Raw genomic sequence first — 72089 nt, forward strand, 5'->3', positions numbered from 1 at the left:
ACCCGGTGGCAGTGGTAACTAATTACGCTCAATAATGACAGTAATAAACAGAATTAATAAAAAAACAATCAATAGTAACTTAATAATAATAATAATAATAATAATAATAATAATAATACATAATAATAATAATAATAATAATAATAAAAGGTAAAGGTATCCCCATAACATGCCATGAAGGCACTTGGGGGGGCATGGATAATAATAATAATAATAATAATAATAATAATAATAATAATAATAATGTATGTATGTACTTAATCACACCGCAAATGGGTATATACCCGGTGGCAGTGGTGACTAATTACGCTCAATAATGACAGTAATAAACACAATTAATAAAAATACACTTATAATAGCTTAATAATAATAATAATAATAATAATTAATAATAATAATAATAATAATAATGTATGTACTTAATCACACCGCAAATGGGTATATACCCGGTGGCAGTGGTAACTAATTACGCTCAATAATGACAGTAATAAACACAATTAATAAAAATACACTTATAATAGCTTAATAATAATAATAATAATAATAATAATAATAATAATAATAATAATATAAGGTAAAGGTATCCCCATAACATGCCATGAAGGCACTTGGGGAGCATGGATAGTAATAATAATAATAATAATAATAATAATAATAATAATATTATAATAATAATAACAGGGAGGATCCTAAATTAAATGAAGCACGATTACTTAAAATAACATTTAAAGTAAATCTAATTTGTAATAATAATAATAATAATAATAGTAATAATAATATAATAATAAATGGATATGAGTCGTGCAACATAATATGTAGTTCCGATTTTTATCACCATGGCTTTAACATTCGCTTACAAGTTTCAATAGTCTCTCGAACTCATCCATTGAGTTGGAGGTTTTCTAATGTTATTTATCTAGCCTATGTGATGAACCTCGCGGAAGTCAACCAGAATTTCTCGTGTTCAGAAAATATCTTCGGTGCAATTCCATTTCAATACATATTTTGAGATCGAACTAAAGAAATCTGAACAATATTTCAATCTCTACTTATCACTCCAAGTAGGTGAATATGATAATTTTACACATTACATTATGTATTTTTAATTTGGACAAACGTTTTCGCTTTTTATATAAAGCATCATTAGGTCTTAACGTTACAATTTATTTACATTGAACACCATAACAAAGTTTAACAAGGGAAGGTGATTACAGATATAAGACTGTTAGGTTAAAAACATATAAAAAAGCGAATACGTTTGTCCAAATTTAAAATACATAATTTAAGGAGTAAAACTATTGTGTTCACCTAGTTGTAAAGATAAGTGTAGACTGAAATACTGTTAAGATTTGTTCAGCAAGACAACTTATCAGAATAAAAATGACATTGAAAATTTGAGAACGAAGCCGAATCGATTCGTTGTTTAGTATGATTAACAGCTCAGGAAAATATTCATCGCGTTGTCCTAAACCGAACCGAACTTTGTAGTGTTCTGTCTCAACATACTTCCAGGAAAGTTATCCTATCTGAACTGTTTATCATTTATGTAATCTTTGTTGGATATTTTCCTAAGTTTATCAGAATATTATCACATACGTTCCGCTACAATTCCCTCCATACAAACAGAAATGATCTGCGCCTTAAAGGCCCATTCACAATGAAAATTAAACATAAACATAACGTAAGCATAAAACCTTGTGTCCATGTTATTTAATGCAAGCATTCACAATGAATTACATAATCATTAACTTAATCTTAATCATGAGACGTTAACATGAAAGTTTGCAAACTCCAAACTTTCATGCTTATGTTTATGCGATTTGGAAACAGTAAACAAGCGGAAAGCGTGTTTTCACTTTTTGTTTAACATCTCATGGGCTTTGCCTACAGGCAATATTTTGATCTATTGGCCGTGATGATAGCTAGGCGCGCAACATGGAATCATATGACGAAAAGTTGATTATTTTACATCTCGTTCCTTTGATTTTAAGTATTGAAAGCCATATACTCATGCCATTGTAGTTATTAGAAACATAATTGAATAGCTAAATCGTCAGTCATTGAGCAATTCTCCATTTTTATGTAATAGATTCTGTAGTTTTGTTGATTCGGTATGTTTGTTTCCACACACGTGTTATGTTTACGTTATGTTTAATTTTCATTGTGAATGGGCCAAGGCTACTTAAGTTTGTGGCATATGTTTATGTCCTTATGTTAATGTTTACGTTATGTTTAATTTTCATTGTGAATGGGCCAAGGCTACTTAAGTTTGTGGCATATGTTTATGTGCTTATGTTAATGTTTACGTTATGTTTAATTTTCATTGTGAATGGGCCAAGGCTACTTAAGTTTGTGGCATATGTTTATGTGCTTATGTTAATGTTTACGTTATGTTTAATTTTCATTGTGAATGGGCCAAGGCTACTTAAGTTTGTGGCATATGTTTATGTGCTTATGTTAATGTTTACGTTATGTTTAATTTTCATTGTGAATGGGCCAAGGCTACTTAAGTTTGTGGCATATGTTTATGTGCTTATGTTAATGTTTACGTTATGTTTAATTTTCATTGTGAATGGGCCAAGGCTACTTAAGTTTGTGGCATATGTTTATGTGCTTATGTTAATGTTTACGTTATGTTTAATTTTCATTGTGAATGGGCCAAGGCTACTTAAGTTTGTGGCATATGTTTATGTGCTTATGTTAATGTTTACGTTATGTTTAATTTTCATTGTGAATGGGCCAAGGCTACTTAAGTTTGTGGCATATGTTTATGTGCTTATGTTAATGTTTACGTTATGTTTAATTTTCATTGTGAATGAGTCTTTACTGTCTGAACTGCTAGAAGCGGTATCTGGCAACTAGTTAATGTCAAATGACCCTTGTAGTTATTTCTAATTACATATCAATCATATTCCTTGACCGCCAAAGTAGAGCTTATGTAAATAAACAGATTAGTTGCGCAACATATTTGTAATACTCGTTGCGTAATAATTTAGACGCTTAATATAGAATTTGCTTAACCCTTTGAAGCGCAGTGGTTACAGTACATAACCACCTTTTAAATTTGACTTTCCTGCCTATTTATAGTGTGATTTTTATTTCAAAACTAATGCGCTGCGTTCATTGATCCCTAGTAACTACAGAAGAATTTTATTTTCCCTATATTTGTGTTGCTCCACTAAGATGGCCGATGTTGTTGTGTGTAGTTGGGGTGCGGAAGACTCGCTGCGTGTTTTTATTTCAGTTGTATGCTAAAATATCACAGTTACGTAAGTTTCTATTTAGTATTATTTGTCTTGCGGTCTTTTAGAACATATTTCAGTAACAAGATTGTAATTTCTTCGACACATGTGGCGTCAATATACATAGAAATAATGTGATGGTTTCAAAACGTAACCACTACGTAAACAGGGTAGTTATGCTTACCATATCCAACAAAATGTTTCATTTTTGTGTCAGTTTATTCATCATGGCTACAAGGAAGAGATGGTTGGTGACAATCACAAAGTGTTTTTGACAACTTTTTCACAAGTTTGAATCTGATGATCTCTAACGGAGCAAAATATGTATGCATGTGGTACAGTTAGACATGGGCGTATTGGTTTACCACACGACGAAAGAAGAGACCGCGATATGAAACGTGGTGAGAGTGATAGCCGTACGTCATATGCTGGAGTGTCCTGGCTCAAGTGGAAGGATAGAAGGTCCATTCTTTTCCATTCTAATTACCACGCAACACATGTGAAGTGGCACTTTGCCGTAATGAAACCAGAAACTGTTTCCTTTTGTATCATTCGCAATAAGTCTGAAGACATTGTGTTCTGCAGTATTGCATAGTGGTTTTACCATGAAACCACCCATTTTCTGTGTAAAAAATGGAAGTTTTTAAGATTTTTTAAATTTGAGGCACTTCTCTTAGACAAATAAAAGTTTAATTTCATTGCAAACACAATTTTTTATTTCCTTCCCAAATTCGTGCATCGAAGGGTTAAGAATATCTTGGCCTTACTCACTCACTCACTCACTCACTCACTCACTCACTCACTCACTCACTCACTCACTCACTCACATATTTACAAAAGGCTCTTAAAGAACCCGGAGGTTCATTGCCGCCCCCACATAAGCCCGCCATCGGTCCCTATTCTAAGCAAGATTAATCCAGTCACAAGCATCATATCCCATCTCCCTCAAATCCATTTTAATATTATCCTCTCATCCACGTTTCGGCTCCACAAAGGTATTCTTACCTCAGGTATCTCAGCTAACACTGTATCCATACGTGCTACATGCTCTGCCCACCTCAAATGACTGGATTTAATGTTGCTATTTGAGGCGCTTAGTTTCAAAATCAGATACATCACTAAAACATAATTTTTCAGTATGAAGGAAAAACGTTTGCAAGGAACCAAGGATTTGCAACCAATACTATTCTTTCATCATACAAATCCATGTGATGTATCTGGCTTTGGAGCATAACAGTGCTATAGAGCAGTTGTATTTTTTTATTTTATTTTATTGGGTTATTTTACGACGCTGTATCAACATCTAGGTTATTTAGCGTCTGAATGAAATGAAGGTGATAATGCCGGTGAAATGAGTCCGGGGTCCAGCACCGAAAGTTACCCAGCATTTCCTCGTATTGGGTTGAGGGAAAACCCCGGAAAAAACCTCAACCAGGTAACTTGCCCCGACCGGGATTCGAACCCGGGCCACCTGGTTTCGCGGCCACACGCGCTGACCGTTACTCCACAGGTGTGGACTAGCAGTTGTAGAATCGTATGAAGATATGAAATATAACATTTTCGAAAAAGAAAAGTGATGTAGCCTTCTGATTTTGCAACTACACACCTTAATTATGTTAGATGAAGAATACAATACGTGCAGTTTTGCGTTGTGTAACTTTCTCCATTCTCCTGTAACTTCATCTTATCCCCAAAGCACTTTATTCTCGAACGCCTTAACCTCTGTTCCTATCTCAGAGTGAGAGTCCAAGTTTCACAACCATACGGAACAACTGGTAATATAACTGTTTTATAAATTTTAGCTTTCAGTTTCTTTGAAAGCAGACTAAATGACAAAAGCTTCTCAACTTAGTAATAGCCGGTATTTCCCATATTTATTCTGCGTTTAATTTCTTCTCGAATGTCATTATTATTTGTTATTATTTCCTGCAGGATATTTGAATTTGTTCACCTTTTTAAAAGATAAATTTCCATATTTTATATTTCCATTTCATTTTATGTTCTGGTCACAAGACATAATCATATACTTTGTTTTTCCAGTATTTACTTCCAAATCTAACTCATTGCTTGCTTCAAGTAAAATTCCAGTGTTGTCCCTAATGATTTGTATATTTTCTCCTAACAAACGTCATCGGTGTAAATAAGCAGCTGATGTAACTCGTTCGATTCCAAACCCTCTCTGTGTTACTGAACTTTATTCAACTGGTATTATTTGAAGTTTTCGTATTTTATGGTGTTATAAGAAAAAATTCATGATACCTTAAAATATGACGCATTTCTTTCGTAATATCTTCGTTTCAAGGAGTTTCTATGTGTCTGACTGTAGTAAACCTTTTGGTACCACTTAAACTTCAATTCTGTTCGTGCTTTTATAAGACACAGAAGTGGTGAAATATCACAACCTTACCTCACTCCACTACAAATATTCTTTCATTATTACTTCTAACGACTATCAAATTTTATTTATTTACCTTATAAACTGTTTGTTATAATTTATTCTAGTGCATGAAATGTTGATAAAACCTGCAACAATTTATTACCACACTTTTTATAGAGCTTTTTAAAATTAATAAAAGCAACACGCATCTAGAAATTAATTCGATTAGTAATTTTAATGTAAAATACTAATAAGAACAGAGCATTCTTGAAGAAAGCCATTCTGTTCTTCGCCAATAATATTTTCATGGAACTTGGTTTTGGAAATGAAATATAAGTTGACTGTCCACATGAGACAAAGTATGTACATCTGTAAAGCAGTGAGTGAGATGGGGAAGAAAAGGAAAGGGGAGAAAAAATAAATGTATAAGAAGAGGCACGAACATATAGAAAAGAAAAAAAGACTGAAAAAGGAACAGTGAAGGCAAATGAAGAAAATAAAAATAGAAAGAGCCAAACACTTAAAGAAAGAAAAGGAAATAGAGGTGCAAAAACGAAGAAGGCAAGAAGGAAGACAAGAGAGTGTTTCTTTTTTTATTATTTTATTTTTTCTAAGTTTTACTCTAAGAATTCTTAGATATTAGAAACATTAGCTCGACGATAAAGAAAGTGACTATCGAACCACAGACTATACCTATTCACATTCCATCACACATTTTGGAACCACTTAAATCTTAGGGATCTATGGAGGAAGGATATTTTGAAGATAGAACACTCAGTTGTAAATACAAACATAGATGTAAATTTATTGTTCCCTGTAATTCTGTTCATTTCATCCATAATTTAGTCTTCAATTAGTAATCATCACAGCAATTTATAGAACACTCAGTTGTAAATACAAACATAGATGTACATTTATTGTTCCCCGTAATTCTGTTCATTTCATCCATAATTTAGTCTTCAATTAATAATCATCACAGCAATTTATAGAACACTCAGTTGTAAATACAAACATAGATGTACATTTATTGTTCCCCGTAATTCTGTTCATTTCATCCATAATTTAGTCTTCAATTAATAATCATCACAGCAATTTATAGAACACTCAGTTGTAAATACAAACATAGATGTAAATTTATTGTTCCCCGTAAATCTGTTCATTTCATCCATAATTTAGTCTTCAATTAATAATCATCACAGCAATTTACAGAACGCTCAGTTGTAAATACAAAACCATAGATGTACATTTACTGTTCCCCGTAATTCTGTTCATTTCATCTATAATTTAGTCTTCAATGAACAATCATCACAGCAATTTATAGAACACTCAGTTGTAAATACAAACATAGATGTACATTTATTGTTCCCCGTAATTCTGTTCATTTCATCCATAATTTAGTCTTCAATTAATAATCATCACAGCAATTTATAGAACACTCAGTTGTAAATACAAACATAGATGTAAATTTATTGTTCCCCGTAATTCTGTTCATTTCATCCATAATTTAGTCTTCAATTAATAATCATCATAGCAATTTATAGAACACTCAGTTGTAAATACAAACATTGATGTAAATTTATTGTTCCCCGTAATTCTGTTCATTTCATCCATAGGCTAATTTAGTCTTCAATTAATAATCATCACAGCAATTTATAGAACACTCAGTTGTAAATACAAACATAGATGTACTTTTTTGTTCCCCGTAATTCTGTCATCTCATCCATAATTTAGTCTTCAAATAATCATCACAGCAATTTATAGAACACTCAGTTGTAGATTCAAACATAGATGTACTTTTTTGTTCCCCGTAATTCTGTTCATTTCATCCATAATTTAGACTTCAAATAATCATCACAGCAATTTATAGAACACTCATTTGTAAATTCAAACATAGATGTACTTTTTTGTACCCCGTAATTCTGTTCACTTCATCCATAATTTAGTCTTCAAATAATCATCACAGCAATTTATAGAACATAGATGTACATTTGTTGTGGCCCGTAATTCTGTTCAATTCATCCATAAATTAGCCTTCAAACAATCATCACAGCAATTTATAGAACTAGTTTTCAATTTTCCACACTATGCTTCTCTCTGCTCTAGTCCCAGCCAGAATCCACCGTCCACAGTCATGTGGAAGCCTCCCTTCGAGATCTGTAGTGGAATAGGAGTCTTGGATACGACTTTGATGTTGAACCGCGTCAGCAGATGAACAAGTGCAATCTTGGCTACCATTAGTGCAAAACGATTCCCTGAAATTGAATTATAACATGCTTACATTACGTACATTATATTTCGTTGCCTACATTTGTTTATCTTTTATTAAACTAATCATGTCTATCTTCATGTGTGTACTTTCAGTACTTTCTATACATACTTCTAAACATAACTTATACCCTAGATCATAGCCTATATAGCTACCCAGATTGCTCGGCGTTATAGGTTTTGACGGTAACCACTTTTGTCAGGTATACTATGCTGCCATCTACTTGTTACATAAGGAGTTACGTCATAACTCCCATTTGAATTGCATTAGCGACTGTACTGCCATCTTCTGTTCGTTTATGGCGGACGGGTGGCGATCCTGGCGGTTGTTCTCTTCAAAGTGTAACCGATTTTAACATAGGAATGAGCAATCTATATGTGATCTGGGCTTATGCAAACCTCACCAAATAAACTATAAAATAGTAATATTAATAATAATATAATAATAATAATAATAATACTTACTGGCTTTTAAGGAACCCGGAGGTTCATTGCCGCCCTCACATAAGTCCGCCATTGATCCCTATCCTGAGCAAGATTAATCCATTCTCTATCATCATATCCCACCTCCCTCAAATCCATTTTAATATTATCTTCCCATCTACGTCTCGGCCTCCCTAAAGGTCTTTTCCCTCTGGCCTCCCAACTAACACTCTATATGCATTTCTGGATTCGCCCATACGTGCTACATGCCCTGCCCATCTCAAACGTCTGGATTTAATGTTCCTAATTATGTCAGGTGAAGAACACAATGCGTGCAGCTCTGTGTTGTGTAACTTTCTCCATTCTCTTGTAATTTAATTCCTCTTAGCCCCAAATATTTTCCTAAGCACCTTATTCTCAAACATCCTTAATCTCTGTTCCTCTCTTTATAGTGAGAGTCCAAGTTTCACAACCATATAGAACAACCGGTAATATAAATGTTTTATAAATTCTAACTTTCAGATTTTTGACAGCAGACTGGATGATAAAATTTTCTCAACCGAATAATAACAGGCATTTCCCACATTTATTCTGTGTTTAATTTCCTCCCGAGTATCATTTATATTTGTTACTGTTGCTCCAAGATATTTGAACTTCTCCACCTCTTCAAAAGATAAATTTCCAATTTTTATATTTCCATTTCGTACAATATTCTCGTCACGAGACATAATCATATACTTTGTCTTTTCGGGATTTATTTCCAAACCTATCTCTTTACTTGCTTCCAATAAAATTCCCGTGTTTTCCCTAATAATAATAATAATAATAATAATAATAATAATAATAATAATAATAATAATAATAATAATAATAATAAATAAAGTAATCTTATTCTTTCATTGACATTTAAACGCTCGCTGTTCATTGATTATATTATTAGAAAGCTATAGAAAAAAACTATGCTATGAATGAACAAAACTGCAGCTCACTTGCTGAATATGCAGTAACTAGTTACTTACCGATGCAGTTTCTTGGACCCAAGCCAAATGGTAAATATGTGTATTGATTGATATTATCTTTGTTCTCATCACTGAATCTCTCTGGATCGAACTTCTCAGGGTTGGGGAAGTATTTCGGGTCGTGATGCAGACCATACACAGGTACCCATATACCTTGACCTGGCTGTAGAGTGCATGGTGGATCAGACTGTAAGGTGTATGTCTTGATGCACTTCCTGTCTAATGCCCCTGCTGGAGGATATACGCGTAGGGTTTCTACAACAAGAGAATCACAACAATTAAACGAAGTTGTCACTGTAACCGGCATGATCATTATTTTCAGTTCTGCACTTATTTCTATAACTTTATCTCTTATTTAAGCTTGTCATTTAAATTCATTGCATTGTCTAGGCCAGCCGTGGCGAAAAGGCCATGGTGCGCCGAGCCACTGTGTAAGCTGCAACGTGCATAGCACCTATGGAGGGAGGCGGACAACCGAAGGGGAAGTTGTTTAGGAAGTGTAACGAAGAAAGAAATGAACAAGAAAACATAGGACACATTATCACAACCTAAAATTAGCTGTCTTCAGAATGTCTCTGCGACAAAGTTTCAAAATCAGGAATTATGTCACTTACTGCCCGTCGTAGTTGATCACGAAGGTATTTGTCTGTAAGTCGTGATCTAAATTTGGTTTTTACTATTTTCATTGTTGAAAATAATTTTTCACAAACGTAAGTTACAGCGAACATGGCTTCAACAGAGCAAGCGAAAGAACGAAGCTTCAAATATTTATTTTTTTTCCAAAGATTTGAAAAGTTCAATATCTGTCAAGTCCTTACATCTAGCTTTCATTTAACGTCACATTGTAAATCTGTAAGTTAAAATTGAAAATCTAACCGCATTATTCGTATGTCTGCTGTAAAAGAATCGACGTACAGAGATAATAATAATAATAATAATAATAATAATAATAATAATAATAATAATAATTACTTCCTGGCTTTTAAGGAACCCGGAGGTTCATTGCCGCCCTCACATAAGCCCGCCATTGGTCCCTATCCTGAGCAAGATTAATCCAGTCTCTACCATCATATCCTATCTCCCTCAAATCCATTTTAATATTATCTTCCCATCTACGTCTCGGTCTCCCCAAAGGTCTTTTTCCCTCCGGCCGCCCAACTAACACTCTATATGCATTTCTGGATTCGCCCATACGTTCTACATGCCCTGCCCATCTCAAACGTCTGGATTTTATGTTCCTAATTATGTCAAGTGAAGTATATAATGCGTGCAGCTCTGCGTTGTGTAACTTTCTCCATTCTCCTGTAACTTCATCCCTCTTAGCCCAAAATATTTTCCTAAGAACCTTGTTCTAAAACACCCTTAATCTCTGTTCCTCTCTCAAAGTGAGAGTCCAAGTTTCACAACCATACAGAACAACCGGTAATATAACTGTTTTATAAATTCTAACTTTCAGACTTTTTGACAGAAGACTAGATGACAAAAGCTTCTCAACCGAATAATAACAGGCATTTCCCATATTTATTCTGCGTTTAATTTCCTCCCGAGTGTCATTTAGATTTGTTACTGTTGCTCCAAGATATTTGAATTTTTCCACCTCTTCGAAGGATAAATCTCCAATTTTTATATTTCCATTTAGTACAATATTCTGGTCACGAGACATAATCATATACTTAGTCTTTTCGGGATTTACTTCCAACCCTATCGCTCTACTTGCTTGAAGAAGAATTTCCGTGTTTTCCCTAATTGTTTGTAGATTTTCTCCTAACATATTCACGTCATCCGCATAGACAAGAAGCTGATGTAACCCGTCAATTCCAAACCCTCTGTGTTATCCTGAACTTTCCTAATGGCATATTCTAGAGCGAAGTTAAAAAGTAAAGGTGATAGTGCATCTCTCTGCTTTAGCCCGCAGTGAATTGGAAAAGCATCAGATAGAAAATGGCCTATACGGACTCTGCTGAAAGTTTCACTAAGACACATTTTAATTAATCGAACTGGTTTCTTGGCAATACCAAATTCAATAAGAATATTATATAGAACTTCTCTCTTAACCGAGTCATACGCCTTTTTGAAATCTATGAATAACTGATGCACTGTACCTTTATACTCCCATTTTTTCTCCAATATCTGTCGAATACAAAAAATCTGATCAATAGTCGATCTATTACGTCTAAAACCACGCTGATGGTCCCAAATAATTTCATCTACATATGGAGTTAATCTTCTCAAAAGGATATTCGACAAAATTTTGTACGACGTCAACAAAAGTGACATTCCTCGAAAGTTACTACAGTTAGTCTTGTGCCCCTTCTTAAAAATAGGTACGATTATGCACTCCTTCCATTGTCCTGGTACAATTTCCTTTTCCCAAATTGCAAATAATAATAATAATAATAATAATAATAATAATAATAATAATAATAATAACACTTAACCTTTTAATGTTTCATCAGCAACATGTAGTAACTTATAATGCCGTTTTATGTTAAACATCCGTTTTCCTAGTAATATTTGTGAACAAATCATACATTTAATATTTTCATCATATTGTAAGCAAAAGAATGCATCCTCCCATCCTACTTGAAACTTTCGTTTTTTATAGAGGTACATGGTTTCGAGAGAGATATTGCGACGATACGCCACTCGCAGGTCCGAGACAAATACAAATAGAACGGAGTTTGACTCCAGTGAGTGAGAGGGTGGGGGTTGTAGGTAGGAAGCGAGAGAAAAGCACTGCGAGCCACAATGTGCTCGTGAGTCCCATTTTCGCCGCGCCTGGTCTAGGTTATTTAGCGTCTGTATTGGTGATAGCGCTAGTATATGGCGAGATAAAGTCGACTCGCCATGTGATTTCTTGACATTCACCTTACAGTTTGGGAAATCCTGGTAGAAAATCCAATAATTATTATCCGAAACAGGAGTGGAATCCATGCTGCAATCAGTAGCTAAACACACCTACCGTTTGTCGTTTGTTATTGGAGAGTAATTTAGCTTTTTTCAATGACATTTGCTTTTTCACAAGGTTTAAGCTAGAAAATAAATAATTGTCGCAAAAGTGCACAAATGAAAAATTATATTTGTGCGAGATCGTGCGTATTTACTTGGTTTCCGCACAAAACCAATCCTCGGAAAGTCTAAAATTCCTCATTCTGTATTCCCAACCTAACACACATAACAATTTCCCTCTTCTTACCGCTTAAGTGACATATTGATTTTACTGCTTTAGGCTTTTAACATATTATTTTTAGAGATGTTCAATATAGTAACAATTATAAATTGGAAACTTACCATTGCAATTTCACCTAAATTGCACTGTTAATTATTGTTTTTAAATATTTGCAAAAATTAAGTAAACTCTACAACTCCACTAAAGTTACTGCATTCGTGATGCAAGTAACATTAAGGAAGCAGTGAAAAAAATCAACAAGATTTATAGACTGGGGGAAGAAAAAGACAGACGTATATCACGGCCTGCTGCAGTATAGTAAACACAGAAAACATTTTAAAGCAACAATGTTGAAGATAGATATTTTTGTTTTCCAAAATTGCCGTCATTGAACAGAAACCAAGATGGAGATTTCATTGCAACTAATTAGAAATTCCTCTTTCAGGTATGTAATAAACGATCTTCGCACAAAATAATGTACGATACACGAGCGGTATGTTTTCTTTCAGTTCTCGGAAATTAAAAAAGCTCAACTACGTTTCGCTTTTTCAAACTTTTCCTCGAACATGAAAACTTCAACATACCGCTCTTGTAACGCATATTACTATTGTGCAAATTGCGAAATCATTTTGAAATATTTTAAATAATTGTGCAGAAAGATAAAATTAATATACTGTAGTATGCAGAAACAAAAATTTATATAATTTTTTTCTTGTAGTTTTATTACTTTCAATCCATCTTACCACAGTCTAGGTATACTTATGTAAGTAAAACATTATACGTAGGTATGTTTAGAACCAATTACTGCTGAATTTGCATCACATTAAAATACGTTATTTTATGGGCATTCTAAACATTGAAATTCTTTACTAGTAGGCCCTTCAAGATTTATTGTTAGCAGAATACTAACTCTTTTTACTGAAAGGCGGTTTCTAATTCCAGTTTTTACAAGATTCATGCAACTAAATCCTTGCTCACAATTTACAGCATGCGATGGAATTATATAAATCAATTAGAAGAAATTGTTTACTTAACGTACTACATGAATTTCACCAACTCTTTGAAATAAATTTCTGAACGCCTATTGCTCAATACCTTTTTGAACAATGCCCATGCCATTAGCATTTCATTTAAATTCAGATTAGTTCAAATACATCTCTGATTTCATTTTCTCAATTACCATCTTCTTTTCTGAAGTCCAATGTGGTTGTCGCATTTTTGCACATTTACATTCAAAGTTTGTTGCATTTTTAGAAGTCAAGTAGCAAAATGCGACAAATGCGACTGTGGCTTAGACCCTGCTTTTTCATTAGAGTGTACTAATTTAACATAAGGGTCCTGTGAAATTTAATATCCTTCAAGTTAGGTTACGGGTTTAAAAAGGTCAAGAATCACTGTTCCTGACGGAATGAAAACCACGACAGGATTTGCTGTGCTTTAAGCATAAAATGACGCCAGGTAAAAGAGAATTTCTTAAATTGTTATTTAAAAAATAAATTATCTAAATTTTGCTGTAGGAGAATATGGAAATCAGAGGTCTGCATCGGACGTTTTCGCTCGAGCGCCAAGTAGTTCATAGTATAATCCGATAGGTAGCTCACATGCATGATGGGTAAAATTGTCACGAGCGATAAATCCTCGAACGGTATAAGTCGAGCGTTAGACATTCGTTCTTGTTACAGTGATGAACTGTGTAGTAACATCATAGATGTTTATCATTTCAAAACTTTGCAGTGTTTAACTAACCTCTCCATAGTGCAACTACAAAACTTGCTTTAAAATGTAATATAAGTGTTGTAAGTAATTTTTTTCCCCCCACACAGGAGTGATTTTGTTTTTGCCACATCTGATAGATGTTATTGGATGTAAATGCAATTATTACAAACGGAGAACACAATCACGATAATGCAAGAACTGTATCAAGTTTTCTAGTAATAATAATAATAATAATAATAATCTAATAATTAGTGTATCAATATTTGCGTCTGTAACAGTTGTGCAGCATGATTTTTCGTTTTATTATATTTTCTGTGACGTTATCTCTGTACTAATATTGTTATTAATTTACTGCTATATCAATAATATTTTGTAAAACGTTTCTACATTGTCGCAGTATATAGGCGGAACACTATGTATGGACCTATCATATTATATATGTGGTAAATGAAATATTGAATAATTATTAATTAGTAATAATAACTGTATATCGAAGTTTTTCATACTATTTTATTTATAACTTCATGTTCCTGTTTTGGTACGTTCCATTGACTGTTCCATTAAACGTTTGTCATAAACGCAGAAAATAAAGCCTTATTTTCACCGTGTGAGCAAAACATATGTGTATCTTATCTGTCGCCTTCCATACAAGATAAAAATGTCGGTGAGATGACCTTGTACTGTGCTTCTATTTATTACGAGCGTATCACGACCGATCGTATCTCACTCGAGGGTGCGACACTCGACCGAGTTCAAGCGAGCGATTTAACTCCAATGCAGCACTCTGAAGGAAACAAAGTAACTAAAATGTGTTCCTGTCTTTTTCTGAACTTAGTAAGGCAGATGAATTATACGAGTAATAACCTTAAAGTAGCTTTCGAACTTCCGTTTTCACACACCTGAAACCACCATGTCCAGGTACTTCATACTGTGAACTGCTTCATAAGTCAGTTTTCCTCCGTCTTTCTCCAGAGTCTCGTCTATCTCCTTCTGCAGTCGACTTTGTACGTCTGGATGTGTAGCCAGCAGGTGTGATGCAAAGCAAAGCAGTGTCGAGGATGCGTCAAATCCAGCGAAAAAGAAATTTACTGCCTGGGCAGTTAGGTCGTCAGCATCCCATTCTGTAATTGGTAAACAAAAAAGAAAAAAGTAAGCATCCATATATTGGGACACAATGATGAACTTATGCGATACATTTCAGAAGATTAAGTACAAACTCTAAAGAACTTGACCTGCCTAGAAATGAACAACGCCAGCATTTGTTTCCTCACAATCTACTATTATCGTCTGTATTAATCTTTTCCATGACAACAGATCATATCAACAGGAATCACAACCATATGAAGTTATTCCTGATCGAAACACATTCCACATAAAGTATGCCTGCAGTTAGTGCCAATAATTTACAAAAAAAAAAAATAGAAGTTTTGTAGCATACAATGAAAAAAGAGAGGTGAAGGAATAGGAGAAGGTGAGGAACTAGGAGAAGGAAGAAATGGAATTGACTGTCATAATTTAAAACTAAAAAAAAACTACATGAAATATGCTGTATGTCATTCTCAAACAATTAAAAGAACAGAATAGCTTACACTACATTACGGACGAATGAGTAATCCTTTAGATGTTCTTAAACAATTAGAAAAACACAGCTTGCACTACACTAAACTACGCACTAATGAGTAATCCTTTCAGTACTCATAAAAGACTGAGCTGAACTGCACGTATACAACTCCCGATAAAAGTCCTTGAACTCGTCGCGTACGACAGGCGTACCACAGTCTACTATATACAGTCGCGAAGCTTGAGGTGATTTTTTGCAAATCTCGTGATAAAGCGCTCCAAGCGGTTAGCAACTAGAAACAATAGACTGTCCACGGTCGACTTTGGACTGAATCGTATTTCCATCGAGTGCTAGCTCGTTGCGTATTTCACATTGATGCTTGTGAAATGTTCATTATTGGTTGTAATGAAAATGTTAATGGCTAAAATACAATAATTGGAATAATAATATTTTACTAGAGACGTAGAAAAATTAAGTTTGTTTTAATGAAATTTATTGATCACGTTTTATTTTCAATTCTGGTGGGATTATTATTGCTTAGGACTACTTTTTTTTTCAAAGGATATGTTTTTAATTACAGCTGTTAATTTTGTTGTTATTTTTATTTGTTACTTTATTAGAGACGTAGAAAAAGTCTATTACAATAACATTTATTGATCACGTTTTATTTCCAATTCTGGTGTGACTATTATTGCTTAACCTCATGCCACTTTGTTAACTACGTAAGCCTACACTACAAGTACCGGTACACGTACATAAGTTAATCCATTAATTCATATTTCCATTATTATTGTTGTAAAGGGAAATGCAAATTAATATTTATTGGTTTCATAGTTAATTATCGCTATAATCTTGAATGAGTGAAGCGATTATAGTAAATTTCAGTTCGTTTTGCACAAACAAAAATAATATTAACCTATTTCTTGCAGGTATCTTCGAGTTTATGGTGGAATTTAATATACTTCATTAAAATAATAAATTAACTTTATGCATTTAATATTTCAATAATGGAAGGAAGGTGTTAATTTTTCCAAAAGAACACAACGAAAGTGTAACATATTTTGTCGGCTGCTAGGAGAGAGATCTGCGATGATGAGGCGATAGTAGCGATCCTAGTGGTGGGCAACTATCCATGTTTGCATTTTTACTACATATTGAGCTTCGCGACTGTATATAGTAGACTGTGGGCGTACTGTGGGAGGCAATATTTCTATACGTTCTGTGGAAACTTACATAGAGGACTCTGTAATAGGGATTACTCACTCGGTTTCGGTGCTTTTCCAATGATTTCATTGGGCAGCACAGTCTCCTTCTTCGCCTGCATGAGTAGGTGGATCATATCTGGCCGAAATATATCTTTATCTTCCCTTGTTGCCATTGTATCGTGCACCAGTGATCGGAAGAAATTTAACACAGCTTTTGACATGAATTTGAGGTTCAACAGCTGAAAGAGAAAATCTCGAATTAGAGAAATACAGTAGGCCCATCTGTTATGCAGTATATTTACCACAATGTCTAATTTAGACCCATCGTAAAATGGGGATTTTAAGCACTGAAAGGCTGAAATAAAATTACAGTACTCTACCTTGATCAAAACTACTTCCGACTTGACAGCTTACAGAGAAAGGGGAGCAATGTTGTCATGTTGCCCATCTTTCGTTTATTTTTTTTTTATTTTATTGGGTTATTTTACGACGCTGTATCAACATGTAGGTTATTTAGCGTCTTAATGATATGAAGGTGATAATGCCGGTGAAATGAGTCCGGGGTCCAGCACCGAAAGTTACCCAGCATTTGCTCGTATTGGGTTGAGGGAAAACCCCGGAAAAAACCTCAACCAGGTAACTTGCCCCGACCGGGATTCGAACCCGGGCCACCTGGTTTCGTGGCCAGACGCGCAGACCGTTACTCCACAGGTGTGGACCCCATCTTTCGTGTAAGCGAGAGCGCTGCCGGTAGAGTGCAGTAATGAACGGCTGACATGAACACATATATCGTCGGTTTCTTGGTAAAAGTGACCAAGTCCAAAATGCAAAATTGTTGGATAAAGGCATTTAAAAGTTTAATTATCCATCCAAAAATAACTGTACTTCTTTAGATGTTAGTAATTAGCTATTTTGAAGGTAAATGTGCTATATTATTAGTTTTTCATATAAAATTATGTCTTGAATTTTCATAATGTTTGGAAGCCTTCAATGTGACTTGCTCACTTTTACCAAGAAACCGACGATATTTCTAACCAATTTGTTGAACACTAGGCATTAAAATTTGTGTACATTATTATTTTTATTAGTCGATTATTATTATTATTGTTATTATTATTATTATTATTATTATTATTATTATTATTATTATTATTATTATTATTATTATTATTATTATTAGTGGTGGTGGTAGCATTCTTCAATGTAATATCGTTAGAAAGGCGTTGAAAAAATTGTAAACTGTAAAGATATTTACGATTAAAAATGTACACGGCCTTTTTCTTTTCCAATATCGATAACAGTGCTCTTATTAATTGTAACACAAGCAGCAGTTCTCATTACGACTTGCGCCAAAGGTAAAATAGGCCCGCCATTATCTTTTTCCGTCTCAGAATACTCTCTTACATTACACACCATCTCTCGCGCTTGACTCTTTAACGGGGCATCTTGTCCAGTATTCTTTGTTCTCCGCCTGCCTTTTCTTCTTTCCAACATTGCACAAGTCACGTGTTTATAAACTCTCGCAGAAACTAGAAAACACACACTAGTCATATACTCCACCAATGACAACGAAGATAATACGGCTAATATAATTCAAACACAATAACCAGCCAACTCAAAGTCATTCCGGGCACTGTATTCACCACTAGGCCATGGTATTCGCGTGCAACTTGTAAACATAGACACGGCAACACCGTCCCGTTACCATGGTTACGCGTCTCTCGTGATTGGTTGATTTGAATGGTTGCCATGGTAACATGCTAAAGGCGCCATTTGTCAGGTAGGAAGTAGTTTTGGACAGACCATAGTGACAATTTCATCGCACAAGAACCTTTATCTCTGCTTTTTCATAGTTAGATGTGTCAAAATAGGAATACTAAAAACAATACTGTACAGTGTGGGACATAATAAAATTGAGAGGGCAAAATTGTTTCGAGATCTGTAGCGTGGTTCACAAAAGGCTGTAGTTTTAATTTATTCTCAGCATAGATGTACAAGGTCATTCACGAAGTTCTCCACAGGTTTATTGAGGTGATTTATGAGGTTATTTGGAACAAAAAATGTAAATAAATTAATTGGATCACATTCACACATTCATAATTACGGATTTACAACACATTTTCGAAACGCGTCATTGTGAATGGAAGCGCTAGGCATGTGTGTTACCATAACTACGTGCACGTACATCTAGGTATGGATGAAAGACATCGTGTATCAGGTTAAGGGCCGGTATTATAAACGCCATTTGAACCTTACGTTCTGTTTAAACTGAAGGTTTTCGTTCTGCTTCGTATTATAAACCTTAACTACCAGTTAATCTTGAGTTAACTTGAGTTTAACTTGATCGACAGTCCTCTGTCGTTTAAACTGCAGTTCAAGGTTCAACAGTGCAAGATGGTGGTTCCCGCAATACACATGGATATTGCAGATGTTTTACAGGAACGTGTGAGTGACGATAAGTGAATGATCAATATTACTGAACGATCACGGCAGCCAAGAATTTTCGAAATAGAGTGCACCACTTTGAAATATAAATAAATATTAGTTTTAAAACAGATTGAGGCTTTCGAAGCAGACAGTCCTGATCTTCAGAATTAGGCTTTATAGTCCTAACTTTGTTTCGAAATATTGAAATTGGAATACAACATGCAACAGAAAAATGAGAAAATGCAAAAATATGTTTTAGGGATTGAATTTAAACATTATTTGAAAAGATAAATGATTTATTTTTTAATTTTTTAAAACATTCTGTTGAATCTCTGCATCAGTAACTAGTTACGCTGCGCTATTTTTCCTCTGGTAGTAGGCATACTGAAAACGATGGAAGATTTCGGAGGTGTCCATAACTCTACTATAAACCTATTGAGCATTGTACTGTGTGTGGCAGACAGTCTGCTGGTAAGATTTACTATGGGGCCTGATTTATAAGCACTAATAATATTGAATAATTTCAAGGGAAAAATTGTTCCGGGGCCGGGTATCGATCCCGGGGCCTCTGGTTGAACGTACCAGCGCTCTCCCAACTGAGCTACCCGGGAAGAGTTGCTTCGATACCCGGCCCCGGAACAATTTTTCCCTTGAAATTATTGAAATCTGCTTTACAGGGAGCTTCACCTGAAAGACTAGATTTGACTAATAATATTACCTAATTTTACTAGACTCATAAAAATAATTGCATTGTTTGACTAAATTGTCTCATAAATGTTCTAGACAACACATAAAATACGCACACTAATACTATTACTTCATTACTCAGTTGATTCTGTATGGAGTTACGTCACGGATGACATGCAAGGTTTAGTTTGGTCGCATTGTGTTTGGGAGTATAACGTTGGTAGCCAGCGTTAAGAAACTATTTGAGGTTAAGTCTGACAAGCATATTGAAGTACGCGGTATTGGTCATCTTTAGGTTTTATTATGATACTCTCTCTGATATCGAAGAACAGAGATGTTTCTTAATGAAGATTCTCCACGAGCGTCGGCTATTTTAAATCAATAATGTAATTAAACGGCTGCGATAGTCTTCTTTTCTTTCCTAGCAGTAATACCAATCGTATTCCACTACGGTTTAACTTAAGCGAGACTCTGTAATACGATACATTGAGTTAACTCGCGATTAGGTTTAACTTAGGTTTAACATAATCTTTAGATTAACCGTATTTATAAAACCGGGCCTAAGGCACAAACACGCTAAGAGTTGCTCCAACGCATTCTGGATGTCGTGATGACAATAAGGAATAATTAATGTGTGTAGCTGCGAAATGCTACAAGTGCGGTTCACAAACGTGCTGACCGTTGCCTTGAGATTCAAAGATCCATTTTCGAAAATGTGATTTAAATCTACTCTAAATTCAATCAATTGTTTACATTTTAATTATTTTTTGCATTTTTGTTAGTGAAATCCTGAAATAAAAGTTATTTTCTGCTGTATTAAAATTAACGTAACTTCGTAATTATTATGAATGTGATCCCATTAATTTATTTACTTCTTTTGTTCCAAATAACCTCAGGAATCACCTCCATAAACCGGGGGAGAAGTTTGTGAAGCACTCTGTATAATATTTGAACAGAAAAGCGAAGCGAATATTTCGTCAACATATGACCGAAAACGTTCGGCTCGGGGCATGCGCAGTGTGGCATTCTTTGACTTAGAAAAAACTCGAGTCGCTCAACTATTATGTCTCTCATTAATTTGTTTTTATTTTTCATTGACTATTACACTTTTACTAAGTCACACTACTTTTGACCAATAAAACGGTACGAAAGGACGTCTTTCAACCTATCATGACTGCTTATCACACAATTTTATCGCGTCCCTAGCATTTGTTTAATTTTATCGCGTCCCTAGCAATTGTTTATTTTTATCACTACCCTAGCATTTGTTTCTTTGTTTGCCAGCATTTCAAACTGCACTAGTCTGGACGTAAAAAAAAACAGAACATTACAAACCACTCCAGTCGATGCACGGCAGTTTCAAATATGACTCGCATTGGCATTCAAGAACAAGAATTAATAAAGATCACTGGTCATAACTATGCATCTTCTCTGAAACCCTATTTACAAATAAATGAAGAGCACCATTCGGAAATCCGGAATAAGTTGAGGAATACACCATGTACATCAACGAGTTTCATTTCTTTTACGCAACGTCTAATATAACATCAACTGAACCACCAACCACTAAAACATTCAAATTTGAAAATTGTACTTTCAATTTATTGTTTCTTTTAAAATTATTCATGTGTATTTTTTTTCCATCATCGTTAATTAAAACTTTTCTTGTTTATTTCATCAATCCTAATTAAAACTTTTCTAACACTTGTTTATATTATTTAGGTTATGTTATAGTTCTGCTATATGATATTATGGATAGTCACGTATCAGAGATTGTTTAATACTAAGATTTATTGAAAATCATCTGTCAAGTGACGTTGATTACTGGGATCCGGATGATTGAAGTGGAATTCAAATGTTTTAATAAAAATGAAACTGAATCAACAAAACCTTCTGGACTAGTAACCGTCCACATAGTTCAATAAAGATTCCATAGTTGGCATATCTGATAACAAAAAAACAGCTAATCATAACACACTACTGCCATCTAGCGTAATATTTGTAATATTGAGATGGTACAATAATACATTTGAAGACAGATGTATTTTCGTAATAAAATTGAATTCAAACGAAAACTTACTAGGCACTTGGTAATTGATTTCTTGTAAATATTTTCTTTAATCTATCACAAAATATTTCAATATTCAGTAATTTCATCACTATACAATTTTGTTATTCTAGATTTAATTTTTAATTCAGTAAATATAAAATATTCTTTGTTTCTCTATGATAAATTATCTAGCTTTAATTATTCAGGTAATCTTTTCATACTTTGATTTTATTGTAATTGTAAATTTAATGCTAATTGTAATGTTATTTGTAATTGTAATTATAAATTTAATACTAATTGTAATTTTATCGTTCATATTGTAGTTGGAATCTCCTGGTAGAGGGGCAGAGAAGGTCTGACGGCCTTATTTCTACCAGGTTAAATAAATAAATACTACTACTAATACTAAGCCAATTAATATTTTATTGTATTGGAGTACTTTGTTACTTCTAATCTGTATATACTTTCTTCTAATCGTGTAATAATCAATTAAGTCCCATTCGAGTTTTGATTTTCTCTAGATAAATCTGCTCGTGTTCCACTCGCAGCTTTATCGATAAAATCAAAACCTCTAGGGAGATTAGTGTTGATAAAATTACATAATGTTATAATTAGTGTACCTTCATAAGCTTTGGGCTAATCAGGTAGCCAAAAAGGATTACAGCTCGAACACCTCCGAGATTAGTTAAATCTTTCCCCATCATATAAAATTCATTTTTAGGTTTGTTAAGCGAATCACAACCAATTCCAAAAGCCGACGTTTCGATCACATCATTCGTATATCTTGTGAACAAATCTCTCAATTCAACCACCAGCATGTCACCTTCTGTAAGCAAAGCAAAGCAAAGCATTGTATTAACTGTCGGTCTAGATAGCGCAAGCGATATTGTGTCTACTGCTTGGTCCAAAGGGTTGTGGGTTCGAGTCACCTCCTCGGGCATGGATGTTGTGTACGTAGGTACTAGTTTAAGAAACTGAAGAAGAGAAACCAGAAACGAAAAGGGGGAAAAAAGAAATAAAAACCACACTACATAGTTCAGACTGCATCCAGAAACTTAACGTATACTTGTGTAAAGTTCGGGAAAACAAATTTTAAAGGCTGGGTAACAATAAATCGGGAACGAGAACCAGAACGAGAATTAGAAGCGAAGAACGAGAACGTGATGATTTTTATTCACAATAAACTGAGAACGGAAAGGACTATGCATATCGATATTTATGTCAATAACGATATGTAAAGTCGATATTACGCATTCTGATGTTATTTGTGTAGGCGTACACTTGACCAATGGAATTCTCTCATGAGTACAAGCAAGCCACATAAACACAGATTAACCTAACTTCAAAATTTAAGGCACAGAATATTTAAGAATTCAATTCACTTGTTTCTCTGATCACATATACACGTAGCATAAACATATTGAAAATTATTCTACTTAATTTTTTGGTTAGTTACAAATCACCTGGTGACAGCAGCGTATAGGTAACTAAAGTATGGACACTTTGTACCTTTGATGTAGCCGGACTGATTTCAATGACCTTCAAGCCAGCTAGAGTGTGAGATTCTGCTTTCTCCCTAGAGTTGGCGCTGACATCACACCAGCTAGCAGTCGACACAGCGGAAATATAACACATATAATTAATACATCTAGGTACATTATGTGCTCAAATAAAATAAATTTGATCCATAAAATAATAAATCCGTCATTAACTGTAATGTCTAGACTCTAGAGTTCCTTTATAATGAGAGTTGAGACGTTGACCCCAACAACAATTAAAATATGTAATGATTTGATAGCGCTGAAAATGGAAAAACAAAACTCCTATGAGAAGTAAAACCATATACCTATATTAAATAATATACAAATATTAAACGAATTTGATACATAATTTTATAATGTATTATATTATTTTATAATATAATTTATTATATCTGAAATATAAAAAATTATTATTACAACTAGTTTGTCACTGAGAAATAAGGAAAAGCTGTTAACTTGAATTTATTTGAAGCAAAGCGTTACTGGATTATGCAATAAGGTAGGCGATGTTTGGATCCTGTGTCTCAACTCTATTCTCAATTATTATCTTAGTTTATGCTCGATTACACTAACCTCTAGCGCTTGAAAGTGGAACTAAACGCAGTTGCACAGAGAAACAAAACACAGGAAAATTCGCTCAGTGTCCTTTCTTTATAATCCCTATGCGTTGGTGACAGTTACAAGAAATTACGTCACGGCCTCCTTGCTTCAAAATATACATGAGCAAATAGCTTTTTGATGACAACAGAATTAATCTAGTAGGCTGTGATCGGACACGAGAACGGCAAAGTTAAAACTTGGCCAACTCTCCGTTCTCCTTCCCGGGCTCCGGCAAGCTTTTCGTTAATTGTGAATGCTTATATTTAAATAAATTTATTTTAAACGAGTCAAAAGACGTAAGGCAAAAGACAAAGCACTCTCCATATTGTATGCTAATGTAATGTACACAGAATATTATACATTGCATACGTCCGCCTGGATAGTTCAGTTAGTGAATAAAAAACACTTAGTGTTAATACTGTACTATATTTTGAGTAAATAAAAACTGAACTAAAATTATAAAAACCAAAATCGTAAAATTTCCTAGTTTACTTAAATGGATGTTCTGCTTTTCTTCCCTCCTATACCTAGTAAAGTGATTTGTTTTTATTTTACGCTAGTATAATCGAACTCCGGTCGTGGAAGGGATAACAAACAGTGTTTCCGATCCTCAACCGTTAATTCAAAGGTATAGCCAGGTTAATATTAGAAATTTTAGTGAAATTAAAATGATGTTCCTGTATTTTCCGAATTACTTCTACACAGTCTCATACGTTACTTTCATGTAGCTAACTCAATCAGTTGGATTATTTAGTGAGTCTGAAGTTTTACTTCTGGTGACAATGTAACATACTCCACTCATACTGACCTCTTTCTATTTTACAGTCTTCCACTGGCATGTTCTTATCCTTGATGCAAGTCTTCAGGAAATCTCCTAGCTGCTCCCCACACTCTGTTATCAGCGTGAACATAGTCTTCATCTTGCTTGACGTGAAGGCAGGACTCAGGGTAGATCTCATGTCCTTCCATTTCTGACCTGTAAGTACGTTATAGTTGTATATGCATACTGTATTACCACTTTGTTTTCAGTAAAAGAACACAAGTCATAATTACTGAGTTCATTTTAAATTTACGATATGCAAGCCCAAATTAAAAATAATGTAATAGGCCTAGATAATTACTTCTTCACAATGAGTAGTATATTTTGTAAGCGAATATGTTTGTGTACGAAAATTTAAAATTCCTAAGGAAGATCCAAGTTGCGATTGTGTTTTAGAAAGAAAAGTTATATAATATTTAATAATTCGAATTTGTTAGTGCATTTGTAGTTGCATGATTTCTTAAAATGTTGAAAGCACTCTAAGTGGGCTATTTTTACTTCTATTTCAACTAGTTTTAACAAAGCTTAATCGATTTTAAAATTGTCTGACTTTTGACAATGTTAATGTAAACTTGCTGAAAAATTCATCCTCGTGTTTATATTGGCTTACATACATATAATTTTAATGTACCGAAGTACATATGATATTTCCATGCAGATATTCTGCGTCATCATGCAATGAAAGAGTAATGTGTGGCTTAGTGGATAAAGCATCAGCACGTAGAGCTGAAAACCCGGGCTCAAATCCCGGTGCCGAAGAGAATTTTTCTCTGTTTCATTACTCTTTCATCGTTACATACAGAAATTCATAATTATAATTGCATCGCAGTGTTAGCATATATTGACAATATTGTTTACTGCGCTTGACTTATGCTTTTACATGTAAGTACAAATCCAGGAAAACTTTATTTATTTTTATTGCTAGTAAGTTTGAAATGAATACAAATTAATAAATACAATGAAAGATAAACTAGCCCACTCCTGAATGAGTAAGACTCGTGCTCAGAAGGGGATTCCAATACAGACAAAAATAAAATTAAAATTGATTAAATAGTGTTTAATTTGTTTAAACCCAAACTATAAATCCAATACAAATTGTTTTAATTTTCTTATTAATTTGGAGAGGATTCGTGGTTGAAATATTATTGGAATAAAATTTGTATAATAATCTGGGACCTTGAATCGTGCTATGATAAAAAGCTGCATTGGTTTTACATTTTGGTTCAGACAAACGCAGAGAATTCATATTTTTGGTTCTATATTTATGTATATACCTTTCAAACTTACTTTCAAATTCTTTATAACTTCCAGTGGCAATGCTCTTAAGAGCCTTTTGAGTCTTAGCCTATCTTAAAAATTTGAGTTACACCTAGTAACAATAGGTCTATAAGTTCGTAGTAACGATATATCGTGACACTAGGTTTCACTCAGATCCTTCCATATATTATTAAATTCACTGTTGGCAGTTATCCCAGAATGGAGAGTTCAGTGCGAGGATTGTAGCAGAAGTCTCTAGAGCAGATATGCTCAAAATTGTAAAAGCCCCGATTACACGGATGATGCTGCACTGCACAACACACACAGTGTACGAACTGGGCTCCGCAACTACATTGCAGCACCGCATCTGTTAATCGGGATCTATGTTTCGATTTAGTAACCTTCATTCTCGAAAATAATTCTTCGCACATGTATGTCCAGGAAAAGGTAGCTAACATAGTGGTAGAGAATAAGCTCATCTTGGGATATTTCGTTTTGTTAATTTTTTAATACTTCTATGCTTGTCAAGTCATATTCTCTGCATTTAGTTCTGAATTCTACGTTACTTTGTAAATCAATTAACTCGTCCTGGAACTGCACTTTCACTATTTACTACGAAAGGATTAACAAGATTAATATCACTTTCCATACGTCTAAAATCACTAAATCTAATGTTCTGTGAATTCAAATTTGAGTTGTTCCAGTACAGAGATAAATATAATTAACAATATTTTGTTCAGACACCATACATCTCTTTACAAGTTCACCATCCGTGAAGGGTTTAGTGCCTTAGCTAATTCCCAACATACTACAAAACTTGCTCCTAAACATAGACTCTGAATTGTTCGACTCTCTTCAATGTTTGGCCTTTCATGAAGTGCTTTCAATTCTTGAAACTGTAGTGCCTCTGAAAGATTATGTTATCATAACATGTATTTATGTTGGGATAAAATCACTACAATAATAATCTTCTTCTTCTTCTGCACTTCACGGTATAGGCAAAATGCCTGTTCCGTCCTCACAGCATATCTCTCCATCTCTTCTTTGGTCGTCCCACGTCCCTCCTTCCAATCGGTCGGTATTGATACAGTAATTTTGGTAGTCTCGAATTGCTCATCCTATCTACGTGATATAACCAATTATTACGGTAGCTTTCAATTTGTTCGTTTATAAAAACTGTCTGCAATTCTGTTCTAATTTATAATAATAATAATAATAATAATAATAATAATAATAATAATAATAATAATAATAATAATAATAATAATAATAATAATAAAAATTGTAATAGACGTAACAATAGTAATAACAATACTACTACTACTACTACTATTATTACTACTACTATTAATAATAATAATAATAATAATAATAATAATAATAATAATAATAACAACAACAACAACGTTGGTATATGAATACATATTACAAAAAACAGCTTCCCTGTCACTTCGGCATGTTCTGGATGGCAGAGCGTATAATGTAGTTTTATGTTGCTCAGTAGTATTCCTGACAGTACCTTACAACATAGTAAACACTTTACCGAACGCAAAACAAATAATAGTCTTTCTCCCACACTGTACGGAATGATCGTTTGCTTACAGAAGGTTTTGACTGTGTCATTGTCCCGCACTGTTCGTACGTTACTAAGTACTTGAACTGCCTTCCGCAGTCATCCGTCGAGCTTCGAACGAGGAACAGCACGCTCTACATTGGAAGGTTGTGATTACAGAACGTAATCGGGAGTCTGAGAATGAGCATACCTGTAAGTGGCATAGTTACGACCTTGACTAGAAAGTTGGAGGGGGGACCAGGAAGGGGATATCGATTCGCTACATGTCGGTACGAAATGCGGCTAGCCTCTTTTTTACAATAATATATTACGCTATATTGGTGTTTTGTAAATGTGCTGCGTTGTTGAGTGTTAGTTTAATCGAAAAAGAGAGTGAGTGAGTGAGTGAGTGAGTGAGTGTGCGTGCGTGCGTGTGTGTGTTTTTTTTATATATTAATTTTTGTGAACAATGAGGTCATTATTTGTAGAATTAAAAGAGAAATCGATTTCAAATTGAAATTATGAAACAAAATGTGCTTACAAAGAGAGAAGATCGACACCACAATTACATATTAAAGTAGCGGATGGAGGAAGACAAAACAGAAATTTCCAATTTTCATGGTAGTCCTATAAGAACCTTAGCTAACTGGGTACTCTGAGAGAAAGAAGTTACGTTATACTGTATTCTGTTTGGGGGTAAAAATGAGTGGTCATCATCTCCTTGTGGGGACAGCTCTCACAACATTTTGATATAAAAGCCGAGAAATATCTTGCTTAGTTATGGCTTTTAAGGAACCCGGAGGTTCATTGCCGCCCTCATATAAGCTCGCCATCGGTCCCTATCCTGTGCAAGATTAATCCAGTCTCTATCATCATATCCCACCTCCCTCAAATCCATTCTAATATTATACTCTCATCTACGTCTCGGCCTCTCCAAAGGTCTTTTTCCCTCCGGCCTTCCAACTAACACTCTATATGCATTTCTGGATTCACCCATACCTGCTACCGAGAAATATCTACAGTATACTCGTAAAGAGATAAAAGGCAAGCAGATTGTTTTTCAATGTATCCAGTATTTATACCTTAGCTTCGTCACTGAAAATTTCATTTGTTATCGATGCACTTAATATTTAAGTATAATAAGAATCTAAAAATTTTACTGCATCTTCAACGAATGAACATTTCACCCGCTGAAGATTGAGTGAACGACTACGAAATGGCATACTTCCACTCGGTAATGAGTTTTGGAATAATATTCAGGGAAAATTCCACAGATAGTAACAATAAATTTCTATTACAAAAAAGAGTAATTAGAATAATAGTAGGTGCCAAATCTAGGGAATCGTGTAAACTATTTAAAAAAAACTATAAATAATGCCCATGGCTTGTCAGTATATCTTTTCATTAATAATCTTCCTCGTATGTAATCGTGAAAACTTTGTAACTAATTCAACAGTTCATAGCATAAATACACGTCAAAAAATGACTTTCATACCCCATCGGCAAGTCTATCGTGCTATCAAAAAGGAGTGTGTTATATGGCAGTAAAAATGTTTAATGGCCTCTCTATCGATATAAAAAAATGAAACTCAAAACATAAAATTATTTCAGGCCAAATTAAAGAATTACCTAATTTCTAACGCCTTCTATTCTGTAGGTGAATTCATGACATTCAATAACACATCATGAAATTGATACTAAAACTTTGTGTTGTACTAGTAGACTATATTGTAAATCTCGCCTGTATATATTTCATGTACTGCAGACTGTGACTATAAATTAAGATTTTATAATAGTATTAAGTTTTTGACTTGTTCCATATTCTAGCTGTAAGCAATGTATGAATACCATGGAATGTTAATAAATACAATACAATACAAGGTACATGAAAGTATGTAATGCCAAAAGCAACAAAAATTAATTTAGTGTGAAACAGTAACAACGTTATTATTATTTTTGGAATTCCCTGGTATTTTTTTTTTTTTTTTTTTTATAAATTCAGAATAATTTCTATCTTACCTTTGAGGTTCAATAATCCTTTTCCAAGAAGGGGTTCAACATCTTCAGTGACAGGATTTGTGTGGTCGACGAAGAATTCAAAATCCTTAATAGTCACAGTTTTTATGAGCTCAGGGTCTCTAAGCATAATTACGGGTCTAAAAAATTCATACACACCCCCGTATTTATGACCATCCAACTTTTTGTACAAATCGTTGATGAAGTCAGGATATGAGAGCTTTCCCAAGATCATTGGTGCCATATTGCCGAAGAATGGTACGGGCTTAAGATGGTGCACATTCATCTTATAGAAGTGATTGTGAGTCCATGTGCCAATGACGTAAGCAATTAATGTGACGATGCCTGCAGCCAGGATCCACTCTAACAGAGAATCTAGCATCTTGATGAGTACTTCTTTAAACCAACTGAAAAATAAGACAAACATTGCATGTTAATAGATCGATTGGAATCTAAATACAGTGTTGAAGTGACTCTGCAGATTTTCAGAGCTTATAGCTCAAGTTGGATGTAACAAAAAAAAAAATAATATCATATTGGTGAAAAGTCCATAGTTTTCTGGGAAAAAAAAATGTTTTTCCCAAATGTTTAACATCCTCTTATTCGGTAACTATTGCAAATCGGATCGTGATTTTTGCCCGTGTCGAAAGAAAATCTAATAAAAATTAATTACCCTTCTGGCGTATTTCAGTAGCGCAGATGGTTTTCGTGTAAATTTAAGGGGAGAAAATGGTATTTTTTGGTGAAAAATGAGTAAATTTTCTAAAAAAAAATTATTTAAAATACCCTGTGATATGTGTGGAATGCATAGCATATCATTTTGTGGGTATTTGTGCCCTTGTCGGATGTTGAGTCGCCATTTTTAAACTTCCTGCGTTATGGATTTTTAAATCACTCGCCCACTTTTATTGTTGTTTCTGGTAAATTAAATTTTCAAATAGAAAAAAATTTTCTTTAAAATAACCTTTGATATGTGTGGACTACATTGCATTACATTTTGTGGGTATTTGTGCCCTTATCGGATGTTGAGACGTCATTTTTAAACTTCCTGCGCTATGGATTTTTAAATCACTCGCCCGCTTTTATAGGTTTCCAGTAACTTCATTTTTTTTATTGCTACATTGCCAGACAAAAATGGATATAATTTCTGAACTATTAAAGATACATGCATGAAATTTAGAACATATATTCTTTAGACTATTAGGAAACTTTCCTCTGTAACACAATTTTGTTTATTGATTTCATTTTAAAAATACGTCCGTTTGTTTGCAAGAAAGGAAATCAGAAAATTGTTATTGAATTTTAATTGTTTATTTTACAAACGCAGGAACTAATATCAAAATTCTGTTACAGACAGTTTGTAGAACATGAGTTTGCAAATACATTGCAAAAAATTGTTTGAATCTATCTTTAAAAACTGTTTAGATATATCGGTTTTAGTACAATCCTGCATTGGGTATATTTTTTTTCAAATTTGGGCCCTCAAATATTTTTTTTATTTGGTTGAGTTACCACACCTATGAGCTCTGTACATTCATAAAATTAATATTTTACACCAAATAGGAAAAAAAGTTTTAAAAATACCATCCTCTCCCCTTAATAAAAAACATTAATTTTAAGCCACTGAACGTTGCGAACAGATTTCAACGTTGTAGTCAGAGAAGGAGAGGTTCACCTAGGGAGACAGACCTGAATTCGTTGACCACTTAAATTTGTATTACGAAAAGAAAGGGGAGTGTCTTAGCGGTGATGTTGCTAATTTTATAATTAACTGTGCTTTTAATCACAAAAAGTAATATAGGTTTTCTATTCATTTAAGTGCACCCTATCGTCCCATTCAATCTTTCAATCACTTCCACCCTGTATGTATATCAACATGTTGATAAGGTCCCTTAATCGGACAGCAGCCAGTGTCGCCATGAATAGGTAAGAGGACTGACATATTTTCTACAGTCGTCCACAATGTTCGTTTACCTGAAAGTTCAAAACGTTTCTGGGAGTGTCGGCCCTATGATCAGCTCCTCTTCGACGCTCTATAGTTGTAACATTTTGTTTAATATTGTCGTAATTTTATGCAATACTTACTTACTGGCTTTTAAGGAACCCGGAGGTTCATTGCCGCCCTCACATAAGCCCACCATTGGTCCCTATCCTGAGCAAGATTAATCTATTCGCTATCATCATGTCCCACCTCCCTCAAATCCATTTTAATATTATCTTCCCATCTACGTCTTGGCCTCCCTAAAGGTCTTTTTCCCTCCGGCCTCCCAACTAACACTCTATATGCATTAAGTGCTACATGCCCTGCCCATCTCAAACGTCTGGATTTAATGTTCCTAATTATGTCAGGTGAAGAATACAATGCGTGCAATTCTGTGTTGTGTAACTTTCTCCATTCTCCTGTAACTTCATCCCGCTTAGCCCCAAATATTTTCCTAAGCACCTTATTCTCAAACACCCTTAACCTATTTTCCTCTCTCAAAGTAAGAGTCCAAGTTTCACAACCATACAGAACAACCGGTAATATAAGTGTTTTATAAATTCTAACTTTCAGATATTTTGACAGCAGACTGGATGATAAAAGCTTCTCAACCGAAAAATAACAGGCATTTCCCATATTTATTCGGTGTTTCATTTCCTCCTGAGTGTTATTTATATTTGTTATTGTTGCTCCAAGATATGTGAATTTTTCCACCTCTTCGAAGGATAAATCTCGAATTTTTATGTTTCCATTTCGTACAATATTCTCTCACGAGACATAATCATATACTTTGTCTTTTCGGGATTTACTTCCAAACCTATCTCTTTACTTGCTTCCAGTAAAATTCGCGTGTTTTCCCTAGTTGTTCGTGGACTTTCTCCTAGCATATTCACGTCATCCGCATAGACAAGCAGCTGATGTAACCCATATACAATTTAAAGAGGAAAAGGCTGTTATAGGCGCAAAAAAGTAAAAATAGGTCTTAACATGGAAATAGGTGCATATATGATTGATGCATAGCTTTCTGGCTAGGGAATGTCTTTCACTGCAAACCCAGCATTCTCCAATCTTTCCTGTTTTCCGTCTTCCTCTTCGTCTCCTCATACAATCCATGTATCTCAATGTTGTCTATCAGCTGATTTCTTCTTCTGCCCCGAACTCTTTTCTTCCGTTCACCAATCGTTCCAGTGCATCCTTCAGTAGGCAGTTTCTTTTTAGCCAGTGGTCCAGGAAATTTCTTTTGTTTGCAGTTTTTCGTGAGAAAGATAAAAGCTGTTCTTCTCGGTGGTTTCCAAATATCACTTTCTCTTTTGCATCTTAGTTTACTTGCTGAATTTAATGTAATGTCTTTTTCCAATCGTTGATTACTTGTTGAGCAACTTTTATTGTATAAAATATTCAACGGTCTACTGGATAATAGCGAAATATTATCACAAATCGAGCTTAACGCTAGAACATCACATTTAAGAAATCGCCAATTGTTATATTATGGAAAAAACGAATCAGTTGAACACACATATGTACTATATGAAACGGCCTCCCTGTCCCAATGTGCAAACAATCAGAAAATTGAGGAAAACCAAAGTAATTTTGAAATAAAGAGAGGAGACACTTGCAGAAGGGATAGGCGTGACCCATCGTGGCATTTAAAATAGGGCACGACTTTTAAAATGGCGCCAGAAACACCTGTTAGAACGGAGTATGCAAATGAAACTTGGTGAAATAATTCACAACAATATTTCGAATTTTTTAATTTAAAAATTAAAAAAAAAAACGAATTTTAGGATATACACCTATTCTTCAGTACAGTCTCCTCCTTATGGGCCATAGTTTTCAACCATCTTGGGTTAAGCAATTTCCATGAGTATTATAAATATGAAAAATTAGGCAAGATTATTTTCTATAAAATATGTCGAGGAATTTTTTTACAAACAGCAATTGAACTTTTCCGTACTTTTTTCTTGCAGTGCCCTATCCCCCTTTCCCCAAAATTAAAAAAAGTCCGCGCCTATGGTCTACATGAGTCTTGCGATGGTGACTAATAATTGCGAGCGAGAGCTATTTTATGCCCGCTGCGTGCGCGCGGAGCTTTTTTACCTGTAAACATTGCTAAAGGATGTACAGATCTTAGAACACAGCGCATCATGACGGAACGGAAGCGCTTAAAGATTTCAAGGGAGAGTGGAAGATACAATATTTATGCTTCGAACACGGTGATGAAGTCCAGTTATTGTTGTGTAAAAAAATGTCATTTGCAAAAAAAAAAGCAACATAAAACGGCAATATGAGGCGCAAAATGAAAAAAAAATATATAGGCATTATTCAGGAGAAGAGAGAAATAAATTCATTTCGGAATTAACATCGGAGGTAAATTAATTTACATTTTGGTCAGTAGATTGTATCTAGATTCCTTTTATTTCTTTATTTTAAATGTATTGTTGATGTTTTATTTGTTGCTTGTTTCTGGATATTTACTTTTATTAGACTACGTGTCTCTTTAATTTAGAAATAATATTTTATCTTTGATTGCACTTTAACTTATACTATTACTAAGCTCAAAAAGCTAATTCACTTTTATTCCAATAACTATTTTCAGAATTTTTAGCAAATATGAACTAAACATTTTGAAAACTTTGATGCAAGGAGCTTTTTTAGTAACGTCAATATAAAATATACTTAAAAATATAATTTCAAGACTATTAGACCTAATTGCACCAAATTTTGTACAGATATTATTAGGATAGATCTGTTTATATAGTTTAAATTTCACAAATTTTTGGCCGAAATTGTGGAAGTTTTAAATGTCACACATATCCCCTTAAATGATTGACCCCAAAAATTACGATGGCTCTCAATATCTTAATTTAATCAATTTGGTTTTTCGTGTTACGTGCACCTCACAAATCACTAAGAAAACTCATTACATAATTACGACTGGAGAGTAAGGACTACATTTTCACAATCACACAATCAATATACTCTATTTCAATCAATATTGCCATTATTATTTTTTCAACAAATACTCAAAAGTTCTTAGAGATCACACACGTCGAGCAGGTAGATCCTATTAGTTTCTCCTAACCAATGAAGTGAAGTATTTACATAATAAATAATTGCTTTTAACAGTAAAATGATTTACATACAATTAACTTTTCCTATTTCTCTTTTTGTTCCTAAAAAACCCTTCCCTTTGCGATTTGTTTATATATGTACATGTATATTAAATAACTGAATAATTAGCCCTATTACATAGCCAGAAATTTAGTAACGCAAGTTATTGTAATAATTGCTGCCTTTATTCGCTGCATGTGCATGTACTGTACATCCCTGTTCTCTACGTTACGACCCTACGTAGTGGATGCGCTATGCGCTCGTGATCAAGGTCCAGCTCTTCTACCAAGATTGGGAGCTAATATCTTCTCATCCCTGGTCTACATAGTGCATGAATTTCAATTGTTGCACAGATCAATGTTAAATGTCATGTTTTATTCAACGACGCTCGCAACTGCAGAAGTTATATCAGCGTCGCCGAATGTGCCGGAATTTTGTCCCGCAGGAGTTCTTTTACATGCCAGTAAATCTACTGACATGAGCCTGTCGCATTTAAGCACACTTAAATGCCAACGGCCTTGCCCGGGATCGAACCCGCAACCTTGGGCATAGAAGGCCAGCGCTATACCAACTCGCCAACAAGGTCGACCAAAACAACGTTGTTGCATAAAAATTGGTAGTGATCTCCACTGGGAGAGGACCTATGTACAGAAAATGTAATTATGTAGTGTTGTAACTGTTGTACGCACCTGTGTGAAGTCGAGGTTGAACGCCGCCTGAGAGCGATCTGCAGTGTACAGGCAGACAACTTATCTTGCACAGGTTTAGCTATCTCTTCTGCCGACGATCTGTCTGTTCCGTGTGAGTGCACTCCTGTTTATACTGCAATCGTGACGCGAAGAGTACCTTATCGCGTTCGTTGTTAGACATTGTTGTCTATATATGGATTCCACTAGCCCGATGAATCAGTTTCTCTGTACTTCAGTTATTCATGTAACCCGTGCATTACCATATATATCTTTCATTCATAGTTTGACTTTACTTTTCACTTTCAGGTAACCATGGTAATTAATTGGTTTGAATTGAATCATTGGACACATTATGTTTACTTTTGACTACAACCCGATGATGATGATGATGATGATGATGATGATGATGATGATGATGATCAGGCTTCGAGACTTCGGACCCGATACAGCAGTTTAGTGGGAAATCCGCATAACGGCGTACTGAGTATAGTGGTAAAGCGGACAGTGGGTTGGGGTACTGTAGAATAGATGCCAACAAATACGCAAAGGAAAACGCTCTGGATTTGAAGGTTCTAACGAATAATTTGGTTTTCATACAAACTGTGTCTGAAACTATTACACGGTTAGAAAACTCAGAGCAAGAGATGCCGGAAGCCCTCAAATTAATTTAGAAAATGATGCAGAGAATTAATGAGACATCAAGTACACCGGTTACTGAACGTGTAAAACAGAAGTGGAAATCAATTTTATGTAAAAATAACGGATATGGAACATTGTGTAACATAAACAACAAATTAGTGGACATAGTCACCCGAGAATAAAGGACTGTCTCTTAGAGCCTGCAATGATGTTAGGTTTTTTTTCGTTTTGCTCCTATCACGTCATGCGACGTAGAGCGCAGCTTTCTACAGTACAAACTTTGGCCGATAACCGAAAAAGATTTACGTTTGAGACACCGAGAATGTACCTTGTAGTACATTGCATTTCGGTACTGTAAATGCACTTCCTAAAGACGAACAATAGGATAAATGAAAAAATTAAAATTGCTACATTCTTATTTCCACCATTAACACTGTGTATAAATAAACAGAAATTCTTATAAAAGACAGGAGAATAAATGCTTTTCACATCCTTTTGACATTATCATTGTGTAATGTATATTTACTTTCAGCAGGTACATATGTGTGTTTCCCCATACTACCATACTCTACTCTAAATAGCAACGTTGTTACCTCAACACATCTCTATCTACCTGCAGCGAGTCAACAACCTATAGTGCATGCACAGTAAACTTATTGTATTGAAGCCTGATGATGATGATGATGATGATGATGATGATGATGATGATGATGATGATGATGATGATGATAGATTTACTATGTTAACTAATGTAGACTACCCATCAAAGGCACAATAATGTAGACAAAATCATCAACAGCTAAAATACAAAACTAAGCGTAGCAATGAATCAGCTCCTTGTTACAAATGAATCGTGAATTTATTGCATGTTCGTTTCAGTATATTTTTCAGGAGTGGCAAAAAACTGATTATGTTCAAAAGTGTTTGGTATTTTGAAAAGTGACTTTTTTCTTAAAGCGTAATAAGTTCCAATCTTGAAAAATAAAGTACTGTATATGATTATGTCTCGTGACCAGAACATAGTACGAACTGGAAATATAACAATTGGAAATTTATCGTTTGTAAAGGTGGAAAATTTCTAATATCTTAGAGCAGCCGTGGCGAAAATGTGACTCGGAATGATAGCAATGCTTTTCTCTTGCTTCCTACCTCCCCCAACCCCCACCCTGTCACTCATTGGAGTCAAACTCCGTTCCATTTGTATTTGTCTCTGACCTGCGAGTGGCGTATCGTCACAATGTCTCTCTCGAAACCATGTACCTCTACAAAAACGAAAGTTTCAAGTAGGATGGGAAGACGCAGTTTTTTGCTGCTAATATGATGAGAATATTAAATGTATGATTTGTTCACAAGTATTAAGAGGAAAACGGTTATATAACATAAAACGGCATTATACTACATGTCACTCATGAAACATTAAAAGGTTAAGTATTATTATTATTATTATTATTATTATTATTATTATTATTATTTCGATCCTTTTTCAGCAGATGTACGAATAATGCGATTAGCCCTTCAATTTAAACTCACAGATTTACAATGTGATGTTAAAAGAAAGCTAGATGTAAGAACTTGACAAATATTGAACTTTTCAAATCTTTGCCAAAAAATAAATATCCGAAGCTTCGTTCTTTCGCTTGCTCTGTTGAAGCCATGTTCGCTGTAACTTACGTTTGTGAAAAATTATTTTCAACAATGAAAATAGTAAAAACCAAAATTAGATCACGACTGACAGACAAATACCTTCGTGATCAACTACGACTGGCAGTAAGTGACTTAATTCCTGATTTTGAAACTTTGTCGCAGAGACATTCTGAAGACAGTTAATTTTAGGTTGTGATATTGTTCATTTATTGTTCATTTCTTTCTTCGTTACACGTACTAAACATTAGTTTGTAGCCTTGTATTGTATAAAATTATATTTAAGCGCTTGACGTAGGAAAATGAAAATCCGTTAATAAGTCAGACAGTTGCTTCACTTTCCCTTCGGGTGTCCGCCTCCCTCCATAGGTGCTATCCTAGATCATATATGTAACAGATATGTCGGTCTTATAGGCTTTAAGGTTAACAACTTTTGTCAGGTTTACTACGCTGCCATCTAGTGGTTACATAAGGAGTCACGTCATAATTCCCATTTGAATTGCATTAGCGACTGTGCTGCCATCTCGTGTTCGTTTACGAAGGACGGGTGGCGATCCTGGCGTCAAAGTGCTGCCGATTTTAACGTAGCGAGGAGTTATCTGTTACATATATGATCTAGGGTGCTATGCACGTTGCAGGTTACATAGTGGCTCGGCGCACGATTACATTTTCGCCACCGCTGTCTTAAGGTATAATTATAATTTCTGAATAATATTGAAACGTATCTTATATAAGTAAAATCAATAAAACGTATATTTTGGCGATTTTCTAGTGAGTTTTGTATTGCTACTTGGTGACATTCGATTTGATCAGTTGGCAACTCTGCTACTGTATTCTCTCATACGTTACACACCGGATGACACAGACACATGATGCAGTACGCTTGGAACGTGACGCATGCATCGAAGGGGAATAAACAAACGCCTGCTGCTGCTCAGACCAGACAACGCAGGACACGAACAACATGGTGCATGTGTCTTGCCTCATAGCTAGCCAAGATAAAACTTGCTGATTCTTTGTGTCGGGCTTCATGCAACCTGGTCACTACAGTCCAGAGTTCAGTGCAGTGTGCACTTTCCGATCATGAGGGACGACCAGACATTTAATATGCAGTTTGTGGGTGTGGTGGAGAGATATCCAGTTATTTACGATTACACTAGAGCGGACTATTCGAAGAAGAATGTCGTAGATAAAGTTTGGGCGGAGATAGCTGCAGAAGTAAAAGAAAAACTGAGGGAAAATTGTTCGGGTAAGTACCTATTTAGGTATCAAATATTTATTTATTTATTTATTTATTTATTTATTTATTTATTTATTTATTTATTTATTTATTTATTTATTTATTTATCTATCTATCTATTTTAATTATTTATTTATGTTTTCTTTATTTCTTTGGTTTGGTTTTGGTTTGTTTTGTGTTTTGCTTTGTTTTGGTGTTACTTTGTTTTGTTTTGTGTTCTGTTTTGTTTGTCTTTTGTTTTGTATTTAGTTTCGTTTTTTATTCTTTTGTTTTTCTTTTGTTTTCTCTTTGTTTTGTTTTTTGTCTTGTTTTGTGTTCTTGTTCCTAATATTGTTTTGTTTTTTGCTTTTTGTGTTGTTGGATGTTTTTCTGTTTTGTTTTTTGTTTTTATGTTTTGCTTTTGTTTTTTTGTTTTGTTTTTGTGTTTTTTTTTTTAGTTTTTGTGTTTTGCTCTTTTGCTTTTGTGTTTGCTTTTTCTTCTTGGTTTTTGGTTTTGTTTTTTGGTTTTGTTTTTGGTCTTGTTTTGTTTTTTGGGTTTTGGTTTTTCATCGTGTTTTTGTTTCGTGTTTTGTTTTGTTTTGTTTTTTTCTTTTTGTTTTGTTGTTTGTTTTTGGATTTCGTTTATTGTTTTGTTTTTTACTTTTTGTTTTGTTTTTTACTTTTTGTTTTTGTTTTGTTTTTGGTTTTTATTTTTTATTTTGTGTTTGTTTTGGTTTTTGGCTTTTTGTTTTGTTTGTTTTTGTTTTGTTGTTTGTTTTTGTGTTTTGTTTTTCGTTTTTCTTTTTTGTTTTGTTTTGCTTTTTGTTTTGTTGTTTGTTTTTGTGTTTTGTTTTTATTTTGTTTTTTTTGTTTTTGGTTTTGTTTTCGTTTTGTGTCTTGTTCTTTGTTTTGTTTTGTATTGTTTCGTTTTTGTTCCGTTTGAAAATAAGTAAACTCATTTAAAATATAAGTTGTCTACTTCATAATAAGTTTTATTAAGTCGCTGTGAATTAGCTGAGCAAGAGCTGCATTGGGCTTTAAGAAATAAGAAACTAACCTATGCCTCATTTTCACATCTTCATCTGTAGGTCGGCCATGATACGGTGTGCGAAAATTATTTCGAACTATTGTGGCATCAGCTTTTGGAATATTTTCCACTGCAGGTTGGCACATTTTTCCTTCTCTTGTTTTCGCAAAGTTGTGCAGAATACATGTACACTTGATAATGCTATATACAGTTTCCAATTTATAGTTAATTGCTGTGTTCAGTACTTTAAATTAAGAACATAACATTCCAAATGCACATTCTATATTATTTGTAGTCCTAAATAGGCTATAGGTAAAATCACGGCGCTCCTTTGACAAGGATAATGCCTCATTTGTGACGAAATAGAATGAAAAGTTTGGTTTATCTTCCTTTCTTCGTAATGGCCATGAAGGTAGACAAATTGTTCCTTCATTAACAACCTGGTACATGACAGAAATTTTTAGCATAGCGCTATCACTATTGTGACGTTTTGTTAAGTGACCTAAGTTCTGAACTGTCAGTTACAGCGAGCTCAGAATATGTGCGTCAGATACGATATGATCACATATCACCGTCCTTCGCAAGTCTTTCGTGGCTCCATCTTAAAGAACGCAGAACTTTACACTCTTTGTCTTTACTCTTTCGAATTCTGCACACCTCAACACCAAATTACCTTTCGTCTCGTTTCTCTTATCTATACTCTAACCACGACGTAAATACCAGATCACTTATCTGTGGCACGCTAAGTATACCTCTTCATAGAACATCTTGTTATTCATCATCTTTTACAGTATCCACCTCGCGTCAATGGAATTCCTTGTCACAAAGTATTAGGGGCTGCAAGACAATAAACACCTTTAAAAACAGCTTAAAAGATAACCTTATTAGCATTTCACTCCAGTCATACTGATTTAAACTATCATTGTCTACATTGTTACTTCTTTCTTTAGACATCATCCTGATTGTGCTGCATTTTCAAAATTGTCTCATAGTAATCTCTTTCTATTATCTAATATCATTTGAAATATATTAACATTCTATGTATTTTAGTTTAATTCTGCTACACAGTTTATTTCAGTGTTTAATTAATACTTCATAGTATTTTGTTGTTTAGTTCTTAAATAACTCTTGTATACATGTAACTCTCATCTAAATCAATTGTTGAATTCTTAACTCTGCCAGCTAAAATAAATTATTATTATTATTATTATTATTATTATTATTATTATTATTATTATTATTATTATTATTATTATTATTATCACTATTTTTACCCATGTCTCCAATAGAAAACATTGTGAAAGGTTCATCAGCATCTGAACATGCTAAAAGAATCGCAGAAAGAATGTTTGTAATTCATATAGCTTGATCCCAAGTTAAATGGTTGCCTAACCCTCACAAGTTTCCCATTTATATTTCTCGCGCAGTTAGGAATATATCACGATTTTTCGTATCTGTTAGGGTGCTATTCATAGACATTTCGCAGCCCACGCTACGAGCGTACTAAGCTAGCCCCGGCTATCCACTGGTTACTAGTACAGAATTTAAATCATATCCTATCGCTAACACTGGTTTATGAATACGAAAAAGGCTGATCATCCACCGGAAACCCGCGCTAAAAATATCTATGAATACGGCCCTTAGAAATTTGCAGCAAATTAAACTCCTCAAGGAACTTCGTCACTTATTGTGAAGTGAATTCCAAATTTCTGAGACAATTCCATTTACTGTTGAAACTCCTTCGGAAAACTGATACTACAATGCAGTGAAAGAGAGATCAGAACCCAAAACAAAGTATAATTCCTAACTATTGCATACTATTACATCGATATCAACATAAATATCAATTTTTTCCTCTTAGGAGATGACTGCAAAAACCGATGGAGAGTGATTAGGTCATCTTACGTGCGATCGAAAAACAAGAAGTTGAAATGTGGCGAAAGAGTGAGTGATCAGAAAGAATATTACCTCGCTCAATGTATGCAGTTTTTGCTGCCATTCACGAAGTCAAGAATGTGAGTAAATATTTTACCACATTAATTGATTTTGTCTCCTTGCATAAATTATTATATTTATGCTTATTGAAGGAATGCTGACAATAACGGAACAAGAAACACGGGCGCCAGAAAAAAAGGCGAGTGGGGATAAAAAGAGAAACCAAGAGTCAGGAAGTGATAGGGAAGAAAGTAGTGAAAAGTTTAAGGGTGCGAGTGTAATTGGAAATCTAGGATGTGAAAGTGAAAGCTTGGGGGAGAATAAAAGAGGAATAGAAGAAGAAGAAAGTAATAGAGAGAAAGACAGAGGTAGAAATAAGGCAGAGACGAACAGTAAAGAAAGGTCAGAACCTGCGACAGCTGAGGATATAGCAGAGGTATTAGATATGATTAAAAAATGTGGGGATGTGATCAAAAAGTGCAAGTAAAGGGAAATTGTAATTGTAAATGATAGAGAAGTATAGGGGGAGAGAGAAAGTGTATAAGCCGATGTATAGAGATAAATATAAGTATTTATAGGAAGTGAGAGTAGTGTGAAAGGATTAGGTGTAAGTGGAATAGTGAGAAAGTAAAAATGAGCGGAAATAGGAAGGAGAGAAAATAGTGAAAAAGGGTTAAGAGAAATGAACAGGTGACAGCATAAAATTAGTATTAACATTTGAACGTTGGAACAGTAAATGAATATAACAGAAAGATAGGAGAAAAGGTCAAAGAACAAATAAATAATTCAATATGATAATTTATAGAGAATAAGTGAAATTGAAATTTTAGTGAATAGTAGTTAGAGGAAAAAGAGAGTTTGAAAGGCGTATATAATTTTAGATATATTACGATTAATGATCAAATAGAGAATAGCAAATGAAATGTAGGAGAAATACTGAAGGGGAGATTGACCAAGTAACAAAAAAGGTACATAGTGTAATTGGGAGAATTTGTGTAGACGCGTACTGCAAATAATGTGTTCCTGTAATATGTTAATGGTGGCACCGGATAGAGAAATGTGAGGTACACCATTATATCTAAAGAAATGCTGTGACCAAATATATATCATATCATATCATATCATATCATATCATATCATATCATATCATATCATATCATATCATATCATATCATATCATATCATATCATATCATATCATATCATATCATATCATATCATATCATATCATATTTATACTTATTACTAATTTCGATTACTAGCCACGTAAATATGTCATGACAATTTTCGCCGTTACATTGATGTTTGTGGATTATATTGAATAAAGTCGTATTTTCTTAGGCGAAGTGGAAATATCCCACGTGTCAACGATGCCGAGCCCTCAGAAGATACTGACATAATGGCAGGTGAGGATGAAGATGAAGGAAGTGATCCAAAGGCTGAAACGTATAAGAAATCTGATGAACTTCCTCGCAGCTCATCCCAGCGGAAGACGGTCGAAACAAAAAGGAAACACCAGGGAACACAAATGGACGAGTTTGAAAGGAGGACTCTTGAATATTATGAAATGAAAAAAAGCAAATCAGCCGAATCCCCTGATCTGCATTTCTTCAGAGGTTTACTTCCGTATATTGAGGAATTTACCTCACAAGAAAGACTTAAATTTCAAAAAAGTGTATTGGATGCGATATCCAATATTTATGATCAGCGGACACAACCTGTGAGCCAAGGTTCTAAGGTCATTTGATTCGGGGAGCTCTAGTGGTTTGTCTGGTTTGATCCATGGATGTCATTCCTTCAACCCCAATAGAAATAATCCTCCAGCAGACCATCAGTGCCAATTTAGTGGCTATACCGAGCAAAATTTCTACTAAAGTTCATTATAATATTATACAGAGTGGAAATGACATAAATTATTGTTCGGATCAGTGTTTCTCAAACTTTTTAGAAGTGGGGACCACTTTTCTAAGTCAGGACAGTTCCGCGGACCACCTTACTCTTGTTCCCTTCGAAAGAAAATTTATCATTTTTGTAGCATATTTTAATACCATTGTATTTGTATTTTAAAACAGATTAATTAATTAAAAATAATTGAATTAAATTAATTTATGTTAGTATTAACTAATGAAGTTAATATTATTAGAATAAAATTCATTTTCGCTTTTTTTTAATAATTCAATGCTATTAGAGTTTGGGTAATCTTTAAATTATTAACTAAAGAAAATAAATAAATGTTGGTACTCACATTAATGAGATGGATGAGCCTGCCGATTCTTGTACAATTGTTATATATTTGGACGTATGCTGGTAAGCTTAAGTCGGAGATCGTCACATACATCGAGTTAATTTCGGTAGCCCACTTTGTTTTTATTAGAGTTAGTGATGAAAACCCTTTCCTCACACAAATACATAGAAGCAAACTGAATTATAATCTATAACGCATCATTGTACAGTTCACTATATTCTCTTTTCACTTGTGACGAGATCCACAAATTAGCCATACCTTCCGCTTGAAATTTCATTTTAAGTCCAATTTCATTCGAGAGTTCAATTAACTGTTCTCTTTCAGTCAATGAAAGTTTGTTAGTTTCAATATCGCAATGAAAGGAGTCACGAACCCATGAAAATTCATCATATTTACTTGGAAAATAAGTTTCAAATTGTGACCTCAGAGTTTCAAAATGCGAACATAGTATGTCACTGCATAATTCTTTTCCAATAACGAAATAATTTTCAACCAAAAAAGATTCTAGGGCTGGAAATGGTGGACAAATCCTCTGTTTTACGCAACTGACCCTCAAACCAAGTTTTCTCTCGAACCCCTATATTTTCTCATGCACATTGAGAAAAGTCAAAGAATTACCTTGTAAACAGAGATTTAGTTCGACTAGTTTTGAGAATACGTCTGAAAGATAGCCTATGCCAATGTACTTAGCCGCATGTCATAAACTGATGTGCAGGGAAAAGATGGCGAGGAACACCACGTTCATAGTGCTTTAAATCCCTCTTTTGTTTAGTGAGGGTAGAGTGGGAAGTCGGTAGACGAGTAGGGTAATAAATTTAATAAAATGTCAGTAGGTAATGGGAGAAAAAGTGAAAGGCAATTGACATGGGTCATTTTCAAAGTCAGAGATTTTCAACTATAGTGTGATACGCAATTCATTTGAATTTTATTTTTTCTTGTCTTTTTTGATGGACCACAAGGGCAGACCTCGAGGACCACAGGTGGTCCGCGGACCATAGTTTGAGAACGCTGGTTCAGATTGAAGGAGGCGATAGAATGCATTAAAATAAATAAGCTGTTATGCGTTTTGTAAATTAATTTAATGATTAATTAGAAAATTAGGCCGAACAATTGCGTAGTTTGGTACCAGGGAGTCGTTGGCTCACCTACGAATAAACACGAACTCAGGTCTGAATAGCAGCATTCCGTCCCTGGGTCCCTGTAGTAGGGTTGTCAGATTTTCTAATGTCAGTAAATAACTATACGTGTTAATTTTTTATTTAATTTGAAAGAGAACGGTCCATTTTATTAAAAACTGCAAAGGCATAAACCATTTATCAGTTTGTCTAATGATAAAAGTAAAAATCAAAATAGTACCGAATAGTACTTATCGAGTAAATAAAGGAGTAAATTGTTAAAATCTGGTCAGTTATATTCTTCCCACCTTGTATAGTGTAAGAGTAGTAGTAGTAGGGTTTAAAAAGGGCGCTTCAGCTACTATAAAATTAAAACCTAATACCGCGAAACGCAAAGAGCTAACGATGCGCCAGTGCTGCGAATGTCCTACAGAACGGCCATTGCTTAACTTCGTCATTGCTGGATAATTACATCTCTCCCCTCTCTTCGTAATTGAGCCACATAAATCAAATGGCTGGTCACTAAATTGAGACGATTCAACAAGGCTCATGACAACAATCACCTCCTACATAATAGCCAAATTGGCTAGTCTCTTATATATGAGACAACTCATCCTGCCTAAGGTATTCCGTGGTTTTCCTAAGGCGTAAGACAAATGTCGGGATGAGCCCTATAAGAAATGGGCCACGGACCTATATGCCCTTCCCCATATATATTCCCCTTTTCTTGTAAACGACGTATGCCCTAGTTCAGAACCTATAAATTGTCTATTAAATGTACGAGGTCACTCAATTAGTCGCAATTTGAAAGGACAGGGACCTCTCAAATTGCAGATTTAGATTTCACGGCGCTTCTTTCGACGGCCTTCACATGTCTTGTCATCGAACAACAGATGACAGCGTCTTGCCATCCTAACGGCAAACACTAGCCATCTCCTCTTCGCCCCGTTCCGTGATCACTTGATCAAATCTCCGTCCCCCTCGCGTATGTGGTACCTAAGAGGTTACGTCCAATTTCGGCTTCCCCTTCAAAATTTTCTAGAACTCCTTCAGTGGAGCAGCGTAACCCGGAGTGAGACTAGTGGCCAACAGGCTTGGAGCTCACATATTTAGTTTTGTACAGCCCCCAACCCCTTGCAAGGACGCGTTTTGAGTACCTTTTAAATTTGTCTTCCCAAATCTCTTTCGATTTTTCGATTTTCGATTTTTTCGACTATGGCTATTTGCACGCTTGTCTAAAATTCCTCATAAAAACAAAGGCATAAATAATAGCCTATATCAGAGTGCTACAGAGACTAAAAAGCGTTGTCACGGTAAAACGAAGTACACAAATGTAGTATACACAAGGTGATTTGTACAGGATCATAAAAGTGTGCAATTCTAGGACCCTAGGTGGTGTTCAAAACGAACAAATAAAATATTAAAACTAAGGCCACCAGATATAAATTGTGTATCACATTTCAAAAACTATAAAATTTTATGAAATATTCGGATGTATGAAGTCCGAAATGTCAACAATATAAAATCAAATATAAAACAACAAATGTAACCTCGGATGTAAAGGGCCCGGAGGGTAAGTAAAACGGGTCAATAAAAAACTAAATCACCTTATCCAATCCTGTATTCGATAAAAATCTCAGAACTGCATTTGTACAATTAAAATCATTTCCAAGAGCGTCACGTAGTGTATAGTGTAAGACAATGTACTTAATGTATAAATAGATCAGTTCAAATATATGTTATTACTTTCACATCACACTTACTTACTTACAAATGACTTTTAAGGAACCCAGAGGTTCACATAAGCCCGCCATCGCTCCCTATCCTGAGCAACATTAATCCAATTCCTACCACCATACCCCATCTCTCTCAAATTCAATATTATCCTCCCGTCAGTGTATCGACCTCCCCAAAGAACTTTCCCCTCAAGTCTTTCAACTAACACTCTACAGCAGGCATCTCAAGGCCAACGCATAAAAGTTGTTACAGAGAGCAAGTGTAGATAGCGTAGTCAGCTGAAGAGATAAGCGCAGTACCCGAAGATAGCCGATCGTTGATTCATGTTACAAGCATGAGCGAGCTAAGTTGTAACTCTCGCGGGACAAATTCCATAAAGCTGCACTTTTGAGTTGTACTGTCACAATAGACGGTTGTTTTCGGAAAAAATTTCTTAAGTAGTTTGCAGTAATAATACTAATAATAATAATAATAATAATAATAATAATAATAATACATCTGTTTTCTAATTATATATCAATGAGGAAAAAGAAGACATCTGAAGCATGAAGAACCATACATGTTACGTGATTATTTAATCACAAGGAACTGGCCACCCTACCCCATTATCTCCTGGCCTAGTTACCTCATAAGTGGTGCCTTGTTGGTATAACTTGTGAGGTTGAAACCTGTCTTCGAACAGTTGACTAAACAACAACAATATTTCATTCCTAGTAAAAGGATTTTGGTATCGCCCTTTTTTTTTAAGTTTATACTATATTTAATAAAATAAAATTCAATTAAACAATAATAATAAAATTACAATTAACCTTGTTGGTACGTACTCTTATGATACGCTAATATTAATATATTAATTACAATAATAGTTAAATAATATGTTTCGTAATGTTTTGAATAATTAAAAATAACCAAAACATCTTAAGAATTCACAAAAAGTTATTTTAAATTAGAACTCTTCAAATCTTAAATCTGGTCTCAAATTCTTTTCTCAAGTCCTCCAGTACTTTACCATATTTGTTACACTGGTCTTGATTCAAATTAGGTAACAATTTTAGATTAATAAAGTGGTAAAATGTACCCACTGAAACTTGCGACTCCCATTTCATTTTCCCTATGAAAGCTTTTATTTCTTCATACATTTCCGGTAATAAGGACAGTCTCTCCTCTGAGATGGACACAACATCGTAGCAGTTGCAGATGTCTATTCAAACGTCGCGGTCAATGACGTCATCCGGATATACACGAACTGGTCCCGCATCTTGTTCCGCTCTTACATTAAAAAAGAGGAAGAGGAGGAAGTGCTCCGAGAAGGCCTTATTGAGACGTCTGCTCTGGAAACGACTTTTGAATGACGTCATGTGAAAATAATAGAAGCCTACAAAAAACGTGGTTTCGTTATTTCTAAGAAAGACATTTTCTGTGCACTTAATAAGACTGGTAAAGCTCAGATGGAATTAATTCTAGAGGGGAAAAAGCAAACAAATCCACCCCCGCCACAAGCCCCACTCCCCGAAATGATACAAATTAATCGCATCAGAAGAAGAAGAAGAAGAAGAAGAAGAAGAAGAAGAAGAAAGCAACTGAGAAACAAATGAACAGTGAATGAAAATGAAAGAAAAGGAAAGAAAACAAGTAATAAAGTAACGAGAAGGACAGAGACGAAAGAAACGTAGAAGAAAAGAATAGATTCAAAAATAGTCCACACCTGTGGAGTAACGGTCAGCGCGTCTGGCCGCGAAACCAGGTGGCCCGGGTTCGAATCCCGGTCGGGGCAAGTTACCTGGTTGAGGTTTTTTCCGGGGTTTTCCCTCAACCCAATACGAGCAAATGCTGGGTAACTTTCGGTGCTGGACCCCGGACTCATTTCACCGGCATTATCACCTTCATTTCATTCAGACGCTAAATAACCTAGATGTTTGATACAGCGTCGTAAAATAACCCGATAAAATATAAAAAGATTCAAAAATAGAAATAACTAAAGAAAGGATCGAGTTTTACTCTGAGAATTTTTGTTGTTGTTGTTGTTGTTGTTTTTGTCTAGTTAATTGTCCGAAGACAGGTTTGAACCTCATAAATGATGTCTATAAGGCGTTACTCATGAGGCAACTAAGCCAGGAATAATGGGGTAGGGTGGCCAATTCCTTTCCCTCCATTGCATACATCACCGATTACTACATATTACACTAATCAGACTTCAGATGTTCTTCTTCTGACACATATCGTCAAGTGAGATGTATTGCCTGATAACATTGGTCTAGAAAAAAAAAACTTTTTGTCTGCTACGGAGGAAATTTGAAGTATTCTACACTGACATTGATGTGCTGATTCCAGATCTGTAATCAGATTTATCATAGCATGTCAAGGTTTTGAGTTATGGGACTGTAACATTAATTCTAAATCATACTATTCAGTACATACCTGTACCCTAAAGTCAGAGATATAAATTGAGTTTAGTTTATATATTCTTTGTAAACTGTTAACTTACGAGTATATTATTTTAAATAGATTTAGTAACTCTCTTAAAAGTGCTTGAGACTTTTGCTTCTCCGCATGTGGTTGATTGCTGTAGAAACCTGCAGAAATCACCCATCATGCTAGTACCGTATTGACCCTGGTACCTGGATTCGATCGTTGATATGTCCTGATGGAACCTTTCACCATGTCCGTCACTTATAGCGCCGAGATTTGGTGGAAAAAAGACGAGGTATGAATGAAGAAAATGCATTTTTAAAGACATACAACAACCTAGATTCTGAAATGCTCTAAGCATGTTATATACTAGCTCTGCATAATTAGAGCATAATTATCTGTTAGATAATTTCATAAAAATCTAGTTGACATTAGTGCAAATGTGTCCCAAGCTTCGAGTTCAAGAGCACTCAGTTTTGACCTCAACGTAGGTCACACATCATAATTAAAAATTAAAAATGTTATTTTAAAATTGTGACGAGATAGAAAAAAAAAGGAACTTCAGCTCTGTAATCAGCACACTCAAATTAGAATTGGTACACTTGTTTTTGTTCAGTAGCAAAATCATAATAAAATAAATAAAAGAATTTAAATGTATTAAAATGTAAAAATTAAAAATGTTATTATTTTAAAATTGTGACGTGATAGAAAAAAACGGACATCAGATCTGTAATCAGCACACTCGAATTAGGGTTAGTATATTTGTTTTTGTTTAGTAGCAAAATCACTGTAGACCAGTGTAATAGATGTACAGATATGGAAATAAAATTTGGAGATCCCTTATTGTATAAGTTTCGCTTACAACACACTGCGCATGTGCAGTAAACAAGAGCCCCTGTATATACGCTGCTTGTGCGACAATCGTGCGAAGTAGTTGCCTACATACAGGTGAACTCCCATCAAGACTCGTTACAAATTTTAATTTCGTATCTGTACGTATCAGCCAGACCCTCAGTCGGAGGAAGAATTATTAGGAAATTTAATTGAATAATAATGAAAACGTCAAGTAAACCACAGATTACTTACTTACTTACTGGCTTTTAAGGAACCCAAAGGTTCATTGCCGCCCTCACATAAGCCCGCCATCGGTCCCTATCCTGTGCAAGATTAATCCACTCTATCGTTATATCCCGTCGCCCTCAAATCCATTTTAATATTATCCTCCCATCTACGTCTCGGCCTCTCTAAAGGTCTTTCTCCCTCCGGCCTCCCAACTAACACTCTATATGGGTTTCTGGATTCGCCCATACGTGCTACATGCCCCGCCCATCTCAAACGTCTGGATTTAATGTTCCTAATTATGTCAGGCCAAGAATGCAATGCGTGCAGTTCTGCGTTGTGTAACTTTTTCCATTCTCCTGTAACTTTATCCCTCTTAGACCCAAATATTTTCCTAAGCACCTTATTCTAAAAAACCCTTAATCTCTGTTCCTTTCTCAAAGTGAGAGTCCAAGTTTCACAACCATACAGAACAACCGGTAATATGACTGTTTTATAAATTCTAACTTTCAAATTTTTTGACAGCAGACTAGATGACAAAAGCTTCTCACCCGAATAATAACAGGCATTTCCCATATTTATTCTGTGTTTAATTCCCTCCCGAGTGTCATTTATATTTGTTACTGTTGCTTCCAGGTATTTGAATTTTTCCACCTCTTCGAAGGATAAATCTCCAATTTTTATATTTCCATTTCGTACAACATTTTGGTCACGAGACATAATCATATACTTCGTCTTTTCGGGATTTACTTCCCAACCTATCTCTTTACTTGCTTCCAGTAAAATTCCCGTGTTTTCCCTAATCGTTTGTGGATTTTCTCCTAACATATTCACGTCATCCGCATAGACAAGAGGCTTATTGTAGGGATTCGTAACAAGCTATTTTTTACGGTGATGGGTTGTTAGCCCTTCGCCCAACCCCCAAGCTGGAGGACCACCCCTTATAGGCTGTCCACGACTGCTTATTCAATATTCGCAGCTACCCTCCATATGTGGAGGTCGTCTCCTCTATCCGCAACCTGAGGACGCGCCATGCCTTGGTGATAGGGACCCACAATACATAAAAACCACAGATTGCATCCATTAACTCTTAGACGTCTATGGTGAAAGGATATTTTGAAGCTGTAACACTTAGTTGTGAATAAAAATATGAATGTAAATAAAAATATGAGTGTATATTTATTGTATGAATTTATACAGTTCATTTCATGCACAAATTAACAGATGGTAAAATTATTACATCGGTATAAACTTAAAACTAGTTTTCAACTTTGCACACTATGTAGCTCTCTGCTCGAGTCCCAGCCAGAATCCACCGTCCACGGTCATGTTGAAGCCCTTTTTCGTGATCTGTATTGGAATTGGAGTCTTGGACACGACTTTGAGGTTGAATCGTGTTAGCAGATGAACGAGCGCTATCTTGGCTTCCATTAGTGCAAAACGATTCCCTGAAATTGAATCATGAAATGTTTATATTACGTACATTATACAGAGTGTCCTGAAGAAAAAGGTTCCAATATTATTGATGTATTCATTTATTTATGCTCGACCATGCCGAAATGTAGTAATTATACACCTGGTAGCAACCCTTTAATGGACCTCATTAAAGTACACCTATTCATTAAAGTTCAGGTGTTCCACTAATTAGAAAACACCATTGTAGCAATATGAAAGCGCAAGTATCGATTATTCTCGGATATGCAATCGAAAGACAACTAGCGAAAAGTCACGGAGGCTGAAAATCCAATACTGTCGCAGAAGGTTATGTACTGTTACTATAATAATTAACGTTAATTGTAAATAATATTCAAATAAATTCTATTTGTCATGTTGTTTCTCAATGTCTAAATCAATTTCAAGGTTGTACCAAGATTAATGTTTATTTTACTCTCTAGATTATATCAAGGTCAATGACATTTGTTTCTCGGAAAAATCAATACTTTCGCGTCTGCGCACATCTCACAATTTACGAGATATTGCACAAGGTCAGTTCCGCTCCCCAGTCAGATAAGAATAACATGAATACTTATGAATAATTTCAAGTCAGAAATATGGTCGAGCATAAAGAGTCGTATGAAACTTGCCTATAATGGTAATTAAGACGATCGTATGAAAATTATGAAACTCGCTTGCGCTCGTTTCATAAACATACTCGCGTCTTAGTTACTACCATTATAGGCTTGTTGCATAATGTACTACTATGTGTCTATTTATTTATGTATTTAGTTAAATATTTATTTGTCGTGTTATTTTCTGATTATAATACAAAGTACTTAGAACCTCATAAGTGATACCTAGACCACGGATTTTAGGTTAATTGGTTATTTTTCTCTGTAAGAATAAACTAAAACTACATAGTTAAATATCTTCACATGTTATACAAAATATTAAAGTTCTGGGGTGCCTAAAATGCTTATTTTGCTCATTGAGACCTATTTTTAAGGGTTTAGAGCCTAAAATTGCCTATTTCTACTTCTTATGTATATATATTTTTTTTTAATTTTCGTGTAGCAATGAGAGAGAAAGTTTTGAATGTCATGGGTTGGGTTTGGTTCAAAATCCTGTAACAGTTTGATTGTAGGAATTAAAAAATTCCAGGAAGGTGTCGGGCTTTGTCGAGTACTTCAGTAGACAGTAGGAATGTGATGAATCGGGGATGGGGGGATGTAGTTCTACCTAAAGAAACCATCATGGCAAATATTGCTAGATTTAAATATGCATTCATTGCTTCGGTACCATTGGGAAGAAATTTTTCGCTATAAAATGGTTCTGTCTAAGAAAATTACAGAGAAACGTTATGTACTATAATGCCAATTATTAATAATGTGTAAGTTGTAAATTCACTGGTAACTTATTTACGGCTTTTAAGGAACCCGGAGGTTCATTGCCGTCCTCACATAAGCCCGCCATTAGTCCCTATCCTGAGCAAGATTAATCCAGTCTCTATCATCATATCCCACCTACCTCAAATCCATTTTAATATTATCCTCCCATCTACGTCTCGGCCTCCGCAAACGTCTTATTCACTCCGGCCTCCCAACTAGCACTCTATATGCATTTCTGGATTCGTTCATACGTGCTACATGCCCTGCTCATCTCAAACGTCTGGATTTAATGTTCCTAATAATGTCAGGTGAAGAATACAATGCGTGCAGTTCTGTGTTTTGTAACTTTCTCCATTCTCCTGTAACTTCATCCCTTTTAGCCCCAAATATTTTCCTAAGCACCTTATTCTCAAACACCCTTAATCTCTGTTCCTCCCTCAAGGTAGTTAATTTAATTGAAATATGAGCATTTATGTATTAGCAGTCTTAGAGCAATGAGGCCGATGAATTCATTAAAAATTACGTACCGATATTCATAATTTAAGACTTAAGAAAAAATAAAGTTTCTAACCGCAATATTTTTTACTATTTTTGTCACTGTATACCGTAATGCTTAATACTCGCTAATTAATTACAGTTTTGTAGTTACTGTAGTTTATGTAGATAGAAATTACATTTTAGCCGCATACAATAGTATTTTTAGATGCCCAAATCTATATTTTAGTGAATATTTTGATAAATTCAGGGCCAATTTTAGGGGCCTAAAAGCTAGTTTTTAAGTGTCTAAAAATCCGAGGTCTAGTGATACCACTAAGATATCGCTCATGAGGCAACTAGGCCAGGAGATAATGGGGTAGGATGGACAGTTCCTTTCCCCACGATGATTATAATAATATTTTTCTTCTTCTTCCCTTCAAGTATTAGGCCAAATGGCCTGTTACGATCTCATAGCTGAATTTTCAATCCAGCGCTTCTTTGGACGACCGAGAGATCTCTTCCCGTTTGGACGATAGTGGAGCATGGCTTTTGGGATTCTATCTTTATGCATGTGATGCAGATGATTTATCCAGTTGTTCCGATGATGTTTTACGTGATTAATTACAGGTTCTAGGTGTAATTCTTCCATTACATCTTCATTGCGTTTGTGATCCCATTTCATATATCGCGCTGTATATCTCATAAATTTCATTTCATTGGCCGTTATTCTGCTTTCGTCTTTCTTCCTCAATGTCCATGCCTCACTGCCGTAACAAAGTACAGGTCTCGCCAAGGTCTTGTAAAGGTGAATTCGAGTATGCCTTTGCACTAGGGAAGGTTTCATAATGTTGTTAATTATTCCCATTGTTTTGGTGTATTTAGAAATTTTTTGTGAAATGTTTACTTCATCGAAAAAAGATAATGTGTCGTACGAGATCTGTAAAATAATTTACTCTTTCTAATATTTTTTAATCTAAACATATTTTGCTAGGCACAGGGTATTTTCCGCAGAAGGCCATAATTTTAGTTTTTTCTTTATTATGATTATGATTATAATAATAACTAGCGTCTTGTGCAGCAAATGCTGCAAACTAAGTTCATTAGACGTTCAAATAAACATTTTTCAGATTTATTTTCAATGAAGAATACCAGACATTCTGAAAATTATTTGCTTCCATAATAATGAAAGATACTCTCTCTCGAGCCAATACTGAGGAGAACCACGCATATAAATATCTACACCACACCGCCATTAAATATATGAAAAAGACTCAACCTCACTTGATTAATAACTATGAAAATTTGATTTTTAATAATATTATTATCTTACGTAAGTTTTATAGCTTTCAGTAACATATACTATATAGCCGCCACTCAATAAAATATAGAAATCAAAATCTAATTTAAGTTATTCTCTACATCTACTTATATAACCCCAAAACGTTTCACTTTCATATCATCAATATAGCAATATCATCTTTTGAAATTCAAAAAATCATCTCGCAAATTCTCAAAGATTCCCTGCAGATTATACAATTTCATTTATACCACTCAGAAGGCCTTAATTAAGGATATGCTAATTTTAAATAAAATCTTTTTTATCAACAGTAATCTCACTAGATGTTTTGATTTATCTAGAGAAAATCAAAACTCGAGTGGGATTTAATTGACTATTACACGATTAGAAGAAAGTAGGCTATATAAAGATTAGAAGTAACAAAGTGTACAATAAAATATTAATTGGCTTACGAAAATACAACTGTCTTCAAATGTATTATTGTACCATCTCAACATTACGCTAGATGGCAGTAGTGTTTTATGATGATGTTTTCTTGTTACCGGTATCAGTTGTGCCAACTATGGAATCATCATTGAACTCTGTGGCCTGTTACTAGTCAAGAAGGCTTTGTTGATTCAGTTTCATTTTTATTAAGACAGTTGCATTCCACTTCAATTATCCGAATCCCAGTAATCAACGTCACTTGACGGATGATTTTCAATAAATCTTAATATTAAACAATCTCTGATACGTGACTATCCATAATATCATATAGCAGAAGCTATAACATAACCTTACTAATATACACAAGTGTTAGAAAAGTTTTATTTAACGACGATGACATAAAATATAAACATGAATAATTTTAAAAGGAATAATTATTGAATGTACAATTTTCAAATTAGAATGTGGTTGGTGGTTCAATTGATGTTATATTGGACGTGTGCATAATAGAAGTGATTTAGGCCTACATGGTGTATTCAACTTATTCAGAATTTCCGAATGAATAATTTTAAAAGGAATAATTCTTGAATGTACAATTTTCAAATTTGAATGTGGTTGGTGGTTCAATTGATGTTATATTGGACGTGTGCGTAATAGAAGTGGAACTCGTTGATTTAGGCCTACATGGTGTATTCAACTTATTCAGGATTTCCGAATGGTGCTCTTCATTTATTTGTAAATCAGATTTCAGAAGATGCATAGGTATGATCAGTGATTTTTATTAATTCTTGTTCTTGAATGCCAATGCGAGTCATATTTGAAACTGCTGTGCATCGACTGGAGTGGTTTGTAATTATATATATATATATATATATATATATATATATATAGGCCTATATATTTTTTTTTGACGTCCAGACCAGCGCAGTTTCAAATGCTGGCAAACAAAGAAACAAATGCTAGGGACGCGATAAAATTAAACAAATGCTAGGGACGCGATAAAATTAAACAAATGCTAGGGACGCGATAAAATTGTGCGATAAGCAGCCATGATTGGTTGAAATACGTCCTTTCGTACCGTTTTATTGGTCAAAAGCAGTATGACGTAGTAAGAGTGTAATAGTCAGTATAATTTAGTCATCTTCTAAGATTTTATTTTACAATTGATAATCAATGGTGCTTAATTATTACATTTTATTTTTATAACACTATTCATATTTAATTAATTGTATTTGTTTGCTATTCATTTCCGGATCCTCGTGGTCATTCTTAATTAAGGCCGGATGAGTTTCTCTCTCTCTCTCTCTCTCTCTCTCTATGTATAATTAATGAAAAATAGTCACATTACGGCATTAACTACAATAATATTTCATTTCTAATAGTAATAATGTCATCAAACCACCTCAAGTTTTGTAGTTTTTAATATCCAATACACAACTGTACCCAGAAAATTACACACCACAGAATCAAACCTGTAAATTATTTTTAGTAAGTTAAGTTTTTAATAACCAATTTAATTTGAGCTGTAAATATGTCAGCATTCTTGCAGATCATGGCCTTCGTGTAATAGTGTTTACTGTAGTGTGTGTTTTGTTTTATTCTGAAATGCAACACGGCCGAGTTGATGCTCGCTTCGCTTCTCCTGAATGCAATTAGCTAGTTCTCAAAACTGACGACAGATGGATTTTGGAAAATAGGAAAATTATGTAGGAAAATTGACATTTCACTGAAAACTACTATTTTTGCGAAAAACTTTGGGTTCCAAGCTTCAAAATTAGGGGCCATTTATTAAAATCCGTTCAGCCGTTTTCCCGTAATTTCCATTACCAGTTCAAATTATATATATATAGGCTTAATTGTAATAATAATAATAATAATAATAATAATAATAATAATAATAATAATAAATTATAATAATAAAATTAGTAATAATAAATAAAGTTACGGTGCCTTATCTTTCGTAAACCTCTAAGTAACCAGTCCCTTAACTATAAAGATGAAATTCATTATGATTATTTGTTCATTAATTTTAGAAAGCCTTGGATAAATCTATGATAACCGCTATGACATATGCTATCAAAGTCATCAGTAATGCTGGGTAACTTTCGGTGTTGGACCCCGGACTCATTTCACCGGCATTATCACCTTCATCTCATTCAGACGCTAAATAACCTAAGCTGTTGATAAAGCGTCGTAAAAATAACCTAATAAAATAATAAATAATCTTCAGTAATGAGTTCCTTACCGATGCAACTCCTTGGACCCAAGCCAAATGGCAAATACGTGTATGGTTTGAGATTATCCTTATTCTCGTCACTGAATCTCTCTGGATCGAACTTCTCAGGGTTGGGGAAGTATTTCGGGTCGTGATGGAAAGCGTACACGGGTATCCATAAACCTTGACCTGGTTGTATAGTGCAGGATGCATCAGATTGTATGGTGTAAGTCTTGATGCACTTTCGATCTGAGAACACGGCCGGTGGATACAGGCGTAGGACTTCTACAAAAAAGAGAATCATACAAAATAAACACTGTCAAGGCCGGCTCTAGCAAAGACGTTATACAGGGTTAGTTAAAAGTCTTGCACCACCTAAATAACTTTTGAAGCATACGGTTCAGTGACATGAAACTTGGTATGTGAGGATAACCATATACTAAGAACTCAATAATGGTATTACCGAGTTTTTTCTACTTCCGGTTTAACCGGAAGTAACTCCAACTCTCTTATTTTAAATGTAACACCCAATATATGTTTTTATTTTTGAATAGTGCTCATTAAGAGCTTTTCAAAAAGTACCCACAGTCGATACTTCTGTACAAATTCAGTGTTACTAAGTCAAGAAAACAGAAAAGTGTATCGAATATTAATAGTACATTAAGCAACGAGCCTATAATGATAGTAATTAAGACGAAAGTATGGATATTTATGAAACGAGCGCAAGCGAGTTTCATAATATTCATATGAGCGTCTTAATTACCATTATAGGCAAGTTTCATACGACTTTTTATGCTCGACCATATTTCTAACTTGAAATTATTCAGATGTATACATTTTATTTGTATCTGACAAGCTCGGAAGTGACCTTGTTCTAGGTCGTGAATTGTCAGATGTGCGCAGAAGCGAAGGTATTGATTTTTTCCAAGGAACAATAATGTCATTGACCTTGATGTGATCCCGTTAAACTTGATATAACCTTGATTATTGAATCCGATATTGAAAAACAAGATGACAAATTAAATTTATTTGAATATTATTTACAATTAACGCTAATTATTATAGTAACAGAACATAACCTTCTGCGACAGTATTGGATTTCCAGCCTCCGTGACTTTTCGCTAATTCTCTTTCGATTGCATATCCGAGAACTTGCGGTTTTATAACGGTACAAAGCTGACTTGTCATTGGCTGAACAGCTGTAAGCTGAGTTGTCATTGGCTGAACACCTGTACTTTAATGAGTAGGTGTACTTTAATGACATGCATTAAAGGACTGCTACCAGGTGTATAATTACTACATTTTGGCATGGTCGAGCATAAATTAATAAACGCACCACCTAAATAACTTTTGAAGCATACGGTTCAGTGACATAAAACTTGGTATGTGGGGATAAACATATGCTAGGAACTCAATAATGGTATTACCGAGTTTTTTCTAGTTCCGGTTTAACCGGAAGTAACTCCAAGTCTCTTATTTTAAATGGAACATCCAATATATATTTGTTTTTATTTTTGAATAGTGTTCATTAAGAGTTTTTTACCCACACTCGATAATTCTGTACAATTTCAGTGTTACTAAGTCAAGAAAACAGAAATGTGTATCGAATATTAAAATAATACACGCACTACCTAAATAACTTTTGAAGCATTCGGTTCAGTGGTATGAAACTTGGTATGCGAAGATAACCATATGCTAAGAACTCAACAATGGTATTACAAAGTTTTTTCTGCTTCCGGTTTAACCGGAAGTAACTCCAACTCTCTAATTTTAAATGGAACATCCAATATATTTTTTTATTTTTGAATAGTGCTCATTAAGAGCTTTTCAAAAAGTACACACACTCTATACTTCTGTACAAATTCAGTGTTGCTAAGTCAAGAAAACAGAAAAGTGTATCGAATATTAAAATAATAAAAGCACCACCTAAATAACTTTTGAAGCATACGGTTCAGTGATATGAAACTTTGTATGTGGGGATAACCATATGCTAAGAACTCAATAATGGTATTACCGAGTTTTTTCTACTTCCGGTTTAATCGGAAGTAACTCCAACTCTCTAATTTTAAATGGAACACCCAATATATTTTTTTATTTTTGAATAGTGCTCATTAAGAGCTTTTCAAAAAGTACACACACTCTATACTTCTGTACAAATTCAGTGTTGCTAAGTCAAGAAAACAGAAATGTGTATCGAATATTAAAATAATACACGCACTACCTAAATAACTTTTGATGCATTCGGTTCAGTGGTATGAAACTTGGTATGTGAGGATAACCATATGCTAAGAACTCAACAATGGTATTACAAAGTTTTTTCTGCTTCCGGTTTAACCGGAAGTAACTCCAACTCTCTTATTTTAGATGGAACACCCAATATATTTTTTTATTTTTGAATAGTGCTCATTAAGAGCTTTTCAAAAAGTACCCAAACTCGATACTTCTGTACAAATTCAGTGTCACTAAGTCAAGAAAACAGAAAAGTGTACCGAATATTAATATAATAAACGCGCCACCTAAATAACTTTTGAAGCATACGGTTCAGTGACATGAAACTTGGTATGTGGGGATAACCATATGCTAAGAACTCAATAATGGTATTACCGAGTTTTTAAGTAACTCCAACTCTCTTATTTTAAATGGAACACCCAATATATATTTTTTTTTTATTTTTGAATAGTGCTCATTAAGAGCTTTTTACCCACACTCGATGCTTCTGTATAAATTCAGTGTTGCTAAGTCAAGAAAACAGAAAAGTGTATCGAATATTAAAATAATAAACGCACTGCCTAAATAACTTTTGAAGCATACGGTTCAGTGATATGAAACTTCGTATGTGGGGATAACCATACGCTAAGAACTCAATAATGTTTTAGCGAGTTTTTTCTACTTCCGATTTAACCGGAAGTAACTCCAACTCTCTTATTTTAAATGGAACACTCAATATATTTTTTTATTTTTGAATAAAGCTCATTAAGAGCTTTTCAAAAAGTACCCACACTTGATACTTCTGTACAAATTCAGTGTTGCTAAATAAAAATGTAAGTGGTGCAAGATATTCCTAAAGCCTGGTTAAATCATTCCTTAAATGGTTTCTATGATCGAGTGACACATTGTAAAGCAGCTGAGGGCTACCAATTTGAACACATAATTTAGAAGGTGAGCTAGCTTTGTTTTGTTTTTGTTAAGGAAGGAGTACTTACTAGTATAGCTTCAGAATGTTGGCAGTTGACTGTACTCCACGAACACGAGCGACGACGTGTTTGTTTATATCTTTATCCGTTGCATTACCTGTATTCGGCGTACTATATACCCAGTGTGTCTTTAACTTCAGTCTTTAGGTAGCTGGAATACGAAGCCTATTTATGATTCAATAGGAAATACAAACAAAATTACTGCAGAGTATTCTGAATACAGTAAGATTATTAAAAGCCTATGGTTGCCTTCCAACTCTAGCATACATATACATACCTGAAACCACCATGTCCAGGTACTTCATGCTGTGGACTGCCTCATACGTCAGCTTTCCTCCGTCTTTCTCAAGCTTCTCGTCTATTTCTTTCTGGAGTCGACTTTGTACGTCTGGATGTGTAGCCAGTAGATGTGATGCAAAGCAAAGCAGCGTGGAGGCTGTGTCGAAGCCAGCGAAGAAGAAAAATACGGCTTGGGCAGTTAGGTCATCGTCATCCCATTCTGTAATTTTATTGGTGAAAAAAATTAAGCATCTATATATATACAGGGACATCATTTTATTTTTACTTCAATTTTTATTGTACCTGAGTTTTTGAATGTACTTCACTCCCACCCCTTCTACTAATGAAGTTCAACCGTCTTCCACACAGATCCAAGACCGCATATACAATCATAGTAGCCTTACGGTCATAGTAAACAGTACGTTCCAAAAATATGTTCGCGTTTTCCAGTGACGAAAGAGCTTTCAATATTGAATCATTTTCGCACAGGTACTGTCGTCCATTTGCCTACGTCGTATCCCGGTTTCCCCCACCAGCTTCTATTCGCCAGCTGTCTTAGCTCTTTTCTGAGAACATTAATTTCTGTTAGGAATTGGTCGTTTACGTTATATTATACAACTGTTTAAAATAACTTAAATAAAAGGGCCTCGTTAAGTAATTAACTGTCACGTGATTTCCTCCCTTTCTACGATCCTACGACATAACCACTTGGACGGACAGTAGATAGCATGTCTGAGTAATTTTATCCTTTCGGATCGGGTAGAAGTGAAGATTGAATTTACAGTACGTAAGGTACTATTTTATAGAGTAGATAGAGAATTATTTCAACATGAGTTACTAGTTACGAAGGACGAAACTGGTAATTACAATTAGGTACAATAGTCTATAGTGCGATAATATGCACAAAAGAACTGAAGCCTGTATCGAAATGAACGGCCACCATTTTAAAAAATGTGTTTAAATATCGATATTATGATTATTTTTCAATTTAACTTCATTCTCTATATTGTTCGCTAATGTGCTGTAGACAGTATAATATACACTGCATAATGTATACGTCCACATGGACAGCTCAGTTCGTGAGTAAAGCACTCAGTGTTAATACTGTACAGTGAAACCTCTCCTTACGGACACCCCCAAGATACGGACACTCCTCGTATACGGACAGATTTTTATGTCCCAACTGAAATAATATAGAAATAATGATAAATTTAACTCTCGTTTACGGACACTCTCAGACACGGACACGGACAGCTGTTTCACAGTCCTAAAGCTTGCTTTACCTCCTGATTACGGACAGCACTTGGATTTCAAGATCTAATATGTTACAAAAATTGAAAATTTAGTTTTGAGAACTGTACAGAAATTCCTTAACATGAAAGAAGACAACAAGGGTCTCACAGGCTACCACTAGCCCAGCCAGCTTCCCCTTGTTAGCTGGAAGCGGGTGGATAAACAAAGTCATATAATTTAACCTGTCTGATGGGTTCAAGGTTTCCGCGATCGTGAAATTGTATTCGACACATGATAGGGTTAGCAGGATTATTCTCTTCACTTCAATCAGTTGTTTTGTTTCGAAGAGGCTTGGCACCTGAACTTGAAGGTTAAGTTGAAACTATAAATTACAGTACTGCATAAGTGTAGACCTAGAATAACATTGCATGACACAGTACTGTATTTTCCTTTTTCGGTCTTATCTACTGTAGTTCAAAGTTGCAAAGAATTTACTGTAATACAGTAGACTGTATTTAGAATTAAACTACAGTAATACATTTCATTTAAAGCGTGAAGGGATACATAATGCATATTATAAATTTACTGTTAGATTGGGGAGCCTCCCTCCCAATAAAGGACACCTCCCAGATACGGACAGATTGTTACGTCCCTTCGATGCCCGTAAATGAGAGGTTTCACTGTACTGCATTTTGATTAAACAAAAATCTAATGAAAATGATCAAACTCAAAGGCTCAAGATTTCCTAGTTTACGTAAATGTATGAATTACTTTTCTTCTCTCCTATACCTAGTAAATTGATTTGTTTGTACTTATATTACGCCAGTATCATCGAACTCCAGTCGTGGAAGGGAGTAGCAAACGGTGTTGTTCCAGAGGTATAGGCAAGTTAATATTAAAAATGTTAGTAAAATAAAATGATGTCCCTGTACATATATACAATGTTAGAATTTCCAGATAAAAATCATTTGTTTCTAAGGTGAATCAAAAGAAACGCTCCTAAAGCACGGATAACTTAAATTTCTAAAACATGTTTAGTGGAGAAGATATTTATAAAAAATTTTAAAAAGAATAGGCCCAAAAGATTGTCACCTGTGTCACAAGATCAAAGTGAGCTCATTCTGCTTCAGTAAATATTTTGATATCTCCGAATATTGTTGTAAAACATTCGTCCAATCCCTTTTTGCAAAATGTTCGAGATAATTTTGCCTGATGTTTTCTTCGACATTTACCATAACTTAAAGAAGTATGTGACATAAGTATACACCATTCTCAAATATTTATTAAAAACACAGTAGCTTAACCCTTTGCAGCATAGTGATTGTTCAAAAGTACCACCGTTTTCTTTCTTTCTAAATTTTATGGCACAGATATGCCACCAAAGAACCACCTCTTGAGTATACATAGAGGTGCAATCTATGTTTTGAAATTGTGTGCAGAGCTAAAATGTTGAAAAAAAATTGATCGAAGTGCACATTTACTATATGTTACATTTTCATTCAGACCATTGGCTGAACAGGTTTTAAACGTAAACAGACGACGTCAACATGCTACTGTATCTCCGTACAGTCAGAAGGAAAAGAAAAATAACGTACTGTAGTACATACCTTGCAAGGTTCAGTCCTCGTCATCATTGATGCAATTACCAGCGTTGCAGTATACGACGATATATTCTCGTAAGTTGTCGAAGCTGAATCGTCTTCACCTATCGCTTAAACAGTTTTTGTATCGAGAGAATTTCTGAAGAAAACCTCTAAAATGGGGATCACTCAATTTCTTTAGAGGAATATTTGTACTGAGCATCATGTTGCAAGTGTCGTTTAGACCCGCACAACTAAATGATGATGATGATGATGATGATGATGATGATGATTCCTCAGATTTCATTTCAACGTATTTCCTGTCCGATGTACTATTGCAATGTTTCTCTATAGCCTGAGTTGTTCTGGTTTTTATTTCAATTTTACATACATTACACACGATATTGTCTTCGTTAATACATAAAATGTCACTCTCATACTTCTTAATTGCATTTCGTATCTCTGAGCGAATTTAACGTTTTGCCATTATGAATGGATCAGCACAACATATTCAACGCGTACTAAATACTTGAGCAGGATAACACAACTGCACACATTGCGTTGAAATGTTACTATGAACAGATCGGGGTTCATTCGTTTTGTACGCTGCTGTACTCGCCAGGTACACAAAAGACGGACGGCGCGGCACGTGCCATATACTCCGATACGAAACAACTTCACTTTTCCTTAAGTCATCCCGCATCCACTGTCTAGTTATGATCCATGAAATGAAAAATATAAAAAATTAATTTGTGCTGCAAAGGGTTGAACTATGTCATGAGTAGGGATCGGATTTTTATGTAATATCAAGGTGTGAAATATGTACATATTTATGTAAGAAAAATAAGCTGAATATGTACCAAAATATGTAAAATCATGAAAATATTTAATATCAATATCTGGCAGGTATAGGATAGGTAGCACTTTCCAGTTGTGATTTCATAGAGCACCCGAATTTTTTACCGCGCACTTGACATATTACTATTTTTCCATCTGTAGTGAAAGCTTCGTCCATCGCAATCCATGATTTTACAGGGGCTATTTTAGTTAGTTAAAAGCAGTAGATAAACTCACTTGCACTTTATACTGTAAGTACTAAAACTAGAGAACTGAGTGAAATAAATGACACAACAGAACTGCAAGCACTGTTTCGCTTTACTGGATTAGGAGAAAATAAGAGGAGATGTGGGACACATGCATTTTAGCTGCTCCCTGTAAGAAACAAAGTACTTACTAAAAACCTCAAACTATACTGTAGGTATTTACAAACTGTTGTTTGAAAAGTGACATTCCTGTCTCATTCAGAAGGGTAGCATTATTCCAGCCGAGATCCATACTTTCTAAATCCTCGGAAAATCCCATTTCCGTATAGGTCTACTAAATTTAAAATAAAGAGGTAAAGTAAAAACCTGAAAAGCTATTTATTTCAATATTTCAACATCTTTGCAGTTTGTTCTTTTACTCCAGCTTCTTTTCAAAAGTCGGCTACTTTATTGCGGCTCATGTCAGATTTGACACGGGTTTTCCCTGGAAGGATTAGGAAGAGGGTGGATAAGGTTGCAAATTGCATGGGAACGGCTTGTTAAGACGTGTGCAGAACAATTTTATTATAGTTCGATACAAATCATGTCGTCCTCGTCCCACTCCACCGCATGAAAGCAACGCTACTTTCTGAGTGATTTTTACAATATGAGTTGTATGAGAAAGGTTGCCTTTTGTTCACTTATATTTACAGTGGGCGGTATGGGGTGAGTGTCTCTGTTACTTCCTGGAACTAAGGACGTTATGTTTCGTCCCGAAATATATTCTTTCTTGGGTAGGTAAAAAGGCTTTTTAAATCTGTGTATTTCAAATTGTAAACTTCTCCGGCAGAAGTTTTTTTTTTTTTTTTTTTTTTTTTCCTTTTAGAGAAGTAAAAATGAATAAAAACCCCTAAATATGTAGATTTATGTAATACCAAGCCATAATATGTAATGTGTGGTAAATATGTAAAAATATGTAGTATCAAATTTTAATATATTAATGGTAATTACAAGATTCGCAAAGATTTGTTATTTATATACGGTTAGGTTGAAAGGAATATAATATGTAATTACATAAAAATCCGGTCCCTAGTCATGAGCAATTCCTTCAGTGTTGACAAACGATTAGAAAAACCGCAAGAGCTTGTACTACATTACGCACGTAGGTCACAATAGACTGAGATGAACTGCACGCATGTAACGCTACACAACGCGGGGAGGCCTATAACAGGCAACTTTTCTGTACGCCCAACGGTGCCATATGCGGAGGACTTTGTAATAGCGATTACTCACTCGGTTTTGATGCGTTTCCATTGAGCTGCAGGGTCTCCTTCTTCGCCTGCATTAGCAGCTGGATCATATCTGGCCGATATATATCCTTAGCTTCCCTAGTAGCCATTGTGCCGTGAACCAGTGATCGGAAGAAATTCATCGCATAGTTTGACATGAATCTGATCTTCAGCAGCTGAAAGAGAAACATTTTAATTAAAGGAATATAGATTCCGTTGTGCAATGTAAGTTTTAATAAGAACAACCCCTACACAAACAGTTACTTAATAAATAATATAAATAATTATCAAATTAAACAAATTCACTGATTAGTACAATAAAATTCAAACATGTTATATTTTAGGAATTACAAATTACGTAACGGACATATAGATGATCTGACTGAAAAAGAGAGAAAGAGAGAGAAAGTGAGTGTGTGTGTGTGCGCGTGCGTGCATGTTTTTATTATTTTTCTTTGCATCTTAAAGTTTTATCAATAAATTTTCTAATTTACTAACAGTCTTACTAATAAACCGTGTATAGTTTTATACGAGATTCATGCAGAGTTGAGACAGAAAACTTTACTAATAAATCATGCATAAGCAATGCATGTATAAACAGGCTGTAACTATACATTAGGAATTGCTTTGCAGTAGTTATATACACGAAACTCCTTGTTTAAGCGTTATATATAGAGAAAAAATGGCCGCCCCTCTAACAGCTGTTCGTGTCGACTGTCATTTTATGTTGATGGTTGCCTTGTAACCACAGAAGAACAAACCAAAGAGCACAGAATAATTAGAATAATATTGCTGTAGCTTGTACTCTTTGACCAAAATAATATAGTGTGGTAATCGATTAGACTCAGTTGTACTATAGATACTTAACACGCCACACTAGAGCACTCTACCGGATAAAATAGAGAACCTCAGATATTCTATTACCTTTCGTAATGAAGTAATGACGAAACTATGACGTAGCTGTGTAACAGTTGTACTGTTATACACGACGTATGTTTTGATTATTAGTAAGGAATTTACACACGACTTATAAACGAGCTACTCATTGTATAAGACATTTAAACGTCTGTATATAGAGTTTTTATTAGTAAGACCGTAAATAAAGAATTGATTAGTAAAATATACACTAGAGGCAAAAAAAAACCTGACCGACCCTTGCACCTGATTTTAGAGCCTTGTTCACTCCAGAGCACGATAGACTGGTAACTAAGACTTTCGCGGTTCGAATCCTGCCTGGAAAGGAAACTTTTTTTTTGTTCCTTATTCAAATTTATTCCCAATACTTTTCGATAGCTGGTAAAATTCATGTTCTGGGAATAATAAGTTAATTAAGTAGTAAAATATCGCTGAAATCGAAAAGTATTGGAAATAAATCTGAATAAGGAACAAAAGAAAGTTTCCTTCCCAGGCAGGATTCGAACCACGAAAGTCTTAGTTGCCGGTCTATCGTGCTCTGGAGTGAACAAGGCTCTGAAATCAGCTAGAAGGGTCGGTCCGGTTTTTTTTTTTTGCCACTCCTGTACATTACAAGCAAAGTACAAGGCCAAGGAACCATACAAATATCGTACCTTGCAACTGTTTGGAGAAAGTTCATATTAATTCATTTTATTAGATTGAGAAATAAATATACAGTAATTAATGTCATTTATAATAAATTTTCAGGCCATTTATTACAGTGGACGTTTACGCACTCTTAAGTACAATCAATTCTGTACATATTTAAGGAATTCATTAAAACATTGTAGTTTATCTACTGTAACAACTCCACCTGCTGCTAGACAAATTAGATTATTATGGAATTACAGGGATTGCACACCAATCGTTTCACTCACAACTCATAGATAGGAAACAGAGAGTCGAAATCAATACAACTATGAAATGAGCCTTGATATGGGGAACTATTAATTATGGAATTCCTCAAGGGTCAATATTAGGTCCCCTACTGTTTCTAGTGTTCATAAATGATCTTGTCCCCTAATAAAAGATGTAGACCATCCCATATTATTTGCAGATGAACCAAGTATAGTAATTACAGCCAATAACTGCAACACATTCCAATCTTCAACAGAGGCAATTCTCCTCAAAATATGGGATTGGTTCTCAGTCCGTAAATTAGTATTAAATTGTAACAAAACTAACATAATTCAATTTAAATCCTGTCCAAATTCATCCTCGCAAATTTCTAGCGCAATAATTAACATTAGATCCCTATTAGAAACAACAACAACCAAATTTTTTTGCTTACAAATCAATAATGTGTTAAATTGGAAAGATCATATTAAAGAAATTACCCCCAAACTAAATTCAGCATGTTTTGCTAGTAGATCTATGCAAGAGATAGTAAATATCAATACCTTAAAAACAATATACTTTGCATACTTCCACTCGGTAATGAGTCTTGGAATAATATTCTGAGGAAATTCTACAGATAGTAACAGTATATTCTTACTACAGAAAACAGTAATTAGAATAATAGTGGGCGCCAAATCTAAGGAATCGTGTAGGACCATTTTCAAAAAACTACAAATAATGCCCATGGCTTGTCAAATATTTTTAAATTAATAATCTTCCTCGTATGTAATCGTGAAAACTTTGTAACTAATTCAACAGTTCATAGCATAAATACGGTCAAAAATGAATTTCATACTCCATCGGCAAATCTATCGTGCTATCAAAAAGGAGTGCGTTACATGGCAGTAATTGTATTGATACTAAAACTTTGTGTTGTACTAGTAGACTATATTGTAAAACTCTTCTGTATATATTTCAACTAGACTGTGACTATAATTAAGACTCTGTAGTACTATTAAGATTTTTTTTTTTTTCGTTTGACAGGTTCCATATTCTAGCTGTGAGGCGATGTACAAATACCATGGAATGCAAATAAATACAACACAATAACATACTATCCTGCTTTTTTACATGTAACAAAGCAAACGAAAATAAAAATTCATAGCATTGTTTGTGCAGTATAGCACTTTTCATTCATGGAATGATATAATATATTATTTTAATTAGTATACCTTCATAAGCCTCGGACTCATCAAGTAGCCAAAAAATATCAGAGATCGAACACCTCCAAAATTAGTTATATCTCTGCCCATCTCATAAAATTCATTTTTAGGTTTGTTCAGCGAATCACATCCAATTCCAAAAGCCGACGTTGCGATCACATCATTCGTATATCTTGTGAACAAGTCTTTCATTTCAACCACCAGCATGTCTCCTTCTGTAAAGCAAAAAGAAACATATATTAAAAAGAATATAAACCTCATGTTCAGACTGCCTTCAGAAATTTGCTATAATATACTTTTATTCATAGACTACAGACATTGTCTATCTATATTTTCGACAAAGTTTATACGCAAAATCTACCTTACTTCTTCTATCCTATTAATTTGATCTTAGAATATAATATGAAGAGAAAATTATTTTTATCCGTCCTGTTATGTTTTCAACGTGATTATTGTACAAGACATTGTTCCGAAATATTTATCAAAGACTATTACAGTTTTACTACGTTATACTACTTTTGACCAATAAAACAGTTCGAAAAGATGTGTTTCAACCAATCATGGCTGTTTATCTCTACAATTTTATCACTTCCCTAACTCTGTCTCTAAAAGCAATAAAAGGTGGTTTCGTAAAGAATGAAAAGGAGAACTTTTTTGTTGTTCTGTCGGACAAAATGTAATATGTTTACTTTTCTCAACGGTTCAATTAGGAGTAGGCTATATAGAAACATTAATTGCCACACTATTATTATTATTATTATTATTATTATTATTATTATTATTGACCACTAAGTATGTATTTCTATAATTCTTCTGTACGTGCATGAATATTGATATTTTGAGACCTTCTCTCTAGAAGGATAAAATTATTAGGTTTTATCTCAGTAGTTTTAATCTTCTTAATCTTTGGATGAGGGTAACTATTTATTAATTATTCATTTAATAATAATGTTGTAGAAAAACTGATTCAGTATTGTGTGCCAACGAATTGTTAAACGCCAGGAATTCACATGTCTTAAATCATTGCCAGGAAGAGAAAGATGAGATAAATAAATGTATAAGTAAATCAGCTACCTAATGGGGTTTGAAATATCTCGTGCTCTAAAGCCTTTTAATATAACAGAATTTCTCAAAAGAGTAATGATTAAAATAGCTTAAATAATATGTCCGTAAGAAATTTTTAATTTTGAAAAACTACGAATTTCTCGACCAAGTATCGAGAGAATAATTTAGAAAATTCCTGATTATATTGAAGAGGAACGTTAAAAAAAAGCAAGAAAAATCGTATATTATTCACTGGCTCTTGATGACAGCAGTGACATTACTGATGCAGCAAAGCTTGAGATTTTTATCCGCGGGATTGATCAAGATGTTAGTACAGGAACCACCACTGGTTGTAGTTTTCATGCCAAGTACCTTTCCTCCGTCTCCTTACTTCACAGGCTGTCTGTCGCATGTAATCACTGCAGCTCAAGTTTTGGTCACCGCTGGGCTCTAGAGTTTAATTCTGGTGGCAATGTAACATACTCCACTGGTACTGACCTCTCTCTATCTTGCAGCCTTCCACTGGCATGTTCTTATCCTTGATACAAGTCTTCAGGAAATCTCCTAGCTGCTCTCCACACTCTGTTATCAGCGTGAACATAGTCTTCATCTTGCTTGACGTGAAGGCAGGACTCAAGGTAGACCTCATGTCTTTCCATTTCTGACCTGCAAGTGCGTTGTAATGTAGTAATTATATTATCACTTCATTCACAGTTTTATTATAGCAGAAAAAAACTAATTTCATAAATATTTAGTCTATTTAAATGTACCATACACAAACTCAAAATGAAGTATACTCATTTGATCTATATTAGGGCCTCTTCTTTTTCTAATTTTTATAAATGACCTTGGCCCCATAATAAAAGGAATAGGTTGTCCTATACTATTTGCAGATGACACAAGTATCATAATTACAGACAAGAACTTTGCCACATTCAAATATAAAACAGAAATAATTCTCCTTAACATTTATGACTGGTTTACAACCAATAAACTAGCATTAAACATTAATAAAACTAATATAATTCAATTTAAAATCACTTCAAATTTAATCTCTGAAACATTGGACACAACTATCAACAATATACCTCTACTAGAAACATCAATAACCAAATTTCTTGGTTTGAATATTAATAATACAATAAATTGGAAAAATTATATCAAAGAAATAACCCCCAAACTTAGCTCAGCATGCTTCGCAATTAGGTCGTTACAACAATTTCTAAACAGCAGTATCTTAAAGACAATATATTTTGCCTATTTTCATTCCATTATGTCCTACGGAATAATATTTTGGGGAAATTCTGCAGATAGTAAAAATATATTCTTATTACAAAAAAGAGCCATTAGAATAATAGTTGGAGCAAAGGCTAGAGAATCATCTAGATTATTTTTTTTTTTAAATTAGAGATTCTAACCTTAACAAATCAATACATATAACTTACTCTATAATAAATTTCC

General features: G+C 34.5%; 3 protein-coding genes across 5 annotated transcripts in view; 1 reads left to right on the plus strand and 2 right to left on the minus strand.

The window, feature by feature from the left end:
• Positions 1-6624: 6624 nt before the first annotated feature.
• Positions 6625-35822, minus strand: LOC138695835 (cytochrome P450 9e2-like). The gene is made up of 8 exons (XM_069820106.1): positions 35709-35822; positions 29931-30334; positions 25091-25258; positions 22762-22967; positions 17036-17216; positions 15111-15332; positions 9327-9581; positions 6625-7871 (listed from the first exon to the last, which is right to left on the minus strand). The coding sequence occupies exons 2-8, from the start codon at positions 30307-30309 to the stop codon at positions 7702-7704; spliced, it is 1581 nt and encodes a 526-aa protein (XP_069676207.1). The 5' UTR covers positions 30310-30334; positions 35709-35822; the 3' UTR covers positions 6625-7701.
• Positions 35823-38668: 2846 nt separating this feature from the next.
• On the plus strand, positions 38669-43968 carry LOC138697089 (uncharacterized). Its single transcript, XM_069822686.1, has 3 exons — positions 38669-39237; positions 42096-42249; positions 43510-43968. The coding sequence occupies exons 1-3, from the start codon at positions 39072-39074 to the stop codon at positions 43913-43915; spliced, it is 726 nt and encodes a 241-aa protein (XP_069678787.1). The 5' UTR covers positions 38669-39071; the 3' UTR covers positions 43916-43968.
• A 7921-nt stretch (positions 43969-51889) lies between these two features.
• Positions 51890-72089, minus strand: part of LOC138695829 (cytochrome P450 9e2-like) — a 449657-nt gene continuing 429457 nt past the window's right edge. For all 3 annotated transcript variants that reach the window (XM_069820094.1, XM_069820095.1, XM_069820097.1), the window contains exons 3-8: positions 71127-71294; positions 69594-69799; positions 66575-66746; positions 61445-61666; positions 58004-58258; positions 51890-52181 (exon numbers count right to left, since the gene is read on the minus strand). In XM_069820094.1, coding sequence (XP_069676195.1) covers positions 52012-52181; positions 58004-58258; positions 61445-61666; positions 66575-66746; positions 69594-69799; positions 71127-71294 — 1193 coding nt within the window. In that variant the 3' untranslated portion in view covers positions 51890-52011. The remainder of the gene's footprint in view (positions 52182-58003; positions 58259-61444; positions 61667-66574; positions 66747-69593; positions 69800-71126; positions 71295-72089) is intronic.

Source organism: Periplaneta americana, chromosome 3, assembly GCF_040183065.1.
Source record: "Periplaneta americana isolate PAMFEO1 chromosome 3, P.americana_PAMFEO1_priV1, whole genome shotgun sequence".
Classification (NCBI taxonomy): domain Eukaryota; kingdom Metazoa; phylum Arthropoda; class Insecta; order Blattodea; family Blattidae; genus Periplaneta; species Periplaneta americana.

Coding starts and splice junctions, on each gene's coding strand:
- LOC138695835 (XM_069820106.1), bottom strand. CDS start 30,309: ATGCTAGATTCTCTGTTAGAGTGGATCCTGGCTGCAGGCATCGTCACA. Junction 22,968..25,090: donor AGACTGTAAAATAGAAAGAG/GTCAGTATGAGT, acceptor CTTTGCTTACAG/AAGGTGACATGCTGGTGGTT. Junction 7,872..9,326: donor GGGTCCAAGAAACTGCATCG/GTAAGTAACTAG, acceptor ATTCAATTTCAG/GGAATCGTTTTGCACTAATG.
- LOC138697089 (XM_069822686.1), top strand. CDS start 39,072: ATGAGGGACGACCAGACATTTAATATGCAGTTTGTGGGTGTGGTGGAG. Junction 39,238..42,095: donor ACTGAGGGAAAATTGTTCGG/GTAAGTACCTAT, acceptor TTTTCCTCTTAG/GAGATGACTGCAAAAACCGA. Junction 42,250..43,509: donor CCATTCACGAAGTCAAGAAT/GTGAGTAAATAT, acceptor GTATTTTCTTAG/GCGAAGTGGAAATATCCCAC.